The sequence below is a fragment of the Lampetra planeri genome, chromosome 5 (assembly GCF_965212315.1).
Source record: "Lampetra planeri chromosome 5, kcLamPlan1.2.h2, whole genome shotgun sequence".
NCBI lineage: Eukaryota > Metazoa > Chordata > Hyperoartia > Petromyzontiformes > Petromyzontidae > Lampetra > Lampetra planeri.
The window spans coordinates 869,124-941,212 of NC_136111.1; the positions used below are offsets into that span (position 1 = coordinate 869,124).

General features: G+C 47.7%; 3 protein-coding genes and 1 long non-coding RNA gene across 7 annotated transcripts; 1 reads left to right on the forward strand and 3 right to left on the reverse strand.

Annotated features, from left to right (window-relative positions):
• Positions 1-438: 438 nt before the first annotated feature.
• RBM24 (RNA binding motif protein 24) lies at positions 439-27,502 on the reverse strand. Its single transcript, XM_078594004.1, has 4 exons — positions 26,075-27,502; positions 21,703-21,826; positions 15,165-15,219; positions 439-3,033 (listed from the first exon to the last, which is right to left on the reverse strand). The coding sequence occupies exons 1-4, from the start codon at positions 26,240-26,242 to the stop codon at positions 2,658-2,660; spliced, it is 723 nt and encodes a 240-aa protein (XP_078450130.1). The 5' UTR covers positions 26,243-27,502; the 3' UTR covers positions 439-2,657.
• A 9,576-nt stretch (positions 27,503-37,078) lies between these two features.
• On the reverse strand, positions 37,079-43,152 carry PXMP4 (peroxisomal membrane protein 4). Its single transcript, XM_078594011.1, has 4 exons — positions 43,006-43,152; positions 41,369-41,431; positions 40,396-40,597; positions 37,079-40,000 (listed from the first exon to the last, which is right to left on the reverse strand). Exons 1-4 carry the CDS (start codon positions 43,116-43,118, stop codon positions 39,746-39,748), a joined length of 633 nt encoding a protein of 210 aa, XP_078450137.1. The 5' UTR covers positions 43,119-43,152; the 3' UTR covers positions 37,079-39,745.
• A 46-nt stretch (positions 43,153-43,198) lies between these two features.
• Positions 43,199-46,975, forward strand: LOC144718615 (uncharacterized). The gene is made up of 3 exons (XR_013585460.1): positions 43,199-43,263; positions 46,181-46,285; positions 46,581-46,975. It is a non-coding gene; the product is annotated as an uncharacterized LOC144718615 (long non-coding RNA).
• On the reverse strand, positions 46,310-65,625 carry LOC144718613 (uncharacterized). Of its 4 annotated transcripts, none has more exons than XM_078594006.1 (3): positions 65,369-65,625; positions 63,746-63,905; positions 46,310-50,845 (listed from the first exon to the last, which is right to left on the reverse strand). In XM_078594006.1, exon 3 carries the CDS (start codon positions 50,820-50,822, stop codon positions 49,116-49,118), a length of 1,707 nt encoding a protein of 568 aa, XP_078450132.1. In that variant the 5' UTR covers positions 50,823-50,845; positions 63,746-63,905; positions 65,369-65,625; the 3' UTR covers positions 46,310-49,115. The 4 variants fall into 4 exon arrangements, with proteins under 4 accessions (XP_078450132.1, XP_078450131.1, XP_078450136.1 ...); XM_078594005.1 differs by having other exon boundaries at positions 46,310-50,848; XM_078594010.1 differs by lacking the exon at positions 63,746-63,905.
• Between the last annotated feature and the right edge of the window lie 6,464 nt (positions 65,626-72,089).

Consider the following 72,089-nt stretch of genomic DNA (forward strand, 5'->3'; position numbering starts at 1 on the left):
ATTTTTTTCAACGTTGGCTAATGCCTAAAAGAAACCCAGCGAACGCCCAGGATACGCGTACAAAGGACAACGGGCAATGGACACCAGTTTGAACACGACAGGGAGGAATGAGGATATTTTTAAATTGTTTTGAGACCGAAGACTGGCATCTGGAAAAAAAACCCATCGGATTGCGTACACCTCGGGCAGTTGTCGAGAGCAAAAACGATGGCGTGGAGAGACGGACAAGCCTGGAACTGCGTTCGGTAGACTGCGCGTAACAATGAGAAACGCACCAATGTGGTTGAAGAAGACGTTTTCAGTCGGTGACCAATGGGTTACAGCTGCTGCTGCTAATGAAGCAATCAGTAGGGTGGGAATTTTTTAACTATGGAAAACAGCTCGGAAATGCTTCAATGGACCACACAACTGAACTCCAGCAAAAAATAAACACCACACTTATAGCATGTTCATTATAATTTAATATATATCATGTTTATAGTATACAATGACCCTCCTGAAGTGTATTGCAGTGGTTTGAAAAAAAATGCCATCATAAACAATAATAAAACAGTATAATACTGTCATACCTGATTATTTGTTACACATTCCATCACAATTTGATGAACACATCTTCGTACGCTCCCACCGGCAGCCCACCATTGTTTCCCCCCGTTGTGCTTATCAACGTACACAACAGGAATTAACAATCAAGCGCTTGAACCGCCTGCAACCAGCGAGTCACAAGTCGGCAAGGACATCTTGGAGTGGCGGCGGGAGGGGTGCCACGACCAGACACGCGGCGACGGCCAGCCAGTGCCGGGAAAAATAGAATCATCCGGGCAGACACTCGCGTCACCCCCCAGTGCTGCCAGCAAACTCCACTGAGGCCGGTGCTGTATGGTACAACGGAAATCTATACCACCACTCTTGTCGTCATCGGAAGGGTACAAAGCAGAACATGGTCATTTCAGGTTGCGAATTAAATATTTTGAAGAAAGAAAAATTGTCTGCAATTACTCTTTAAAAAATAAACCAACATTTCTCGTTTTTTTTCCTTTTAGTTTAAAACTGCGGTTAGTGCTCCCGTGGACTTGCGACAGGCCAGATCGTTACTGCACCAAGAGACTCGAGCAATCACATCACCAATTCATTTGAGTTACATTTTTTTTTAAACGCAGTAGTCACGACACATGTATATACAGAGCAAAACTGTAAACAGCTTCAGAAGTTTAACTATAGGCTTTGGTGACAATTATTTGAAATTAGAAATATGTCCCGTCACATTTTAAATTATGAAAAGACGATTCCAGTTATTTTTTTTTTGAAATTGCATGTGTACACCGGTAAATAGACTACAGAAAAAAAATAACAAAAAGACAACGTTCTTACTTTGTAAATGCTTTCTTTCTAAAAACTAGAGAATAAGATAGAAAGGATTATCATCAGTGTATTCAGCGCTAAAATAATCTAGCAATGAATGGCATTTATAAATGTAGCTTTGTGTGAAATAATGGTATTAAAAACAATAACATTAATGATAAGCATAGTATTAATAAAGAACCTTTTTGCTTCAAATATTGTGCTCCGAGAGCTTAAATTTCGCGCACGGCGACCGACAATCGAGGCTCTCTCTCCCCCAGCGCTCTGCGTAGCCGGCAGACGCATTGTTCGTTCCGTGAATGTAACTGCTGACAAATAAATAACCCCGACGGACGATGCACGCGGTAAGGCACAGTGGACAGAAAACTCTGCCCTCTTCAGAGAACCATTAGAAAACACACGGGGCGGGGCGGGAGCAGGGAACGTTGAGAGTGCCGGTTCACGAATGTAGTGTGAGCGACGATGATGACGACGACGGGTAACACTTAACGTTGTCTTCCAGTGTATTGTAAAATCGACATTGCCATCCCCATGATATTGTTTTTTCTAGACAAATATAGTAAAAAGAAAGCCAACAAATAAAGCCAAGCTTTGGTAAATATTCTAAGCAGCAGGAATTAACGTATATGTTCATCATTTACGATTTTTTTTGTTTTAAATATTTAGACACAGACTATCCTTTTTTTGTATTTTTCCCTTTTCTTCCATTTAAGCAGCCGAGGCTAATAACCCTTAGAGGGCCACAAGATTCAAAATTAATCCATTTTACAGAAGGGCTAAGCTAGTTCATGCTACCCGTATTCAATACACTACAGTGTAAATGGCAAATATATATGTGTCTATACCGTATTACTTTGCTGGCAGATAAATTGGTGGAAATTAATCAAATAACTACTCAAAAAAGTAGGTCAGGCTCACTTTAGGCCCTTCCCCCACCCGACAGAATTCCATCAACTTGTGCAAAAAATACACCGATTGATGAACAGCAACAACATGTGTTGCCACAATGGAGAGCACGGGGTACGCCACCTCACCACCGACTACGGCGTCTTCGTGCGAGCCGAAGACGCCGTAGTTGCACGGGACTAAGCTTGGCGTGACCCTGGGGCGGCTTCCACAGCTCAGATTGCCACCACGGCCGTCTGAGACGCTGCAGTCAGACAGCCCTGGCTGCGGTGCTAAGGGTGGCGCCATAACGGCTTTCGATGGGGCGGGGGGGGAAGAGCGAACGGGCGGGCGAGCGGCGCGGAGCGGGGCAGGCGAGCGAAGATGGGCAACGACGAGAAAGATTTCCGTCACTGCAGCCGGTCGGCCTGCAGGGGCGGCGGCTGGAAGTGCGCGAAGGGCGCGATGGCGGGCGTGTGCGGCGCGGCCGGGGGGCTGGCGGCGCCGGCCATGCCGGAGTGGTGCGCGTAGCCGTAGCCGGGCGGCGTCACGTAGCCGGAGGCCGCCGCCGCCGCGGCCGCGGCTGCGGCCGCCGCCGCCGCCGGGTAAGCGTACTGCTCGTAGGCGTTGGCGTACTGCACGTACGCGGCGGCGCCGCCGCCGGCCGCGTGCGCCGCCGCGTAGTCAGCGAGGTACGGCGAGACGGCGGTCGCGTGGCTGGGGCCCTGCAGCAGCAGGCTGCCCGGCTGCATGAGCGCCTGCGGGTAGACGTACTGCGCCGGGATCCTGCACGCACGCGCAAGCACACACGCACGGTTAGACCGGCGCACGGACTAATCGCGTGGTGAACGTGTTCGGTCATACCGTGCATCGCCGCTTACGGCCGGGGGCTTTAATGTCAAATTCTGTCAAAGTCGTCATTACCAAAACGTGATTACGGTACCGTGAATGCGACTCGGAATCTGTCGGGGTCGCCACTCTGCTATCATCCACATGGGAGTCAAAATAATTAGCAAAGCCGAGGTGGGAATTCATCATGGATCCCGCCATGGGAATGTCGAACTTCTACCAATTGCTCAGAGCGAGCAGGGCCGCCCCCCCCCCCCCCCCATGCGCATTTGAGCTGCCAAGTAATTTGCGGAACGAACGACGGTGCATTGACGTCGTGCTTACAGTTTTCACGTAAAAATGATCTTTTTGTTCTCATCGTTCAAGCGAGGTGTAATCGTTTCAAAAGCTTAAATCTTTTAAAGTAAGGCCAGATTACATGTGCTAAGAAAAGCACACTTTTTTTCTTCATTTATACAAAACATGCAATTAAGTTAACACCAAAGTGTTTATCAATGTAGGCGCCTTTGCTGCTGCAACATCGAATCTCGGTTATTTCACTAATTATTTTAAAATTACTCCCCAACGGCAGCAACGCGGCGTTCACATTATCACCGAAGTGTTCAAAGACACACCGGGGGGGGGGGGGGGGGCACGGAGAGAGAAAGAGAGACCGCCAGTGACCCTAGTGGAGTGCACAGAGCGTCACGGTGCGGGTTATAGGTTGGTGCAAATATTGAAACAAAAATCATCGTGGCACACATTTGTTATCTCATCCAATTAACAGTGTACCTGGCATGACTTGTTTGATACCAATCCGAATTCAAAGTCTCGTGTCATCATGGCACTGGACTGTGCAGTATGCCATTAAATAAATACACCACACCTATAATTTGCATATCAAAACGGCAATCCTCATAATCCATATCAAACACCATGCCACACCGCAAGTCCAACATCAAAATCAAAGTGGACATCCATTATAAAATGATTTATATAAAAACACAAAAACAAAACAAGCCAAACAGCAATGCACACATTTATGGAAATATAAGAATAAAAACAGCAGTGAATATAAAAAGAAAGAGCGCAAAGGGCAGGAAGTACAAAAGATCTGGCGCTAAAAGCCTGCAACGCTCGGAAATTAACTGCTCCAAATAACAGGAATGAAAAATGTTACACATTTTAAAAAATAAATCTAGCATCACTTTGGTCTGCCCAACAGAAAAAGCCTCCTGCCAAATAGCCTTCCGGGTACCAATAAACAATCTTATTTGGTGCATTACTCTGCCCGACTGCCTGCAGATGTGTACATCAATCCCAGACATATCACGAGTGAATAAAATCTGCAACAGTCGTGAGCGAGGATACACGACTGGCATGCCACATGCAGCTCAGAGCAGTCCTGGCGACGTGCGTCACCTCATAAAAATGGCACGCACAGCAACAACTCGTTATAGATTTGCATTAGCAACGCAGCACTCAAATAAAACATGTGCGGTATTGTGCGTTGTCAAGACGGATGACGGTCCGTTTCATCTCAAAGTAAAAATCCAAAAGCATCTTGGCCTTTCCTGCCGTGGTCGATCAAGCGCGATAAAATAACTACATAAAAAACATGACTGTGACATATAAGCTATCGCTGTAATATGTTTTTTGTGCGTGGCTACAATTATGCGGCTCAACACAAGCTTCAGTACGCGTCGGGCAAAGTCAGATAAATCACACATCGCCCGGTGCCGATATCAGCCAGGGCTATGCGCAAGGGCACCTCAAAAACATTGGGCTGCCGCCTGTTGACGTAAATCAAAGGGTTGTTTCTGTGAAGGTGTCCCCGCCAAAACTGCGAGGCTGCCCCTTTAAAAAATCCCACTTCCTTGGCAGATAGACGGCATGCACATATACGGCCAGGGACGGCATGCCACCCGGGTTCGGGGCTCACAGTCTATTCTTAACTCCCATCAACGCGGCACGTGACTCCCATTTATATTCAGGCACCCCCCCCCACCTCGACAACCCCCTTCCCTCGCCCCCACACCCCTTCCAGCGTTGACCGCGCACATTTCCATCCGCACCGAGAAACGCTCCCACGTCCGAATGCGCGGACACTCGGTGTGGTCGAGACGTCGCTCGCAAGTCCGTACGCGGCGCAGCGTCACCACTTGCGATTAGCCCGAACACCCCGACGCTGCCGCCAGGTGGGTGGAACGGCGAACGGCGCGCCGCAGGGCACCGCAAGGCAGAGGTCGCACGTTCGATTCCCCGTGCGGCAGTTCGCCGGCACAGAGGGGCCCGTTTCTTAAATCCCACCGCATCCGTCCACCGAGCAGGATAACCCAGTTAGTCAGTAGGCTGGTCGCGTGCGATGGGGTAAAGTGGGTAATCCCACCTGTTCAAAGCCATTTGGCCAACATGGAAGAGTAGGCCAAAATTGCCTCGAGGGTTTCTCTCGTGGAGGCATTTCTGCCAGCAATGTCATGAGCAAGTAATTGCCTTTACGTATGCACGTATGTATTTTGAACTTTTCACACCGTAAGTAGCCAACCATGCTAATCCTAGGACTGGATTGGTGCAAGAAAGCTGCTGTGTCATCAAGATATTGGCTCATCGTGAATCACAGCGAAGGCATCTCCACGACGGAGCGGGAAGACAGAACGACGCACCAATTCAATCTCAATGGGGATTTGAGGACAATTTATGATTGAGTTTTATTAAAAGAACTAAACTTTTTATTTTACCAGGTAAGGCCCACGGAGCTATATAGCTCTATTTTCAGAAGCAAACTGAGCACACATGGGATCGAACCCCCAACCTCCTGTAAACCAGGCGAGAGTTAACATCTTGCTACCGTGAACACGAAGCCAAGATGACACATTCCTGGACAAGACCCACTAAAAAGTTAACTGCATAAAAACAGGTAAAGGTACAGCCCTGAAATTGATCACTCACACCACTGTTGGCAGAAGGGGAATACCCACACTTTACCTCACCGCACACGATCTGCAGTCAGTCCATTGGCCTAAATAAAAAGACAACTCAAATTGTGACTATATATAATCAACTAGCCTGCATCCAGAATATAAACTTAGCCACCAACTGTCAAAAATCCATTTAATACAAGTACATTTTCTACCCTGTCAACACTAAACCGTGGCGTAAAAAGGCGGCTATTGTTTGTTCAGAAAGCCTGTTGGCTCGACGTGTTGGTGACAGTTTCAATGTGCAGAGCTCCATCACCCACTCGGTTGGGTGTGTGATCAGCTGTTACACGGTTAAACATAGCTCACAGGAGGGCAGACACTCTTGACAGACGGACAGAAAATGCGGCAGCCAGATTACTGCCATCTTATTTTTTGGGGGGCGAAAAAACCCCGCACGCAGTTTGTCGCGTCTGTAGTCACAGAAATGTGGTCCTGGCTCATTTATTTTGAGCGGTTTTAATTTATTTACGGCAAACGACAATAAATTATCGGCCTCCTTTGTCACAACGTAGAGACGCGCAAACGCCAATTAATTCTGCCCACGGTATTTGGCATTTCAATGCGACAGCACCAAACATGCTGCCACAGGCCACTGATTAATGTGGGTTGGTGCGGCTTTTTGTGTAGAACTTTCAAATGACACTTATTATTCCATTGCCCAATCTATTATTTCCCACACCCGGTGGGGGCAGCACCACCGTGACCTCTCATTGATTAAAACAAGCAATTGTTTTGCATACTCATTACTGATATGCACTGTATAAGGCCCTCTCTTTGTTATTACATAAAAGTTTTTTTTAACAGGTAAGGCCCACGAGCTATATAGCTAATTTTCAGAAGCGCCCTGGCCACAAATGATAGCTCATGTGTAAATTGAAAGCAGACAAATACGTTAAAACGAATGTTTGTAAATGTGGGGGGAGGGGGGAACCGGAGGAACCGGATAAAAATCCACGCGATCATGGGGAGGGAGAACACGCAAACTCTAAATATACAGGAATCAGGGTCGGGATCAAACCCAAGACCTCCTGCATACCAGGTGAGCGAGTTAACATCTCACAGCCAATAGCAGATTGACTGCTATGCAGTCAATCGCCTCTCGCCGTGTCCCCTCTCGCGCGATTTCCATTCAGAAGCCGAGACGGAGGTGTAATCTCGCGCCGCGCACGTGGTCCATTTATCGGCTGCCCGTCACCGATAGCTGCGAGTGCCCAGACTCCATTCAGACTCTCAGCACCATTTTGGGAGCGAGGGTTTCTCACCGTGGGGAGTGCCACTTGCACCACGGGGCACGTGGCACGCACCTCAAGAGACTTGAAAGGAGTTGGAGTCCACAGTCAGAGGCGATATGTGCCAATATTCCAATGGAACACTCCGTCCCAAAGCAAAGCAAATGACTGTGATTATGCGCAGCGGTGCTTAAATAATCGTTCCAATGTTAGATGCGTATCATTTGCGACCACCGGCTATAGATCTATCCGTAGTGAACTCGCACGTATCCGGAACCTATTTGTAAAACTCCCCCAGAAAATGTTTGAGTACGCTTTGTTGATTGTATAATCTTAGAATGTTTTGGCTTTTGTAGTAGTACTCTTCACAGCATGCACGTGTGTGCCTGCGGCATCGGCCCGATTACATAACACAGGCTTGGGTGCTGCTCTGTTCAATTCCCATTCACCGGTTTCCGCAACTGTTGCGTGCAGGACCAACAAGCCTAGAAAGGCAGGGTAATAACAGGGAGTAACAGTTCAAACAAACTCCCCCCACCATCTCAATGTATTTGTTGAACTTTGTTCGCATCGTAGGTAGCCAACTGCGCTAATAGGAGGGCAGGGGAAGGACAACTGACTAAAGAGTTTCCTATGGAGCAATGCACGGAGCTCCTGCAGACCAGCTAATCATGTGGCCGTGGTAAGCATCCTATCGGACGCGTCCCATTTGACAACCACGCCACTATTTTTCTTTATTCCCTGAAGCAACGTGTCCTGCGCCCACGGGTGCTCACGTCTCCTCACACTTCAGATGTCACGAGCCCGCATATCTATACATCTCAACCAGCTCAAGCCTTCCGTGAAATCACGTGACTTTACGAGTGGAGACCCCCCACTCCGCTCTCCCCGTCCCCTGTGAAAGGAGACGCTGCTCTGTGCAGCTCACTTCTGCTCGCTGCTCCTTCCTTCGCTCTTCTTCCACTCTTCCGTCTCCTATTCCCAACATCGCAGCCCTGGTCATTCCCTCGCCCCTGTTCCATTCGTTCCTTTCTCTGTCCACACAGCATACCCTTCACTCGACTCCTCTTCCAAAAGTGTGCCACGGCTGAAATGGTTTTGTTCTCCAATCCACGGGTTCCCCCCTTTCGTCTCGCAATGTAATTCCCAAGCGTGCATCTCTGTATTGCATACTCACTATTCCGTTTTTGTTCCGTTGTTTAGACCAATGGACCGCGTTTCAAACCACGCTATTATAGGCAATACGCACGGATTAAAAATGCTATTCGTTGTAGACAAAAAAACTAAACCCCCCCCCCCACACTTCCTCGTGAAATCCGTCCCATCTCACTGGCAACCGGCAGAAGTGGGGCTCCCATTGGGAGTGGCGTCGTTGAGCTAAACGAGTTAGGGCCCCCCACCCCCCCCTCCAGAAGACGTCCCAACAAGTCAGCCCCACCAGCAGTGTGATTGTCACTACTTGGCATCTCAATTAGATAAAAAAAAAACAATTATTTGTAAGCTAATTTTAACAGTCTCATTCGTGCCATTTAACGTCGAGTCTCGCTTTGCGTCACATAAATTTGCGCACACGGTAAATAATTGATTCTTACAAGCAACGGTCGAGGCGTGCGTTTTGTGTTTCATCGGCATCAAACTACGACAATTAACAAACTCTCCAGGGCTGTACAAACCCCACGGGGTTCATGATATCATTCGCCAGTGGCAGTCCCATCACACTCTGCACCTCCCCAACGGTACATCGTATGCAACAACAACAAAAAACATTTCACTTAGGAGAGGACTTTACCTAAAAATGTCACCCATCAGAATTACATTTTGGCACCGAAATTTCCCCCCCCAAAAATGACTTCCAATACAAACCAATGGGAGCGAGAATTTTGCGGAGGTCCATTTGACTTGCATTGAACCCCATGGTTACGCATTTCGTTATCAGTCCCTTAAGCCACGTCTATGGCCTCGCAGCTCAACCGGCTCAAGGTAAGCACAATGGCTGTGGGCCGGCTGGAAATAACGGCCCAGGAACGACCCCAAAAACAACACCAGGAGAGCACGGGGGGGTGGGGGTGCTCGTTCCCACGGCGTGACACGGGCAACACCACGGGGCCCGCGACGACCAACGATTCATCCGTTCAAATGGAAACCATCACGATCGTATATGGACATCGAATAATGCATTGGGATAATAGTTAACGATTCATGCAAATGTGCCAATGGAATGTACCAAATTCTACAAACGATAGGAGAAAAACACAAATGATTAGGCGAAAAAATTAGATGAAAATATTTGGTGCTTGAATTCAATCGTGACCCTGTACCGTTTAAGGTCAAAGTGATTTCCCTATTGAAATGAGGATTGAGGCATTGCTTATATCCTGTTTACAGCCCTCAACGTGGTGGAACAATTCCACATTCCTCTGGCGGGGGGGGCAAGTTACTCCATACCACATGATATCCTAGAAGGGTTACGGAGATACAATGTCACGTAACGGAGTCTATTCCCTGAAACTAGACAAATACACTTGGGTTCTTTCGGTAAAGTCACGTAGGTATAAAATAAATCATTTTATACCTACGTGACTTTACCGAAAGAACCAAAGAGTATGGATTCCTGCAGTCACGAAAGCTTCAAATCAAGATGGAACTAGACACATGCCAAAGAACAAATGTTCTTGTTTGAACCACAAAAGAAGATTCCAGCTTGAGAGTCAAATGGGTTCATTCATGGTTAAGGATCGGCCTGGAATGATTTCAACACTCTCGACAAACAATTAACGTAAAAAGCTCCCTATCATTGGTGAAGCAGGCAATTTACTTCCCATGTGGTGTGCCACACAATCCAACAGAGAGTGGGCGAGACTCACGACCTATCAGAAAGTGCTTTTAAAACCGAACTCAAGTTGTGCACGGACTGCGTGCGATGGTGGTAGGTCCACAAAAAGGGGTTTTGTCAAGGATGCAATTTTGTTGGGATGGCCACATTTCCTCTACTCTTTGAGTTGGTCATCTAAATGACAAAATGTCCACACTCAGTTCTTTTGAGATCGTGGCCGAGATAAGGCCTACAGCTCTTCGACACGCAATTCACACCGTTGTGCGTTTTAAAATCTGATAATAATCCCAACACTATCCTTTATACACGTAGACACCACACACTGTCCAGCAGGTCAAGTCTTTACATAAGCCCTCACTGTTAGCGAACATATTTGGTCTGGATCTGCTGTGTACCACGTTTGGGCTGTAATCTACCCGCTTTTAGAACGTTTGTTGGCACGACGAACTAGGACTTGACAGGAATAATGATCGCACATTAACAACTACAAAGTAATACATTCCTTTGTATTTAGCCTGTAGGCGAAGTTTCACGATAAGCATCGACTTGCTGATTGTAAAGGAGCCGAGCGTAATAATCAGTCGGTCTTCTTCCTTGCCGATTTGACTACTGCTCACTTCTGTATCCTGCGGTCAACAATCGCTTGAGAAAGGAAGAGTCGGTTTGGCAAAATGTGGGCATCGGAGCATCGCAACATCACCACAGCGAGATTTACCAGCCAGGCTGCTCGTCACCACTGTGGATTAAACTTTGGCAGTATTTCAAGGATAACGCAGTAAGATAAAAAAAAACACAAAGCCGCAAATACGCATTCAGTCACCACCACCATCGAGGGCAGTGGGAGGCACCGGCAAATCAGAAAGAGGTGACAACTGCCCCCCCCACGCCCTCGTTATTTGATCTTTGGAAGGCCACGCTCAAAATAGGGTCCCCCTTTCTTGTGTAGTAATTTCTGCGTTTCCACGTCTGTTCGGTCACCAGCGATTCGGTCTTTTGAAATGCAAACCATCCACAGTGGTTTTAACGAGAACGATTTGACAAATGGCGTCCGGACGAGCAATGAATGGGGCCCTTCGGTGTGGAGGTGGGGGGGCGACAGCTGTTGAGCTCCATCACGTGACAGCCCCCCCCCCTTCTCCCCACCCAACCTCAGCACCCAACCTCAGCACCCAACCTCAGCGTTCGCGGTCACGCACCGACGCGGTGGCGGCCCACGGTATAAATAATTCACTCTGGGTCCCGACGTCTCCAGCCCTGCTGGGAAATCAGCAGCTGCCTTTGGCATTATGCAGGACAGTATTTATAAAGTCGCACTGGATGGCAACAGTGTCTCTCGCCAGTACGGGTGTGCGAGTGTGTGCACTGCCGCTATACGCTACAAACGCAATTTGCCAGGTCGAGGAAACGATGCGAGGTTTCCACTTTGGTGAGCTTACGAAATGAATACGACCGCGTTTGGTTTCTGCGGTTGCGCTGTAAAGCCCCCCCCCCCCCCCCGTGTCTCTGGTCGTTCTGCCGTGTTGGTGTTCGGCACGATGTCTGACGTTTCGCTCCACGCGCCGGGAGCTTTTTCAGAAGCTCCCGAAAAACCTCGCACGTCGTGCAGAACACACGTGACACGACCAGAAAACACACCGCGGAGCTTTAGAAGATAAATAATTTGGTTCGACAAGAAATGTAAACAGGGGCGGATCTGTCAGTCACCGAGAGGAAAGGCAGACCTCCGTGTGTGCAGGATGACATTCTTCAGGAAGGAGCATGGTTTAGAGTCTTAAATGATGGAGACTAACCCTCTACATCTTCTGAGGATGGCCAATGGGCCGAAATACTTTCATTTCCTGCCAATATGACACTGCACACTCGCGTTTTTATATTGTTGCATAATAGCAGCAATCATTCTCCAAGTCATTCTGGTGTTTATTTCATGATGAGATGTTCATACTTTGGAGTTGAAGGCAACGTAATTTGATATCTACAATTAATATGACAAGGGGCCCAACAGGCAACTGCTTTCAATAAAAGTACTCTAATAGTGTAAGTCTACTGGTTAGTACACGATTAACCAAAACCGTCCAATTTACTGGGTTATCGTTGAAGCAAAATTACGCTTCGTTGGGCCTGACTATGATGTGAACATAAGTGTCGTTTCAGCTCGAGTCTCTTATGCAGCGAGAGGAAGACTCTCGTAACCGTAATGGAGCCCTGTACTAATTCTCAACGTGGCTTTACACGAAACACTAACAATCGTCAGTGTTTTTTGAGCAATTCCCTTAAACTAGACTATTACATTTTTTGACCAAATAAGGCCCATCGAGCTATATAGCTCTTTTGTTAGAAGAGACCTAGCCACAAATGATAGCTCAACGAAGAGGCTCAGCACGCGGACATGTGTAGCAGCCAAATACTCAAAATGCACGTTGATTCTAAAAAGGGAGGGAAAACACCGGAGGAACCCAGAGAAATAATCACGTGACCACGGTGAGAGACACGCAAACTCCAAAAATACAGGCGTCAAGGGTTGGGATCGAACCCACGACCTCCTGTACACCAGGCGAAGTAGTTAACATCGTGGCACCCCCCCCCCCATAATACAGGCTGATTACACGTGCAAACGATAGCACTCTGAAAACACCAAGCGAACATTCACATAGAAACCCATGAGCAAAGGCTCCACGATGGCGAGCGTCTTGTGTCGCTAGGATCGCCACGAGGTTTTTCTTCTTATGGGGGACAACCAGTCTGCACAATGGGTGAACGACGATCGGCAATTTGCTGGAGGGGGGGGGGGGGAATTTGAATCGAACACCCGAGGGAAAAAAAAAAATCGCCAAACGATTGCTTCACTCAAAAAACGTCCACGTTATTCCGCACGTCGCTAACGCCCGCTCCGTCCGGAAAAGGACAAAAAAATTACTTTGACCGGTCATGGAGGATTGTGGGAGGCGTGGAGGAGAAGAGGGATGGATAATAAAAAAGACAAAAGTTATTGATTTTAAAACACCATGTCACATGCAGTACAGACGTAACCACCGCACACACAGCAGTGGCAGAGCGCACGCGCGCACACACACAGTGGCAGTAAATAACTAAGAGAGGCAACACAAATTGGCGGAGAGAATGAGACACCCAACTCACCAAAAGCTACCACACTGCTACGAAAGGCTTTTTTTAAGTTAGTGCACACAAAACGAAAACAAAACACAGATATTAAAAGATAGATATAAGAAGCTATGTAATTTAAAAAACACCACTTCAAGCTATTTGTACAGCACAGCAAAAAAATACAGACCAACATGCAACATACTTTTGGCATTGCCTGAGGACCTCTGTCTAGGCGCCCTACTGTGCAGCTGACTGTAGCTCATCTCAATGCAGAGGCTCTTATCTTATCTCTAAGTGCTGCCTGTTAGGTCGGATAGATGCACACAGAGACACGGGCACACAGACACGCACAGGACACACACGCGCGTGCCAGACCACAGAACATTGCTTCACTTTGGAGACGCGACCCAAAGTGGTCAAACGCTTTGTTGAGCAGCAGCACGTGTGGGAAAGAGGCTCAGGATGCTAAACGTCCACCACAGAGAATGCACGTCACGTTCACCAATTATGGCTGCAAGCACCGAGGCATGCAGGCATTTGCCCCCCCGCACCCCCCCTTTCAGAAGCCGGTCTTTACACGAGTCTGTAATCTGGCTTAGCGAGGGTACTGTACACGATGCGCGTGCAACAGGGCGGCAGTGGCGGCGTAGAAGAGCGCTCTAGCCGCAAGTAGGTCACGAGTTGAAATTAAATCTTGGATCGGCAGTCCAGGGCCCCATCATCCCTCCGGAGGCGGGGAGACAAAATCGGGTACCGGGTAGTGGGAAGTTGATTGTTGTCTTACAAAAGAGATTGGCTCTTGCCATGGAAATGTGGAATTTCCACCACTTACTAAGCGACGGCAAATGGAGCGTGCAGCCGGAAGGTGCACTTTTGATTCTTACAGCGAGCATGGCACGAGAGACAAAAATAAAACACACTTGTGTCCCCTCGTCAACAACGTGGTGGGGCGTGGACGTCAATTTTCTTTCAACTTGACGGGTTCAGGAGCAATTTCAAAAACCGATTCACTCGGCGATTTTCCCCATTCTTGGAGACGTTTTTGTAAAAAATAGAACCAACGCGACAAGCGAGGAGCACTTGACGAGGGCCAGGCGGCTGGGAGAGGCCGCAGCTCGCCGTGGATGTCTCGCTCGCTCACGAGGGGACGGCCTCGGGCCACGGGGGGTTCGAGCTCCCCGGGGCAACGATCGTCATCGTGATGATGGTGGGTCGCCATTCCGGCCACTCCAATTTCGCCATCTTCACTCCTCTCTCTGCGGATTCCCTCTAAGTGCTCGACTTTCGGATTGCCTCCCATCGTCTCTTCTCCCAAGTTCCTATAACCCTCGGTAATTTAGTTTTTGTAGACACGTCAACTTGTGCCGTTTGCTGCTGGCCACACTTGCCGTTTTTGGGCCTTTGTGCTGGTACTCAGCAAATCCTGACGTAAACAATCACCACGGGGCCTAAGAGGCATGCAATCGGGCCTTGAGGGCCAGCGTGTAAAATCCTGTCGTGACGTTTAGCATCCAAAACCTCCTTGCAAAAAAATTGTAAAATCGTAGGCCGTGGAACTTTCCGTAAAATAAAAATCATCGTTTTATACGTACATAAAAACACATTTTAGGCAATTTTAAAAACACAAAACTAAATGTTGCACCTGCAGACAATTGTAATGACGGTTTGCAAATATATTTATTGGCAACAACGTAAGGAAATGCTGCGGAGGGCCGACAGCACCGGTAGAAATTTGATCTTACACAAACGTTAAACAACTCCGTGTGTGCGCAAGCTGTTGGGAGAACACGGGCTCATTCGCAAAGGGACATTTAACATCCGGTGGGGGCTACAAAATGAATACGAGGAAAGCACAGGGTTCATAGACAGCTGGGCCGCACTCTGCATTCTCTTTACAGCTGTACAACGAAGCCGGCGTCGGGCGTAGTACATGTGCACGCTTACCCATACGGTCTTTGAATAAACGTCGGCTGAATTTGCTGAACACCAAACGCAAAGCCTGCAACGAAAAAAAGACACAAAAACGCATGAAGCACGGCTGTCGCACAACACAAAACACACACGGTATCCTGTCACTCATTTTCTCCACATCGATATTCATTCAACCTCTCACCTTAACATTCTACAGCACTGCAGTGTGCAGGTGCTGGCAAAGGTGCAGCCCTGGAAGTGCCTGATCACGCCACTGCTGGCAGAAGCGCCTCCCCTCGTAGACCGAGGGTCTTGCGGGAGTGCCCACATTTTACCCCCATCAAACACAATATTCATTCAACCTCTCACCTTAACATTCTACAGCACTGCAGTGTGCAGGTGCTGGCAAAGGTGCAGCCCTGGAAGTGCCTGATCACGCCACTGCTGGCAGAAGCGCCTCCCCTCGTAGACCGAGGGTCTTGCGGGAGTGCCCACATTTTACCCCCATCAAACACAACCCTTCCATGGTGAACCCAGCGATGTTTCTAGGTGGACAGGGAGGGTGGGGGTGGGGGCTATTGAAGAAACCTGCCCCATTATCTCAACTTCTGCGTGTGCCAGGAGACGAAGCCAGCCACCTCTGGATTTCAAGCCCATTTTGCTAACCAATCCACCACAGCACCATGCACGCGTACACGTATGCACACATGTGCATACGCGTACATTAGAGATTCAGACTGTTGGGAAAAGTACAGCTCGCGAGCCCCAAAAACACACGCACGCATACATAATTGTTGCCCATCTCTAGTAAATTCTCCTCCACAAAATCCACAGACCACTCCAATTACAGGTTTCCAGTACTGCCACCACCACCATCATTAATAATAAACACTCCCAAGTGTAATAACGAGGCCGGGACCTCTCCCACAAAGACTGCCTGTGTGGTGGTGGTGGCGTGGGTGTGCGAGCGCTCACTCAGGGATCACAAGAGTTGAGCCTTCCAATTCAGAGCGGCGGCGAAAGCCAAACAAAAGCAAATTGGGCCGGGACGGGCGGGCTGCCAGCTGTTGCCTGCGAGGCACTCGACGGTTCAGGCACCGCACGCTACAACAGTGGACGCACACGGATGACGCGGCTGGGAAACATCTGCGGTTGTAGCCCTCAACACACAAGTGAAAAGCTTTCGAGCTTAAACCCCAGAGCGGTGTCAAACTCGGCGTTCTAAATCCATCGGAGGCAATGTCGACGCCGGCAGAATGTCCCCGGAGCGATACCGGCTCCACGGTATTAGGAAAGTGGGACATTGCTCATTTTCAGATTGTGGTACTGGATGACTTTGTTCAAGCGTCTACAACACGTGCGACCTTCGCAAGCCCGCATTGACCAGAGTGGTGAAGTACGGTCAAACAACCCCCACGGCATGCGGAAGCCCCCCCCGCATCCAACAGTAGATTCAATATGCGCATGTTTGTTTCAGCAGGGGAATATACTCTTAAGTGGCTACAGATGGCAGTACAATGACGGATTCTTGAATCTATCTTTGCGCATTTTCAGCATTTCACCCTCAAGCTTGGGTTTTTTCAAAGTACTCTGGACTCCTCCGACATGCCAATTGCGTATTCATGGAATTGGAAAACACCCGAATACAGGAACATTCTGAGGAGGAGGCTCAATACTCGGCGAGACTTTCCTGGGTAAAAGGACACGAACACATTGAATAATGCCGATATTCCCGACCTCGTGGAGAAGCAGCAGAATATCAACGATAGATCAGACCGTGCGGCACCACCGTCGTGTCAAAACAGCCGTTGCACAATGGGGGCGTACAGTGGATGCGTTCTGGTGGGCACAGCACCGTCGCCACACTGTAACCAGCGGTTCACAAACTATCCTCGCGCCGCTCACGACGCACCGGGTTCAGCTATCAGAAATCATTTCTCCCGTCCACAACAGACGCTTCGAACTGCGCGTGTGGGAGAATCGAGCCATTTCGAATGACGGGAACAATGAGTAAAAGGGGACGCAATGGTTTTACATTTTGGTTAAATGGGATCAAAATAAAGAACTGAAAATGGGAGAAAATGCAAGTGAGAGAGCATGAAATGGAAAAAGAAAATCGTATCAATTGCCGAATAGAACGGTGACCCTGAACGGTGCGTGACAGGTCATGGAATAACCAGAGGAAGGGGAGCAGATTAATTAGCGGTGGGACGTTTGTGGCCGTCATTGCAGAAGTTCGCGGTTCGGACCCACAACCTCCCCGGTTAATACTGCGAGTGTACGAACCGTAAATACCACGCGCTGTATGCGTCACAGTGAGCGTTAAAGATCCCCGTGACGTTATTCAAATTTGCTACATTTGACAAGAGAAAACACTACACGCTGCACTGCAGCACCCTCTTGGAGTCTTGAGACACGTCCCGGAGGCTTTCCGGAGTAAACAAATGTAGTCTTAAAATAATAATAATTACGCGGCTACAATTTATCGCGCACGTGGCTAATAAGTGCTACACCGCAACGGCCGGCGAGGAGCTACACGCACTTGGAGACGAAACCATTCAACAGCAGGGGTCACCTCTGAAGACAAATCGTCTCCTAGAAGGAGTGAGCAAAGATTACTACGCCACCCACAAGCGCGCAGTTGCATGCTAAGCGCATGGCACTGCTAGCTAGCCATTCCATTGCTCAGTTACAGCAGGCTTGGTAGAACACAGCGTGTTAACAGCAGGCGTATGGAATTCTGAAAGAAACAGCTGCTGTATTACAAGTCAAAGTGGTCACCGCTTGTGCTCATTCCACGGCCTGTGGTGAAAATTCCACATTTCTCCGGTGGGGACGAGTTCACCACTGTTGACTACCCCTCCACAACGTGGTGGCTCAGCATCGCAGTAATACACGGACGGACTAAGAAGACTCAACACGGCCGATCGCTACCGTGGCCGTCCTGATGCTGCCTGGGGGAGTAACAACGGTGACGGCGATGCGGCTCCCGTCCACATTGCAACAGTAGGCCACAGCGTGTGTGCCCGTCAGGTGCCCCCCATTTGCCAAATTCGAAAACTGCACTGCAGACGACTCAATTGGGATTATAGGCGACAATCGTCGCCCCCCTACCTTGCAGACTTATGCCACCAGGTCCACCTTGAAAATAGGACTATCCTGGTCTCCGCTGTTCTCGCCTCGTTAAACCGTACAACTTGAAACTAGAGATTTGTTGCTCCAGTTCCAAACATGTTCTTGCATTTGCCTTTGCTGAAATTCATCCACGAAAATGTGTGGCTGCTGTTAGTGTTGCACGAGACTTGGGGTTAATCATTTATTAACATTCTCTGTAGTAGAGCCATTAAAGTTATAGAAAATTTATGATAATGTTATGCAGCCTACAGTATCTCACGGCACAATTGTATTCATTATACCGTTTAGAAACCCACATTGTAATTGCAGCTGTGTAAATTCGTGATAATGATGCCGTTTTAAAATACATGGCCTAGTTTTTGTTATTTTCTAACACACACGTTGTATTGTGAACGGATATACAATTTTCAGACAGCCTTTCAGAGCAAGTCAAGCAATGCCGTTAACTCCCTAATAAATGTGTTGTTATTGCATTTTCGCCACACAAGTTACGCTAAATCCTGTATATTTTTTCAACAATCACTTTATTTCCCTTCCGAATTGCTTAAAGTCGAAATATCATGCTGCTCCGAAACCCAAAACGGTCCTTGTGCCCATTGGTGGGTGGCCCAAAGCCAGGTGGGGGAAATTCCACATTTCTAGGACGGAAACCAGTCTGTCCAAAGCACACTCATTGTAAACATTCACAGTGTGGTACTCGTTTTAAAATCGACTGACCCCACTGCGATAATGGGCTGACTGGGCTGTGGGAGATTAAAAGATAATTTGTTGTAAGCAAGGCACATCATGCAGTACAGCACGAGGTTACTTTGTAAAACACTTCACCCTGTCCTCACGTTCTGCCCTCTCTCACACTTGCAGTTTCCCTCTTTATTCCTCTGTAATCCTCCCTCCTAGATGGTTTTGTTTCACCTACATGGTCTTTTATACAGCGGGGACTCAGCACAACTACACACGACGGCCGTCAACACTGCATTTGAGTGCCGACAACATATACAAAGCAAGCTGACAGTGTTAAAACAAAAACTCACAAGCACATCGGCCCACGATTCCATAATGTGTATATCAAAAAGACAAAGATGCCCCCCCCCGCCCATATAACCTTAAAAAATTGTTGGGGCAAGTTCTGTTAGCGAGCAGCACCTATGAAGTCCGGCACGACACACAAGAGGGCGGGTGGCCAACACCACACCCGGCCGCCTTTGTATTTCCAGTGGCGATGTTGACACACCGCACCAGGTAGTCATTTGGGGGGGGGGGGGGTGGGGGAGTCGACCTAGGGGAGACCCAGGTCGCCAGGTTTATCGCGCAGCGCGCTAACCACTACACCACTGCTCCCCACACCGTGTCTATTACACACTCACAGACGTGCACAAACTGTACATAATCAATACCCAACCCGCTAATTAAAACGCCATCAATATGGTAACCCTTTGCGGCTAATGGAAGGTAGGAGTTTAGTTAAATGTTTGGTGAAATGATCATCTTGGAAGGAGTCGTATGGGGTGTAGGAATAATGGACGGTTGTAACTATTCAACCGTCGGTCGCACGCACACAAATTGTTTATGAAAAAAGTCTGATAAACATTGATGAGAGTAAACCGATTCTAACAATTTCTACGAATTGAGAAACTCGGCCAGAAAAGTGGATGCAGGTTGGAAACACAGAAAAATACACGCAAAATGGAACGTGATTTGCAAAGCATGATGGGGGATCCAATCCAATGGTTACAACCACCACACCTTTTGGTGTCTAAAATTATCTTGTGCCGCAGCATTACTCTACCATCGGTGAGCTTCACCAATGTTAAATCAAAAGGTATCCCTGAACCAAACTAAACCCTCACTGCTTCCAAGATTAGTAATAGCTACAACTCAAGTGTTTTAAATGCATAAATTAATCTACTAACATCTATCTATTAAAATAGATAGATGTTAATGCATGTAAGAAACAATTTTTTTTAATTTGCGCAAATAGCATTCCAATTGCTTGTGTTGCGATTAGCAAAATGCAGTAAACAAAACCTGTACGGACAAGACACCAATTTGAGAAACAATATGATCGGCATGGTTAAAAATTTCGACAGAATTACGCAATTTATGAATCACATTGCAACTCTACAATGTGACAATTTATCAACCCTCTGGGGTAGGGGGTGGCGAGTCATTACATGCTCAATCGGAACACAACACACACACACACACGGCACACACACGCACGTGTCATGAAGCAGCCTTGTCCCTATGAATGTAAATGAAGTAGTGTCACTGGTTAAAATTTGCATTAACACACGAGAACCAAGTGCCAACACTCGCAGTTCAATGTAGTGGGGATCAGAACAACACAACGCAGCTCAAAGACAAAGACCACCCCCCCTCCCCCATATAGCCTCAACAGGCTGTTTGGAGGCAAGTGCTGCTGTTAGCAAGCACCTGTTAAGGCCGGAATGGCACATGAGAGGGTGGGTGGCAAGCAACGTGCCCTGTCGCCTTTGTTTCCCCAGAGTTGAGGTTTTACACACCATCAAAGGTACTCAATTTGAGACCGAGTCGAGCTAGCAGAGATCCGGGACCGGTTCGGATACTCATCACCGATGTTAGCCGTGAGCTAGAAGCGAACTCGGGTGGCTGGATTCGCAGCGCAGTGCGCCAACCACTGTGCCACCGCTCCTAGCTGGCGCTCACTCCAGCGTGCCATCACGCGTGGCTCCATCATTGCGATGTAACACAGATTTATTTATTGATCACAACCTATTTATTGATCACAATCGTAAGGGAAACGAAAACAGAGTCAGACAAGCGGCGCGGTCGCCGCATGGGGCCTCCGCAATGCTGAAGACGAGCACATCTGTGGTAAAGAGCTTCATAGCTCATCGGATTCCTCCAGTCTTAATACAAATTCTGATTGAGGGACCGCCGCGGTACAGAGTACCGTCCTGCGCGCCCGTAGCCAGAGCGTCACCACGGCTACCATGGCGTCTGTGCCGTTTGTTTTACGTGCGGGGGATGCCGATCGCGATCCTCGCGTGGTGGAACCTCGTGGTGCCTACGATGCCCGTAGTCCAGCGCTGAGGAGGCAGCAGCAGCAGCAGCGAGGGTTGGCGAGTCGCCGCACACGAATGTTGTCAAAAAATCCCTTCACGTGGGCGTCGAGGTGGTGACATACCCTGGCTCGCCAGAAGGCAGTATAGTAAATGGGACTAATCGCCATCCGTTTCCATCTGTATGGGGATAGAGTGCTGCCCCCTCCCCTGTATGCAGGTGGGTTTTGTCCGGGTGCGCCGGTTTCCTCCCACATGTATAAACGCTCACTACACGAGCTGAGAAACATCTTAAAAAGAAAAACCCAATGCAGGATACTGCTGAAAGAGCGTACTAGGACTCAACGTAGCCTTCCTGGATAAATTAGTAAAATTGTTATTTTCATTATTAGTACCTGGCTGGATGACCCTGGGCTTGGCCCCGATGTAGGCCAGGTTCACGTTGGCTTTGCGTCCGTCGATGATGGGGTTGGGGTCTTTACACGCGCGCTCTGCCGACGCCCTGTCTGCCATGGTTACCTGTCGCACGCAACAACACAAACCACACGCGCCGCACGCGCACACACGCCGATGACACCGCGCACGCAGCCACGCTCGTGCCGCAGCGCCGACCCGCTCATTGTAACCCGGGCACAAAGGTCTAGAAGGCCAAGCGGCCAACAACAAACGGGTTTGCCGTCTAGCGTCCGATTTTTAAGAATTTGGGAATGGAGTGTAATGTGTTCTGCTGGATGGAGCTCTTCATCGATGAAGCTTATTAAGCATCCATTGACAAATATGATAAAAAAATAACTCGTACAGACACTGAACTAGTGCGTATTATATCTACACATTTGTTTAGGTTTCTTTTTTTTTTAAACTGGATGGATTTGAGTTTGTATTGTGAAGTGCTCTGGGATACCCAACATGAACAGCAGCGCTATAAAAGCGCATCTGCTACCCGAGCAGAGACAGCAGCGTTGAGATGTGGTCACATTTAGACACTTCACACATTCAATTTGCAGTATCTACAGTTGATACATCGCAGGACTCTTTACAAAACAAACCATTGCAGCCAAAAACAGGACTCGCGACGATGATCACCGTGGGGTAACATGAGAACATGATTTACACATCATTTACCCATGGCTCCCCACCAACTTTGCAAATCATCCATTGGCCAATGTGCCCACTGTTCCACATGACGATGCGTGAAGTTAACAGCTCTGTAAATTGGAGCCACCCGACTACGACACCGGGATATCATGGAACTTGTCAGACTGTTAAATTCTTAGGTTTTTTCGGTAAAGTGACGTAGGTAAAACATCAAAATTAATGAAAATAAAATAAAATAAAACAAAAATCACGACGTTTCGGAGGCAACACAAGTCTCCGTCATCAGGTGGGACCGTCACAGCCGAATTAGCTGCGTCAGACTGGTTATCAAATGCGAAACGTTCGCTTGCAAGCGGCAGGGAAAGATCACCCACCCCCTCACCCCAAACATTCGTTTGGTTCCGACAAATATGGCTTCAGCGGGCAACGCAACAACCCACCACGGAGCCTTGCTGCCTAGGTGGTGACCAGGAGACGCGCAGAAGCTGCCCTTGTGCCAGAGGGTTGCCATCCTGCCGCGGGGCCAGACCTGCGGCCACATCCTAATTGGCCAGGCACGTGTGGACGCACCTGGGAGGCCAGGTGGCAGCGGCACCTCGAGCCATTTAGACTTTACCCTCGCCTGCCGCCTCGCCCCACAGGCCAGACGAGGCCACCGGGCTCTCTGCATTATTTATACGCAATTTACAGCTCGACCCGAGAATCCACACACCGTTGCCTACACCCCCCCCTCAACCTCCACTTCGTTCCTCCTTCCTCGCGACAGCTGCAGGCAGAGTGTGTGTGTGTGTTTTTGTAAAGCACACACACACACCTGTTTATACACTTTCGAGCTGCGGTGCGCGCGGCGTTACACAATGCGTGTCGTGTACAGCGCAGCAGCAGCAGCAGCCCCCATTAATCCCCCGTGTTGCTGATGGTGGCACACGAGCAGCATCGGGCACGCAGCTGACGCGCCCCACAAACAATAACCCACCCACCCCCACCGCTCCATAGCTGGAGTCGCGTGCTAATCATATTTTTAAAAAGCCTGACCTTCAAAATAATACAAATTCTCATACGACTCCCACCGATATGGTGTGTTGCTAAACAGGCGGTATAATACGGTGTCATTCCCATTTGTATATATGAAAGCTTAATGCATTTGTCAATAGCAAAAGAATAAAAGCCTCGCACAACTTTAATCGCCCCACTAGAAACTGGCTGATTGTTGTAGACTGATGAAACAACAATTGTAACAACTGAGAAGCAAGATCTCGGATGAGTTGATGGCATCATGGGCTCTGGCCTGGATACAAGTGAAGGAGTTGAGCCAGGGATCAGATGACATTTAGCAGTGACAATGTCCAATATCGGTCATGCGTGGTCGATTTTAGAAGTCCAGGTTTACAGCTTTTCGTGGTGACGCACGCCTGCAGTTCAGCACTTTGGAGTAAGGGTTGATGAATTGCATCGAGATTTATGATGTTTACGAAACACCACCCCACCAGCAGGTCCGAGAAACATCCTGCATGAAGACAGTACAGCAAGTATGTTGTTCCTGACCTACGTGTGAATATTGAGTACACTAATCTCGTATGCCCAATGCAATTCACTGCTGGATGAGGGGCTCCCTTGCACCATGTACACCACGAGTTACTTCACGCTGGTCAATTAATGTGGGATCACAGACATGTACAGTCCAACAATGGATTTTTGGCTGCGCTGCCCACTGGATATCCCCGCCAGCCCTAGCCAGGCTCAACCTGCTTCGCTTACGAGATGTAATACATCCTCCGGGTGATTTTGGTCACAGGAAATGTGTAAGTTAATATGGCATGGCGAAATGTCCCACTTTAAAAACCATGACGTTTGAGTGGATATCCAACAGAGTAGTTGTGTGTGTGCGTGTGCTTGCGAAGAGCGTCGTCTCGTCATGTTAATCCCGGTAACTTTGTAGGAAAGATGAGAGTTCGGGTTTTGTTTTTAGATCTCATTCACAGGCTCCCAGCCCCCCTCAACCCTCGTTCTAGGAGCTCTCTCCTCAGCAGCCGACACATCAATGGCCACAAACAGCAGCAGCATCATCAGTTAAGTCGCAGCCATAACAGTTGGGCCCACCTAAGAGCTTTAGTAGCGAGGGCAACAGCTGGTAGAAGCAGCGTCATCAGTAAGCGTGTGCTATATATAACAAGCAGTAACAGTTGTGATAAGGATAGAGCAGTCCCTGCCATAGTAACGTGGAATTGTCGCCACCGGCAGAGCGCTGTAAACGGGAGACGAGTGCCAATGCATTGACGGCTCCTTTGAGCAGGAACTCGCTTTTAGAAGCAGTCGTACAAGCGGGGAGATGCACAGCACAGTAAGAGCACCAAGCGCAAGGGCAGAAGCAGCAGGTGAAGTAAGATCAGAAAGGGCAGCAGCAGCAGGAGAGACCACAATGTTGACTCGGTAAAGGATCAGTAGCAGCAAGGGCAAGTGACACGAGTAACAGCAGCATCGGTAGCAAAAGTTTGGAGTAGAAATGGCACCAATATCAGCAAGGGCAGCGGTCATAAGAGCAGCAAGGTACGCATGAGTAACAGCACTACCATCAGCAAGAATCAGCAATAAAATCAGTAACATCAGAAGGAGCAGCACCAGTAAGAAGGGCAGTTCTCGTAGTAAATGTATGGATATCAGCAGCAACACAACACTGGCATCAGTAACCCGAGCATCAGCACCATCAGCGGAAAGAGCAGCAGTATCATCATCAGTAGCTACATCGGAAAGACAAAAAGCAACTTCATCATCACCAACATCAGCAGCAGCATCATCATCAGTAGCTACATCGGAAAGACAAAAAGCAACTTCAACATCACCAACATTAGCAGCAGCATCATCATCAGCGCTACCATCACGAGCGAGTTTATTAACCTGGATCTGTGGGACTGCCTGCAATGAATGATGCCCTGGCCTCTAAGTAACATTACACGATGTAACACGATGTTTGTTTCTGGGTACTAAGTGTTATTTTATAATTGCTTATGCCTCAAGTAGAGAAAATGGCTATTATTCCCCACAAACTTTGCTTTTGTGACCAGGAATTTACGTGAAGGAATTACACAAATGCACACCACGTTTCTCATTGAAAATAGGCACATTTCTAAATATCACTCACTGTCCTGGTCACAAAAGCAAAGTTTGTGGGGAATAATAGCCAGTTTCTGTACTTTTGAGGCATAAGCAATTGCAAAATAACTTACAACCCAGGAACAAAAAAATGTTTTCGTTACACAGTGAATAATCATTATCTTAATCAGCAGCAGCAGCAGGGCTATCATCATCAGCAGCTACTTGCAAATCCGTATTGCAGGCCACCCCCCCGTCTGTCCGTCCGTGATTAATAACACCCGGAACTTTCATCACCACCACCAACCACCATCAATCATCATCAGCAACAAGATCAATATGGTACTAGTATTGGTAAACGGCATTCTATGCATCATTAACAGCAGCAACAGTAACACTACCAACCTCACCACCACCACAATCACCACGATCCATCACCACCACAATCACAGGCATGATCACAATCATCAGCAGCATCACCACTTACAAATACCGTACACATCTACAATTGGTAACACCAGAAAGTTCACCGCCAGTAGCACAATAACCTCACCACCATCACCACCACCACGAGGGACTTACGAATCCGTATCCCCGGGACTTTCCCGACTGCCGGTCCGTGATGACCACGGCCTCGTCGATGTCCCCGAACGCCTCGAAGAAGGCGCGCAGGGACGCGTCCGTGGTGTGGTAGGGCAGCCCGCCCACGAAGATCTTGGTGAAGGTGGTGTCCTTCTGCATGCTGAGCATGGCCTGCAGCCCCCCTCCTCCTCCTGCCTGCACACCGAGAGCTCCCAGCACGGCACTCGCCCCTCTTTGTCTCTCCTCCTCCTGCCGCTCTGTCCCCTCTCTCCGTGCGCCTCCCACCTGCTGCTCCCCGCGTCTCCCACCACCACCACCGGCGTCGTTGTTGTTGTTGTTTGTTTAATTGCCGTCCCTGCTGCTGCTGCTGCCGCCTGCCCGCTACGAGGAGTGGCCTAGGCCCCCACACCTGTCAGAGTCCCTCTGCCCGCCCGACCGACTCGTCGTCGTTGTTGTTGTTGCGTCTCAGGGGGTCCGTCTCGCCCTGGCGCCTTGTCTCTGCAGCTCTACGTATGGTGGTGGTGGTAGTGGTGCCTGTCCGAGTGTGTGGTAGTGGTGTCTGAGTGTGTGGTGGTAGTGGTGGTGGTGTTTAAATATCTTTCGTTTGGTGTTCGAATGTGCCCCAAGCGTCCGTCTCTCTCAGGGTGTCTCTCTGTGTAGTCGTTGTGTCCCAGGATCTCCGTCTGTCTCTCTCAGGGTGTCTCTCTGTGTAGTCGTTGTGTCCCAGGATCTCCGTCTGTCTCTCTCAGGGTGTCTCTCTGTATTGTGGTCTGCCCGTCTTAGGTGTCCGTGTTACTCGGTCACTCCCTGTGTCTCACCGTCTATAAAGCTCGAGATCTCAAAGGTCCAGTATCCGCGTATGCGTCTACGTCGATCTCAATGTACCCAGTGTCCTAGTGAATCCGAGTGCATATATCTCACTATCAATGTCTATATATCTTCACCTCTCTGTACGCCACACAATCTCTATTCGTGTAGATCTCAGTGTCTCGACGTGCGTTGCCCTCTGTACCTCAACGTATCATCACGAGTCTCTACGTCTCTCGCTCTCTGTCTCTCGCTCTCTGTCTCTCGCTCTCTGTGTCTCTCTCTATCTGTGTCTGTCTCTCTCTCTATCTGTGTCTCCGTGTCAGTTGTTGCCCTGAGCACGTGGCCGACTCGCCGCCTGCGCCGATCGGAGCCACGTTCAGTGCGCGCGGCTCAGTCTCTTTCTCTCTCTCCCACCTGCCCTCTCGCCTCTCTCTGCCCCTTGCTGCTGCTGCTGCTCTTCGCCGTCCTGCCCTGCCCTGGCTGCCCTGGCTGCCCTCTCCGTCGCTACCACCACCGCTGCTGCTGCTGCTACCGCCGCCGCTGATTCCCCTGCCCGGCTCCTCTGTCTCTGCGCGTCGCCTCGGCCCCGGTTTCGCGCGAGGCTTGAAATAGCAGCCAGGCCCCGCCCACTTCTCCTGCGTGGTGACGTCAGCGCGCACGGCGCCCCGTCACGCGCTGACGTCACCGCGCACCCGCACCGACCCCACGCCGCGTGCGCGTTGACGTCACCGCGCACGCTCGTGTTGCTCTGCGCTATTTGCATAAACAGTAAAAGCAGAACAAATGTATTCTGATCGCGCTTTTATAGTACAGGGCCCCAAACCTTATAGTTACAGGGTATCCATTATTACAGGTCCTATATTTCCATGGTTACAAGCTCCTCCCCCCTCTCCATAGCAACAAGGCCTCATCCTTAATTGCCCATAGTAACAGGCCCCCAACCTCATCCATAGATACATGGCCCTCTTCTCCAAGGTTTTAGGGCCTTTATTCCCGTGGCTACAGAGACCCCATCTCAATGGTTACATGACACAAGTAACAGGACACAACCTTACAGATATCTTTTTTGTCCATAGCAACAAGGCCCCAGCCATATGCAGTGTAATGGGGCCTTGACCTGAGCGGTCGTTGCAGGCCCCATGGGGTAGGTACAGTTAAGCAGCTGGTGTGAACTGAGGTTCACATGAATTCCTGCAACCTCTGACCCCAACCACAGTAACAGGGTCCCTGTGAAAAAGAGCTTCACGTCTCATCGGATTCCTCCGGTATAAATCAATATTCTGATTGTGATGCTGACTTTAAGCGGGCCCCCTAGCACAGTAGCAGGACCTCCCCTGTGACAGGGCCTTCGCTCACACCAATCCGCCCGGCCTGCATGACACCTCTCGGCCTTCGCCGAGGGTCGCCACCTGCCCCGGTTTCCCCAGAGGACCGTGCTCTTGTTCAGGAAGTGGCTTTTCTTGGGAAATCCGTAACTCTTCCCGGGGACATTAAGCTTGCTCGTTTTCTTTTCAGTCGCTTAATAATAATGAGACACCAGCCAGGATGTATGAATGACGTGCACGACTGCTTGGTCTACTTCACCATCTCGCGACGAAGTCTGAAAACTCGTGGCACCTCGCGACAATAAAATGTGCAATTATAAAGCATTTAAATAGACCATATATCAAGTCACTTGGCGCATATGGGCATGCACACATCTATAATGCTTTGAAGAAAGGAGGTGTTAGTTGCATATATTATTTTAAGCAGGGAAAGAAAGGGGGGGGGGGGTAGAATGCTTCAGGCGAGAGAAGGAGTGGAGGCAATTTAACGGGAGCAATGTATACTACCACATGCATAGGGAGAGACACTCATGGCTAGCCGTGATGTGCTGAATGAGAAACTGTTTCGCGGGACGTTTCGAGTTGCTCCGAGTATCTGCACTGGGGTGATGAATAACCAATTAGCACCTCGAAACGCGTGGCTCGTAATGAGCGGTGGGAGCGGCGGTGCTGGCGCAGTGAATTTCGGGACCTCGCCACCAATAAAGAGGCAGGGCCCTGGCGCGCAATGGTGCCTCGTGTGGTGCCACAATCATTGCGAGGTCAATGTGTTGCCTTAACACACCCTAAATAGAATATTTGGGAATTAGTAATCGATCAATAGATATCCTTTATTCAAAACCTGGGTGAATTTCTGTTTAGGATCACCTTCTCTTTCTTGAGGGTGTGAATCAGAAAGTTGTTTTCAATCACTCTGCACTTTCAAATTCCTCTGATAATAAGTGTCCTTCACTCGGACAAAGACTATGATCCCCTGTATAGCCTCACAGACCGTTGTATAAAGTGTTGTTAGCAAGATCCTGCCAAGGCCGACACAGCACACAACAGAGCGGTGTGACTGGAGCCTTTGTCTCCCCAGTGCTGATGTATACACATCACACGAGGTACCCATTTGAGGCTGACTTGACCTAGGGGAGGCAGAGGAATAATTCTGATAGCGCTTTCCATGGACGTTAGTCGTGTTTAGCAATCGAGCTGGGCCTGCTGGGTTCGCATTGCGGTGTGGGAACCATTGCACCACCGCTCCACACACACGGGTCCAGTGGAGTCAACAACAACAGCCATTCCCCACTAAGTGGCGGTGATGTCACCACGGCCCTTGTGCCAGGCGATGTGTACTTTAAGGCCACGTGAAGTGTCGAACGCCCGCTGGCAGAAGGTCACGGGACAGACCAAGCAGGTTCCATGGGCTGACTAAATGAGATGACTGGCCGATGCACCACCTGTACCCCCGGACATTCCATCGTGCTGTGCTTTAGCCGCCCGGCGCTCCGTTCGTTGTTGTGGGCATCGCTCCTCCGCCCTCCGTGTGCGACTGCTTCCAACAGCCCAGTAACGTCCTTCACGAGCCTCCTCCTCAGTGCAGTGTGGTTACACAAACACCGGGTCCAGGATGGTCACACACACACACGGACCGCTGCAGTGACCGCTCGAGATAAACCTGTAGCCCCCGTGGCATCTGGGACCCTGTCACCTACTCGCTTGGCGTCTGTCGCATTGTAAAGCGGCGATCGTGGCCAAAACGCGGCACCCCCCTGGCTGGAAGTGCAGCACCCAGCCGGCCCTCCATCGCTGAGAGCCCTCGCAGGGAGCCCTTGAGGGGCTGGCCCAGGGAGCGAGGGGGTCGAGAAGGGGGGTCGTCGTGTAGAGTTCTTCAAAGCCGGGCTAATTGGTCAGGTACAGCACGGCGCGTCGACACGGATCAACCCCGTGAACACAAACTGGACTCTGACGTCACAAGGATAACGTTTGGACGTCAATGGAATTCAGGCAACACGCATTTTTGTCACCTGTGTAGTCCCCGCAAAAATCATTCATTTATACAAAATATACATTAACAAAGAATTACGCCTCCTTCACATATTTGTTTCTCCACATAATGAAAACAACCTTTTTTTTTAAACAAATCCCATCGGCGGCACGGCCTTCTAGCAGAGCATATTCTCAGCGAAGTTAGTTTAACACCGTGCAGTAAGCACCGCACCGGTTTTTATAATTTCACATTTTACTCAGCACTTTGGCTGGAAGGCCGTGCAGAAAGAAAACGCTGCTGTTGCCGGAGAAAGTTCGACCTCTGCCACCCAGGAGGAAGAGCAATAACTGTGTGGCAGGGTGCGCGCCGTGCGGCAGAGCTCTCGCCACGGCGAGGCCACGTCTCTTGACCACGGTGGGGCTTTTTTTAGGGACGGCACTAGAGGACTGCAATGGTGATGGTTTCTGTTGCTGTATTATAATTTCTGTTTCCCAGAGGTGTCGCATAATTGCAGTGTTGTCTATACTTAAGTAAAGTTGCATTGCCTCTCTGTTTTCCCAGAATTTCTGCTTGCATGGCTGGTATCTTATCGGCTCGGGAAGTCGTGTGGTGAGATTAAAACAAACCAGGTCTCCACTTTGTGTTTCGGGGAAATCTCGTGCATAATCACACACAAACCTACATCACCTAGGTATCGTATTAATTAACACAGCTCAAAATAAAACATATTTATGGAACTACTTTGGCAGTGGTGCGCAAGCACAGAATGTAAATGCAGTACCGCGTATGATATAATGAGTTTTTAGTCTCAGCTCAATTTTGTAACTGTTATTTACCACATGCTAATCCCACATTGAGATTAAAAAAATATATTATATTGCATCTCGTTTGTATTATTTATCTTTATTTATCCGATGCATGCTTTCTTGTTCACTCCAACAGCCCCAAAAGTAGCATTATTTGCGTAAACTGCACGTAAAACATTCTCACAATGCAATGCATTTAGCATGAGCGTAGTAACACATGGGAGCGAGGGCTGCATGCAAAGACCAGTCTGTCCGTGGCCACCCTGCCAGTGTTTGCCCAGGAGCCAGACGCCGTTACATTCCGTTACCCGCCCGGGTCCAACCGCGCCCCCCCCTTCTCTGCTCGCCCGCCACTCTTTGTGCTGGCAGCCCGGCCCAGTGCGTGCGGGGACGGCCGCTTCAAACGGCGCAGAGCAAACACTCTCCCGGTGTGCGCGTAGGTGCGTGCAGGTGCGTGCGTTTGTGTGGGAGGAGGAAGAGATGAGGAGGGGTGGGGGGAGGGAGGTTGGGCTTGTGCATGGCTCATTCATCAACAATGCTGGAAACATTACATTGCATCGTAATGGGCTGTCAAGTGCACACACACACACGTGCATGTTTATTTTTCAATGCAAAGTCAAAAGTGAGTTCCTGCTCAAGTGAGCATTGTTTAGACGGTGCTCACTGCCTGCTAACAGCGCTGAGACAGTGGAGGAAACTGCACATTCCCATGGCAGGGGTCATTATCTCCATAGGGCAACCACTGTCGACTTCGTCTCAAACTGGTGCCCACTCTAGCAGCCCAGGAGGGATGATGGGCTGAGTCAACCCCCAGGCTGGATGTGAGCTCGCGACCTCGGAGACACGTGCGTCCCCTGCAATGAAGTCGCCTGCGACTTTCCGAACACATTGTGACGAGGCTCCAACATCAGGTTGCCATTACAATGGAAACATCGTTCTTAAAAAAGAAAAGGTTTTGAGTAACTTTTGTGTCCCTATAAATACGTGTACACGTACACACACAACCATGATCATTGTCAGCCCTGATCTGTCCACTGCTGGATGAAGGCCCTCCGTGTGCCGGCGAGAGATATGCACGAGATTTGATCTCCCGTTGTGTTCTCCTCCCCTCGCACCTCCGATTGGCACGGTTGGCTACGTACGGCGCGAAAGAGGTTCCACGTGCGTACGGATATAGCGAGAACCACGTGTTAATAACCAGACGCACAGGAGAAGGTGTGGAAACGAGTTCGCCGTTCGCCGCCGTAGAATTCATCTCCATAGAAGCTGTCGAACGGCAGGGCGAGGAAACGCGCATCACACAGCAGAAGCTGGTGGCGAGGTGAAACGATGCCCTCTCCGCCGCGAAAGATTCGTCGGCATGAATAGCGCTGTTTGCTTTGACGAGGGGCGGTTTCCTGTTTGTCAATGTTTCGTGAAAATAAAAAAAACCCACGGAGGTGACATTTTCAAGAGGCGGGAAGAGAGGCGCCAATCTTACACCCACCCACACCCCACTCACCCCACTCACCCACCCACCCATTCACCCCACTCACCCCACTCACCCACCCACCCCACTCACCCACCCACACCCCACTCACCCACTTACACCCCACTCACCCACCCACACCCCACTCACCCACTTACACCCCACTCACCCACCCACACCCAACTCACCCCACTCACCCACCCACCCCACTCACCCCATTCACCCCACTCACCCACCCCCCACTCACCCCACTCACCCACCCCCCACTCACCCCACTCACACCCAACTCACCCCATTAACCCCACTCACCCACCCACACCCCACTCACTCACTCACCCACCCACCCACACCCCAGTCACCCACCCACACCCAACTCACCCCACTCACTCACTCACCCACACCCAACTCACCCAACTCACCCACCCCCCACTCACCCCCAACTCACCCCACTCACCTCACCCACCCACACCCCACTCACTCACCCACACCCCACTCACCCACCCACACCCCACTCACCCACCCACACCCAACTCACCCCACTCACCCACCCCCCACTCATCCACCCACACCCAACTCACCCCACTCACCCACCCCACTCGCCCTCACGCACCGGACCTCCCCACTCGCTGAGCCCCTCACCCCCAGCTCACACCGCCACCACCACCACATCACCAAGCCATTTATGGCCCACGGCGGCTAAAAACAACGCGACACGGCCAACGGACCTACCAGAGGCAGCCTCCCTCGCTCCGTGCGCGGCTGTGTTTAACAAGGGCGGCAGGCCGTGCCGAGTGCGCGTGTGTGTGCATGGGGGGTGTGTGTACATGGTGTGTGTGTGTGTGTGTACATGTGGTGTGTGTGTGTACATGTGGTGTGTGTGTACATGTGGTGTGTTTACATGTGGTGTGTGTGTGTGCATGTGGTGTGTGTACATGGGGTGTGTGTGTGCATGGGGTGTGCGCGTGTGTATACTGTTAAGGCTACACGGGGATCTTTGTCTTTGTGTGTGTACATGTGGTGTGCCTATTCGCGTGCTGATAGCCTTAACAGACTTGTTGGGGCAAGTGCTGTTAGCGAGCACCTATTAAGGCACACGGGTGGGTGGCCAGCCCCACGCCCGACCGCCTTTGTCTCCCGAGTGGCGATGCGTACCTGGTGCGGTGTTTGCGCACCGCACCAGGTCCGCATTCGAGGCCGAGGCTGCTGCCATGCCTCGTGTCAAACAGGGGCCTCGCAACACAACGGCCCATTGTTATGGCCAGAGCTGCCAGTTTACAATGCTGGCGTGAGGGTGATAACGTCCATCAATTACAGAGAGGAGAAGTCTATCTCTCTCTCTCTCGAGAGAGAGAGTGTTTTACCCCAAGGGTGTTGGACTCGCGACCCCAAGGCGCCGGTTTCTATTCTATCTCCCGGCGCGGCAGATTAAACAATGGGGGCGGGTTTATTAACCCCGGACTGTGTCCACCCATCATGTCTGCTCAGTGTGGAAGAGTAGGCCAAATACCCTCTGCATGGGCTCGATATGAATGCATGTTTGTCTAGCACTTTTAACACGAGTGAATCTTAACAATGTCAATGTACCATTGTATTGAGGGACTTGATACATCGGAATTAAGTGACTTGCCCACCATTTTCTCAATGTTGCAATCCTATTGTTTGTATTGTTTGCTGTTGTAACTTGCTAACTCGCCCCATACTGGACATCTGTGAAAAGAGCTTCATCGGATTTCCAGCAGTCTAAATAAAGATTGTGATTCTGAACAATTATTAATATTAATTTCAGATTCATAAGGCTTCCTCAAATGATGGATCTCAGAACGCCATAATCGACACCTTACAACGCATCCACGGATCAATTAGAATTATTATGATGCACACTTAAAATCACGCATCTAAGCATTTATTTATAATCCATTCGGATGCATGTACTGTATTTTGAACTTCTTTCGCACCGGGCGTAGCCCACCGTGCTTATTGGAGGTGCAGTTACATCCAGCAGCCAATCGAGGCTGCTTACATTAACCACAATGCAAAACAAATATTCCATATTAGCTCCTATACGGTCTTCACATCATTGATTCTTGAATTAAATCGTGATCGTGAAGTGTGGCAATTCATTGACTCGTGAACGAGGCAAATCGATCCGTGCCCCAGTTGATATGCACGGCACAGCGCGGGCCTGGGGCACGTGTGTGGCATCGACTGTAAAACGACACCACGATTACCCGAGCGATAGTATCACCTTCACAGCACGTGGGGTGTTATCACCTGTACGTGTGTAGCACGGAGACACAAAGGCACAGCGGCCACATAGCCCCAAAGATTCACGACGCTGGCTTGCGAGAGCGTCGTGGTGGCGGGGTGGGCAGTCGCCGCTGGGTTCCAATCTGTGATTTACTGCTCAATCGCCGGGGATTGAACCCGGTCCCCATGTGTAGTGTGGGTTGATGGTCTCAGCCCCATCACCAATGACTGTACAAATATAGCGTCACATAAAACACAAACTGGGTTCTTCACTTAATTTGGCAATATTTTAGCTCTGAAAATTAAAGTATCGGTTTGGCTGTCATGCAACGAACATTATTACTCTCATGTGCAGAGCAGGTGGGAAAGTGCTGCCCGAAACTGTGTGCACGAGGTGTCACTTGAAGGGATCTCAGAGGTAGTTCTGTGATATCCACTTCCTGCTCGACGATTGATTATCATGTCTCCGCGGCATCTCGACCATCACGTTGGACGGAAATGACGAAAGGCGAATGATTTAAAGGGAGCGCGCGTTACGCATGAAGTGCAATTTCACGCTGACGAGGTTTGGCACTGCAGGGCGTCACTCGAGGAGAGGGCCTTACTCCAACGGCGTTGTCAAGATACTCGGGGCGTTTTCTGCTCGGTACACAAATATTTAACGTGCGTCCAAATTGCCTCTAACCATCAGCGAGGGTAAAATATATCTAATCATAAAGCGACAATAAATACAAGATTGCATTCATATACAGTACAGTATAGGGAACAAATATTGATAGCGAAAAAAAACAATGCAATGTGGTGAGCAGCAATGTGGTCCCATAGCGGGAATGGATGGCAACTGCCCATAAAATCCGGTCACAAAACAGCTGATGAGACCCACAATATCAAAACGGGTGGCTTGTGCTGTGGTAGCTCATCCCAGCGATCTCCAGATTGGGATGTTCTGTGATCCGAGGAGATGGGGTCATCAGCAAATTGTAAAACTATACGCCTTATAACAGACATCGTCATCATTTCAATGCATTCCGAAGTTTCAAGCTATGTGCTTGAAACATCGGAATGCACGGAACCTTCTTAAAAAGTAGTAATTCTCGAGATAATAACTCGTGCGTACGTCAGCGTGTGTGCGATGAGGGTCGCGAATCTTACATGCGCTCCTTCCACTTGATGTGCTGGAAACAGCTCGCGCCCGTGTTATTTTTCCACCACATAAGAGAGCGATTGTTCCAATTAACGGCACACATCCCTGTTGTGTTAACCACGTCCTGCGCACGGGGGAGGGGGGGGGTGACGCCACGGGGGGGGGGGGGGGACCTCGTCCCACGCCATTCCGCAAAGGCAACCAGCGCAGTGTGCGTGGGGATGTGACAGCGTCACCGGTGAGTGAAGTTGCGATGCTCACAGACCGAAACTCTGGCGTGCAGACCGCCTGCTGCACAACAGGTTGACTTGTGCAGCAGCAGTCGCGGCAAAGACAGACAAACACCCCAGCGCAGCAGCACGCAATTTCATCCGAAAATTTCTCGGAGGTCAGCAAGTTTGAGCCTCGTCAGTTTCGGACTTGCATGGGACACTGCCTGGATGTACCTGCAGGTGTTGCAGGCTTTTGGGCCGCGAGGTGGCAGTACAACGATAGATAAATACATCCATCTGTGCGGAGTTTTGAGTGATGATCCGATGTGTGGAGTTTTCTCCGAGTGCTTTGGGTTTCTCCCCAACACGGTGCTCACTCTCGGCTGGAATGGTCCAAAACTCCGTTCCGGGAATTATCCTGGCACCACCACTGCATCCATCTCGCCTAATTGATGCCCTCACGCTACGGAATCCACCGACAACAGCGGCATTTTATAAACCTTTTCATAGGGTGACGGGAACACAGGGTGCAATGATACGGGGTTATGATGGACAAGGCATATCCTACTCTCGTGGTAGTGCCTTACGCTGGTAATCCCCACTCTGAGCGAGAATATCGCGTGAGAAGTCCTGCTCTGCACAACGTAATCGCCCAAACATTTCAATGTAGCAGAACCCCTCCTGAAAAAAAAGTATTGAACCTCAGCGAGACTTTCCCGGGGAAACTAAAGGGGATCATTACTTCTGAGTATCAAGCGCGATACAAGGGGCATTCCTCATGAATACACGCGCAGCGATCCGAGGCGGGAATGCGCCGCGCTCCCCTTTGCCAACACTCGGGAAGTGCCCCCGACAGGGCCGCTCGCACTTCCAGCAAACCGCGCACAGGAGCGCAGGCTCCGTGTGCGAGACGACGACCGCCGAGATGGAGCAATGAAGGAGGACAGCCTTGGACGTCGAGAGGGCGAGTTTTTCACAGCAGGTTCAGTGGTCAGCAGCGAGCACTGGGCTCGTGACGAGTTTAGCAAGATCATAATTTATTCAATGAGTTCATTACAGAAGCTGCAAGGTCATCAGATGCCCGATGTGGCAACGTCGCCCCCTGGTGTCAAAGATCCGCAATAACGTGTTATTGTGGGCACACAAGGTTAGACCAACACGGAACAATTACACTCTGAAATGGCTGAATAGTGTGAACAAAAACGTGTTATTGTACATTACTATCTAACATGAGAATTATAAAATGACTGCATAAATTAAATATATTATTTATAGAACAATTACAATGTTCACCGCTATGAACACATCAACCAAAATCAACGAAGTTCTCAATCCGTCGCTAAAATGTTAGAAGGCAACCGATGTTGTTGTGGCGCAGCATGGTGGTGGTAGAGTGCTTTGGGACTCTGCTGTCCCGTGTGAGCACGACGACGCCCGCGTGTTCGTATTGATTTAGTTCCTGCGAAGACGTCACTACAGGAAAATTCCACATTTCAGTCAATCACATTTGTGTTAAGTGCTTTTTCAACATTAAAATTACTAACGCGAAAATAAACAAGACGGCCCAACACGTCCATGAGCCAGCCGCGTTAGACACAGCCTAACGCAGGAATTAAACTCTCCCCACGCAATCTCCCCTTTTGCCACCAATTAGATTGGCCCCCAACTGTGAATCTTCAAGTGAAAATGTATCTAAACATGCAGTGTCTTCTTGATGGTGTCACAGCTCAAGATATTTGCGTACTCGCGACACCTGCTGCTCCGTGCCTTCCCGCCCACCGTGCAACCGGTGGCATCAATGTTGTCAATCGTACAACTGGATTCTAACACAGTGCAGTATTTATACGGAGCTATTAAATCAGTTCATGTGCAGGTGATGTGGTGAATTATGACATCAAAGGATCAGGAGAGGTTGCACAAAATAATCTAAATCCCAAAGGTCAAAACCTAATTTGCATCTAGCCATGAAGGAAAACAACCTTCAGCAGACACAATATATAATAACAAAATTCCTTAGTGAAAACCAGAATGCGTTTTTGAGAACAATTAAGATTACCACCTGCTAATGTAATTACATATCAGGTCATTACCTTCTTGCTTCCAATAAGGAATTTGCATTTGGCCAGCATGGAAGAGTAGGCCAAATACTCTAAAGGAGGCTCTCTAGAGCTCCCTCGAGTGAAAACCCTTCGGCCCGCAGCGGCCTGAGCGAGCTATTGCAGGGCTGCTCCTTTAACTTCACGTCAGAAGAAAAAAACTGGCAATGTCGCTGCTGTTGTAATGTAAAATATTTAGTTAAGGGCCACAGCTTACGCGCGTGTGGCTGCGCGTGACAGCGTCTGGGTGACAGTGCCCGGGTGGTGTGAATGCCACGCGAGGCAGTGGTGGCATTACTGTGGCAGGGCAGGCTGCTTCAAGCCATCAGGAAGCAGGCCGGATGGCTTGAGTTGTATGGCATGGCACAGATGAGTGCTGCATCGGGTCGGGTCCCCACCGGTATCCGCGGGTGACCCGCAAAGCCGATCGGAGCTCAGTCGGTTTTTTACGGATCGCCGTTCTGGCGCAGGTCGGGGACGACACGAACATGACATGACATGAGCCCGATCCTGGCCCTCAGAGACAATGGCGCATGGCGTGCCATGGTTGGCATCACGAGAAGTGCTACACTGTGGTGGTGTGACCACGTGGTGCAAGGGCATGGAACATCACACGGCACAAAACACCAGCGCTGTGTCACAGGGTTTCCTAAACTGTAAGTCCACAGCCCGTCTTTTAATGGTGACCAATCTCTGCAGCAATTCAAATGGTGGTGATATCACCACGGCGCTTGTGCCAGGCTAGGTACACTTTGAGGCCACGTGGAGCATCGAAGCCTCTCGCTTGCAGGTCTTGCAACAGGCATAAGCGTTAGGGGGTTAGCCGAGTGAGATTACAGACACACCACCTGTGCTCTGCACTGCCACAGCAGATGCGGCGCGTTGGTAAACAGCGCACGCCATCTCCACACGCAGGATATCGATTTGAATTGGCACTCTCTCGCACCACGTGGGATGGGTTTACAATCATCAGTCGGATGCAGCGCGTAGGAACAACTTAAAGTGCATTCGAACGAAGATTGGTAGATGTTAAAAGGAAGACCACGGACAGGCATGAGGACTGGAGTCTGGGAAACCTTGCTGGTGAGATGTTAACTACCTCGCCTGGCATGCAGGAGGTCGTGGATTCGATCCCGAGCCTGATGCCTGCTGCTGTATATTTGGAGTTTTAATGTTCTTCCCATGGTCACTTGGGCTTTTCTCCAGGTCCTCTGGTTTTTCCCTCCACATTTAGAATCAATGTGCATTTAGAATAGTTGGCCGTGATACATTTCCACATGATGACAAGTCACTTCGTTGATCTATTATTTGTGGCCAGGTCGCTTCTGAAAAAGAGCTATCAGTGGGCCTGAGCTGGTAAAATAAAAAATAGTTTAGTTCGGTAGTTTATTTGGCTGTGACACAGCAAACCGGTCAAGGTCATCTCGTCTTTTCTGACTAAAAAGATCACATCAGCAACACGTGCGGACCACAGTAGTTGCTGACAGACCATCATTGGGTTACCACTGGCTTGGTATTGCACGGATCAGCACCGGAGATGCCAGTGGAGGAGGGGGGACGGAGCGGGGCCTGGCGAGCCGCTCGTCAACAATCATGGACGCTTGTTGTAGATGAGGAAGTCGGTGAGGTCGGTCCAGTGTTCGCTGTCGCGGTACAGGTAGGTCATGGAGGACTGAAGCGAGGGCTGCAGTGTGTGGCGCTGGTGCTCGAACAGCCACAGCACGCTGCCCCACACGAGGGCCGCGAACAGCGGGAAGGGGTCACGTGCCGGCGTGGGGATCCAGCCCTTCTCCGAGCCCACGCGCGCCGCCGCAAACAGCACCCGCGACAGCAGGTACATGTTGATCTGGGTACGCGCATGCGGGCACGGGGAAGAGAGAGATGCGTGTTTGTGTGTGCGCATGGGGTTGGTGGAGGAGTGGTGGACACGTACGTGCGTGCGTGCGAGCAGTGGAGACATGAAGGACGTGGAGGTGATGGGGAGCCAGTGGTGTGGGATGGTGAGAAGTGACAGGAGATACGAGCATGAGATGAAGACACGGTGTGAGAGACACGGGCATCAGATGAGGAGAGGTGGGGGGGGGGCGTAGAGAGGCACTGGAGTGAAACCGGGAGAGGCAGCGTTGTGCGAGACACCCACGGGTGTTGGACGAGAGCAACGAGGGTGCAGAATCGTGAGAGGCGAGTGTGGGAAGGAGCTGGAGAGCCACAGTCTCACCTGGCTGGGAGCCACAGACTCACCTGGCTGTTGACCTGGTTGTTCTCTCCGAACACGAGCCAACCCCCGAGCGAGGCGGCCAGGAAGGCGTGGACGCTCTTCCTCTGCCCGCCCGTCGCCACGCGCAGCAGAGCCATCGCCCCCTTGTAGAGCAGCACGAAGCAGGCGAGGTTCCGCGAGTGCTGGTACGTCGCTCGCAGGATCGCACGCACTTTCTCCTCCAGGCTGGTTCCAAAAAATAAAAAGACATTCCCCCGTATAGCCTTTAACGGACCGTTGGGACGAGTGCAGTTTGAGAGCACCGATTCACGCCGGCATGGCACACGAGGCGGTGGGCGGACAAGCACCACGTCCGGTTGCCTTTATCTACCCGGTGGTGATGTTTACACGCTGCACCAGGTACTTTTTTGAGGCTGCGTACACCCTAAGGGAGCCAAAGGAGTGGTTCAGATCGCAGTTATCAAATGTTGGCTGTGAGCGGGAGTTTAATTCAGGTCGCCGCTGCTCCGCTGCTGCGCGATGCTCCACGCACCACGGTGCGCGCGGTACATGCCCGAGGGTCATAATTACGGGATACATTTGTCCTGCTGGGTTGTAAGTGGTTAATTCTCTACTCAGTGGCAGGCTCTGCATTTATAAAGATTTCAAACATAGCAAGATATCATGGTATATTTCACTATACCTCACACACTGGACAGTGTGCATTCATGATGATATGAAGCATAGTAGAGTACAACAATGGCTTTTATTGCACTGCGCTCTGTAGAAAACGTGGCCTAAAGCAGCTGGGGTTTTTATGCATGGTGGTAACCCATCCAAGCGTATTCCAGGCTTAAGCCTGCTTAGGTGGGGCGCGTTCCGGCTGATTCGCTCATGGCGGTGTGCAGCAACGAATCTTTTACGCGGACAAGCGTGGGAGAGCGGTGACGGAGCCGATGGCGGCGTGCGTGAGACCGGCGTGGGCGCTGTGACGGTGCGATCCATCTTTGCCGTCACCTGCCGGTCCGGAAGAGGAAGGTCATGACCAGCGCGTGCGGCGCCCGGATCTTCGCTCCGTACCTGCGCCCGTTCGCAGGAGCCAACAAGGCAGTTCACGTCCGACGCATTATGACAATCGTGTGACCGTCACCGCACGTCGTAAACACGGCACTGTGCATCTCGCAGCAGAGCCGACGAACCACAAATGTGATGAAATTGGTAATATAAACTCTGGGAGTTCCATCACATCTGCTTGCACACAAACTATTATAGCAAACTACTAATAGTTGTCTCTTAATGGGCGTATTTAACTCTCTTGGTTGAATGAAGAATACAAGTCCCTGACCATGTGCGTGCCTTACCAATGCAGTGGCCATTACCATTGCCCTGCCAATACCAGGGCTTATTCCCTTACCCTTAACTAATGCATCCCTACTCCTAATCATGGCCCTTACCCCGGCTGAACCTTACCGCCTATGTCTACCCCTACCGCTATCCTACCCCCAAACTTTAACTTAACAGCACACCACTTAAAATGTGCTGGTTGAAAGCTTCACTTGCCATGCCGGTTATTATAGCTGTTGGAGCATACTTCACAACCCTGGTAAGTGCAGCTATTACCAAGAAATGAATGCTAATAGTGCGATAACCCATAGGTGGGACAAAGTCATTGTTATGCAAGTCCAAGTCGAGTCGCAAGTCATCAAATTCATGACTCGAGTCTGACTCGAGTCCAAGTCACATGACTCGAGTCCACATCTCATAGGTGGGACAAAGTCATTGTTATGCAAGTCCAAGTCGAGTCGCAAGTCATCAAATTCATGACTCGAGTCTGACTCGAGTCCAAGTCACATGACTCGAGTCCACACCTCTGCGATAACCAATGCGCTACTGCTCAACGACCACTTTACTTTGTGTAGCAATGAAAACGTCCACGAGTCTGTGGCTCTTTCAGAAGGGTCCTGCCAGGTTTTTTCAGTAGGGGGCAGCAGCACACGCTGGGTTATATAATCGAGTGAGAGATTACAATTTGGGTATTTTTTTAAATACAAATTTAGTACATTTGGACCGTGACGCCGAGACAAATTGCCTACCCCGACCCGCGCATAATCGTCACATTTATCCCGCCTCCCGCACTCACACGGGATGTCACCTCCCTCGCCTGCTGTGCAGGAGGTCGTGGGTTCGATCCAGACCACGACGCCTGCTGCTCTATATTTGAAGTTTACATTTGTCTCTCGCCCCGTGGATTTCTCTGAGTTCTCCGTTTACCCCCTCCCCATTTAGAATCAACACCACGCGTTTAGAGTAAAGTTTTTAGGCTGCCGCTATAAATGTCCACGTGAGGTTTCGCCATTACGTTGAGCTGTGATTTGTGACCGCAAGGTCGCTTCTGAACAGAAGAGCTCTATATAGCTCAGTGGGCTTGCCCTGGTAAAACAAATAAGGTGTATTGTTAATAGCTGGAGGCCCCTTTGGTTCGTGTTCACGGTAGTCGCGGGCCGCATTTGTCCCGCGCGCTGCAAAGTGCAGCAGCAGCAGCGCCCCCCATTCACCTTCGCCCTCAGACAACTGCAGAGGGCCCTAGCCGGCTACCCCCTGAGCAGCAGCAGCAGCGAGGAGGAGGAGGAATGCAAGCGGCGTGCGGCACTCACACGGCCCCATTGCGTAGCCCCTTGAGGGCGGCGAGCGCGGGCTGGAGGCGCCTCTGCGCCAGGAGGCGGTTCAGCAGCAGCAGCAGCTGGCGGGCGGCCGCCGGCACCTCCATGGCGGCGTCAGTGTGCGCGTGACGTCACTTCTTTCCGCACCGATAGCGGGGGGGGGGGGCAGCAGCACACTTCCGGCGAGGGACGGACCATGTCAGGTCAGAGAGGAATTACCTCTAGAGAGGCTGCACGGACATTCATCAGCAGGTAAAGCCCACTGAGCTATATTCTAAACTAGCTTCACTAGCCCGGGACTTGGATTCTTGTCTTAGATTTGAACTTGTCTTAGATTCGTACACGGCCGACGCGGAGAATTGGGGGGGGGGGGGGGGTCAGCAGGCACACTGCGTGACGCTGCCGCGTGCAGGTGACATCACAGATGTGACGTCACCGCGCACTTGCCGCGCAAAATCTGTGCATTATTGCGCCCCCCCCCCCCCCAAATACAAAAGTCTATTTTTATACTTTTTGCATTGTGTACAGTCTGGAAGCTACCCACATGCCAAATTTCAAGTTTGTTGCATTTCAGGAAGTATGCTAAACATTTCGAATAGATTCACAAATGTCCCTTGTGTATATATAGAGCTCATTTTGTTTAATACTCTAGGAGGAATCTGGCGAGATATCAAGATATGTTTTTTCTCACAGATGTCAGAACTGGCGGGTCAGAACATTATAACAACAAACAATACAAACACACGATAGGTGTCCAAAGTATAAGGTAAACTATTCACTTAAAAATATCCACGTACATCTAAACTGTTTCATCTTACCAGGTAAAGCACACCTGAGGTATACACTTACACTGGTAGGAACCACCTGGTTCCACCAGCCCACAGGGGATTATTGTGTCCGTCTGTCCGTCGTGCATCCACAAATGGGAGGGGTGGGGCTGGGTGGAGGGGAGGGTGGGGAGGGGCTGGGTGGGGAGGGTGGGGAGGGGCTGGTCACCCCGTGGTGCCCTTATAAAACTCAACGTTTAACCTACTCACGCCGGCTTGTGCCCGCCCTCAGTCGGCCCTTGTTGTTGTCCATCCTACACGTGTCCAAATAGTGTCAGTATCCTTCTCATCACAGCCTGCATCGTCTCTGGTCAGGCACCTGTAATTCGCTTGTCAGAGGATTTACCTGTCGAGTTGGTACACGTGGCCGACTAATGTCAGATAGCAACATGTACGCGCAGCATATTTACGTTTGAGAACCGAACATGTTTAATACCGTGCCTCTTGATTTGATGTCTCCTCGGTTGTGAAACTTATATTTCATTTCATATTGCCAATACTTGTAATTTATTTTATATTGTCAAAAGATGTGCAACAAACGCAAACAATTATAATCTGGATATGTATAGATAATTCAAGATACATTAAATAAGTTAAAATCAAAGTATATAAAGATCAAACAGCGATATATCATGGCATACACTGGGTGGGAATAACAACACAGTACTGAAGACTGACACGAGGTGCCAGCAACGATTACAGCAGCAACCTGACACGGTTTATTGTAAATTAATGTAATTATTTAGCCAGAATATTCTTAAAATCCTAAAGAAAACAGAAAAGAACCTCACAATACATATTACCTTGGCATTTCATTACGTAAAAAGCCGATTAATGATATTGTAAAGGTATGGAAATGAGTGGTTTCTTATATTGTTGCAAATCAACGGCTTCTCTAATAGCAAAAATACGAGGTTTGTCCAATGCACATCCCCTGCATACTTGCTGGACAGTGCACACCTGTGATGTACACCTGGGCTGAGACTCCAAAGGCTTAAAATGCCTAATCTGTCACTCTGTCCCAGGGCAGCAGATACCTTTTATCTGATGAAATTTTTTGGCTATTTGTGAAATTTCATCACTTCTGGATTTGTTGAATATTACAGTAACACAATGAGATGGACGGATGGGTTTTGAATAACGCGTCTGTGTAAAATACCACGCTTCAGTGTTGAACTGTATAGTATATACGAGACAAATACACTTGATCATGCACTGTAATGTGTTAGGATTCATACTGGATGTATTGGGCTTTGCATTTGCCTTGTGTACAAGTCGTGAGGTACAGAACTACAGCACAGATTTTTTTTTATCATCGCCCATCACCTCAACAGTAAAGATGTGCACCACTTTGAGCGAAGTCGCCAGTGGTTGCCCTTTAACACGTGACCCCGTCACGCAAATATGTAATTCCAAGGCCCCGAAAGATTACCAGACTGCTCACCTTTCATTTGAGCCACGCGACACTTGTGATTGGCGATTTCCACGTAATGTATGTTGAGAATCGTACATTTTTCCCTTTCGTTACATCGTGTACCTGTTCACGCCACGCAGCTGGCCTGACATCAGGGGTTTTGCTTACATTCACACGCACCTGCGTGGGTATTGATTTTGGGTGGAGACTCGCACTGGATCAGCAGAAGGAAGCGTGCGCACACAACAGCTCGCAAACCTCACGCCACGGGCACCGTCTTGAGCTTGGAGACACTCAGTCACTTGCAGTCTTGGAACCATTTCAGCGCTTTGTGATGTGTGTTTTGGAAAGTTCAAAGCGACGCATGTTTATAGCGGAGTATTGTTTTTCAAGCTGTGCACGTTGTTATGAAAACCTCTTGGAAATGCAAATAGTTTGCACCTCTTGAATGTCAAAAATGTCCCTGTAATTCCACACGTGTTGAAGACAAGCACATTATACACCTGTTTGTAATTTACAGGGTATCGATTTTCATGTTTGACAAATGTTTTACTGCTCTTTAAGGAAGCCAATATCTTCATCAGGCCAGATGGTGTAACAGCCATCAAGTCAATCACAAATTTGCAAAGTCAAATCTCGGGAGGTAGACTCAGCTTATCATTTCCATGGGGCGGGTAAAACAGATGCCCCATATTTTGTAAATATAGTGGTTGTCCTATGAAAAAGACTGTAATTTGAAATGTAAAACTGCCTCATAAAAATCGATGGTAATTGATAGTTTAATGAGACAATTGACTTGGCTTCGTAGAAAAATCCCTCCTGGTTAAACTACAAACCAATGTACTGCCAGAAAACAGTGTTTGAGCGCATTTTTTTTGTTACCGATAAAGCAGAAAAGAACAATAAACAGCATCCACTCTCCCCACAGGCATGCCTCAGCACCACGTGGTGAGGTGCGACCTCACAATCAGCTCACCTTTCACATCAACTTCGCAGCTCAGCATGGCTACATTAAGGAGGCGATGCAAGCCAAGTATGTGGTACAGACACATTCTACTTCGTAGTTTCCTTCCATTTATTTCAAGCACCATAGATTTTTTTTGTTCATAAATAATTTTGAAACAGTGTGAGGATGCAATTACAGAACATGGACTGACTTATCAAATGTATAGCTTTCCAGTGATTAGTGATAGAATATGCACAAGGTTTATTTACAAGTATAACTGCTTATAGCTTGAGTGACATATATACAGTACACACATTTCGTATATCGTGGTATTGAATGAAACATGTGTATGGCACGTTGGGTTGCCCTGCTTTGTGCCCAGGCCTGTCGAGTCTTGTGGCCACCGACAGAAGCATCTTTGGGTCCACTCCCTTCCGTCGTCTCTTGCTCATCCCCATCATCCTTCGACCCAATCACTACACGTGAGCAATAGTGTATGAAACTGTGCAGGCGATCCTGTGCTATAGAGACTTTTAAGTGTTATTCTCCCCTATGTGTGAGTTGCATCCAGGTACTCAAATTTCTTCCTATATGCATGTGTAGTGACATATATGGGGTCACTACGGCAGTTCCAAGGAGAACCAGGGTGAAAATGGTCCTCTCTGTCAGCGGCGTGTGCTGGGGCACCAAGGAGAGTCCATGAGGGGCATGGCTCCGGTGAATGCAGAGAGGGGGCATGGGAGGACGAAACAGTCTGGGTGAACCCGAGAGGGCATGTGACCGGACAGAAGAGGCAATGCGACACATAGTGTAGGGGTCCTCGTTCTCCTGGTAAGATCCAGAAGGGAGCGTGGCCGAGAGTGGAGCCAGGCCACGCTGAGGGGCATAAGAGACGAGTCCAGAGAGCGATCTGGGCTGTCTTCTGGGAATCAACTCGCTGTCTACGTCTGTTCGGTCTCCGGGCTTTGGGGCTTGTTAGTCATGGACAAAGCAGGGTGTTAACGGACCTGGTCCGGTTATATAGTTACCCCGTGGTGGTTACCGCTATGTAGTATCCTGTTGTATGGTTAGGTAGTGGACCAGAGTACAGAGTTAACTGTGTTGTACGTTATGTAGTGACCCTGTTGGGGTCTAGTTAGCTACGTTGTACGTTTAGGGAGTTACCCTGTTGGGGTTGTTAAATAAACACGTTGCCTCCAAGAACAAGTGTGTGTCTCAGTTAAACCACGACATATTCACTCAATAAAAAAAATTGCCACTTATTCCAATGCAGGACCCTCCTGAATGGATTTCGGGACTTGGTGAGCTTTTCCTGGATAAATATAATTTTTAAAATGCATTATATGTTCAATCTGCTTTATAATTTGAAAGAGTCTTGTGATTAAACACTTAAAATACAACTACCAGTATGATATTAACTGCAATCCCTCCAGTGTTAGTTATGTATTAAATTTTACGAATACAGTGGCTTGCTATACCATTTGTACTGACACTTCATAGCCTAAGATGAAATGTAAAGAATATAAAACACAAGGTTCACATGTATTTAATAACCGCATCACATTATCACAAGTCCATGCCACACCTGCTGATTTTACATCATCTAGTTTTACTCTGCATCTATAGCCTTCTTTAGCCAATAGCTGTCACACTTAGCAGTGTTCAGTGACCTTCCATCTTGTTAAGTGACTCTTGCAATGTAAACATTTTGACGGAATATACACTTTTGGCAAATAAATTAGCATAAAAAATATCAATGTTCATGAATACATTTAGTTAATGTTACATCAATGTGAACAAGAGTGAGTGTTTTTTTCAATGGATATTGGTATCTGGCATAAGAATGTAGAATTACCACCACTTGAACAATGGAGAAGAGTACCACACCAAACTCATTAAAGCAGAGACAATGACAATGTTCTAAATTAGTGCTGGGGGTTAAGTGGACTTAGCAGCACCTGTCTCTATAAACCGTGACTGTCATCAGTAAGAGGGTAATTTAATCCTCAAATGTATTCAATTGAAAAATACCAGTCTCGGGCATATAAGTGCTTATACATTTTGCTTTCTTCGTTCATAATAAATATTTATCTTCACATTGTGAACCCAAAGAGAGTCTCTACTAAAGCATAAGTGTAAATACAACAGCTGAGAATAATACCGGTCTCGTTGGTAGCTCATTCACCTGCTCGTGTCAATGACTGTATCACACAGCCAATCAAGTGTGTAGGTTCCATGGAGCAGTAGTCAACACAAACATCCCCCGTATAGCCTGTAATAAACTGTTGGGGCAAGTGCTGTTAGCGAGCACCGATGAAGGCTGGCCCGGCACACGAGGGGGTGAGTGGCCAGCACCACGCCCGACCGCCTTTGTCTCCCTAGTGATGAGGTTTACACATCACACCAGGTACTCATTTGAGGCTGAGTCGACCTTGGGTAGGCCTGGGACCGTTTCCGATAATCGTCACTAGTATTCGCAGTGAGCGGGACTCAAACTAGGATCGCGGGGTTCGTAGCGCAGCGCGCTAACTGCTACGCTCCCACATCCAAACCCTCAACCGCACCCCCTGCCATTGCTACACCAAAGGGCCATCATAATAAGTTGAGGACAAGCACCACAGAGACAATCTGAAAGATAGTCTTAGAGCAAATTCACTTCTATTTGTGAGACATACAGTAGTTACATTATTTTGTGCAATAAGACCGTACTCACCCACATGACACCACATTTTAGATAACTTATACAAAACTACGACTCTTAAGACCATCATTGTGTGTGTGGTAGAACTTCTTTGGAGATTCAAATCCCATTGAGGAATTATTAGGAAGTCTACATCACTCCAGTGTCTCACAGGTCTTAACAATCACAAATGTAAGTTGTTGCAGGTAGTCTTGCTCAAATCATGCACAGAATCTGTTATTTGTGGCCGTGGAACTCAGACATAAGAACATTAGAATACATGGAAATGCTCTTCTTTGCATCGACGCTGCTCAAGGGCACAGACAAGCATGCCAACACTACCCGCGAGAGCTCGGGAAATCTGTCAGCAAGCTTCCTCCAAAACATCACTGGTTCCGATGGCACAAACTCACCGAGATTATCCAAGTATGCGATGAGCTGTGCGATGCCAGCGATGTTGTCTTCCAACAAAGGAACCGCATTGCATATTTCCCCCGAATCCATGAGCAGTTCCACGGCCTTGGCCGGATCGAACATTCGGCAGGCGGCCAGGAAGCGTGCCGCCGGCTGGGTAAACCGGCACGGACTCTCGAATTCCACATACTGGCAGAGGCGTGTCGCCATGGCAATCAGAGCATCGGCAGCCACCGTGCAAGCCACCTCCGCCTCGCCCTGCGCCCAGAACGCGAGCTCGCGCAGGTCGTCCACCACGCAGGCCGCCGTGCTCCGTGCCAGCTCATACTTGGCGAGCATTTGCCTCACGTGCCCGCCGTACCTGTCCAAGACGTCGAGCTGCTCCTCAGTGTTGCCACTCTGCGCCAGCTCCACAACTTCCTCCACCGCGCTGCTCCCGCTCGTCTGCTGCTCGCCCTGGAAGAACTCCGCGTAGTCCTGCAGATGCAGGCGGTGGTAGGAGGCAGACTCGAACCAGGAGCTCCAGCGATTTGGCTGTACGGCAGGCGGGAGAGTTGGCTTCATCCCCTTCTCCTGCAGGAAGTTGCGGAAGCGGGCTTTCCGTGCTGGGCACGCTGAAAATGATTTCTCGACGGCCACGATAAGCTGACTAACTTCGTCGAACGCATTCTGCCAAATCTCGCCCACGATGCTCAATATGTGTGCCGCACTGGTCACATGGACGGCGTTTAGGAAAATAGGCTTCAGGCTTCTCTCCCACGCCTTGTACATGTACGCCGCATGGTCGGTCACAAACGCAGACACTTTGGTGGGCTCAATGTTCACCATCTGTGTTGCTCGCAGCACAGCTTCGCTCACCGTTTTGAAGTTGGTTATCTCAAGCAGACAGCACTCAATCAGATAGGCCTCCAGCAGCGGTTCAACGCTTTTATTGCCACTGTTCCTCGGCCCTTCCACCGACAGGCTTGGCACTGCCAGAATATTGAGCATGTATCGATCCTCCTCATCGGTCGTCTCGTCCACTACGATAGCCACATTGTGGCAGCGGCCGAACTTCTCCGTGAGCTCCTTCACATGCAGCTCATACACTTTCTGAGAGTACATGTTCCGCAGGACGGATGCCTCTGGAAGTACACCAACCTTTTTCACGTTTTGCTCTAGAAAGGCATGCAGAGCCGGATGGTCTATTTTACCGATGGGAATGTTCGCCTCGGCAAACGCTTGCACGAGCTTGAGAACGGGCTCCAGGCGATTGCCACTTCGCTGCGGCTGGGGAGCGACTTCGGTTTTGACCACTCGAGGCTTCTTAGACGGCTTCTCCTCGCTAATGGTGTACAGGCCGAGGCGGCGTCGATGTTTGGCCGTGATGAGATGCTTCTCCAGGCTGGCTTTCCTGGTGTGATCCACGGGGATGTTACAGGAGCTGCAGATGAGCTGCTTCCCGCTGGCGTGAAAGACTCCGCTAAATTCACGGGCTCGATCTTCCGGAGTGATTCTCACAGACGTTTTGGAAGCCGGTTTTGGCATCATTTCTGTATGGGCTCACTGGAAAGCTGCTAAACAAAACACAAACACATCGTGTTAAATGTGGCTTGATATAAGCACATTATTTATTTGTGCTTCTTTTACTCTATGTTGTTATTAAACTATGAAGAGAAATTTAATACGAAACAACTTAAAAGTGACATTTAACTACTAAGTGACATGTCTCGGACCGTGTTCGTGAGCATAAGGCAGATTTGATAGGTAGGGACCAATACGTCGGCCGTGGCTGATCATTGTTTAAATACGGTTGGCTCCCAAGAAATTGATTTCTCTGAGACGAAGGTACTTTGTAAGCCCAATGGCTATCAACAATAATTCGTTCATGGAGCCATCTATATATACAGACACGGACACAATTTCAACCGAGAGGATGGGTACAAACTGAGCAATCATTGAATTTCTCGCGCCAACGTGGCCACCTCGGGACGCCGACCTCGACGTCGCGGTGGCTCTGTGATCTCACATTAACACGCTAATCTCTCACGTTAACATAGCCACCCATGCACTCGCTGTGGAGGCAGCTCTCCGATCTCACATTAACACGCTAATCTCTCACATTAACATAGCCACCCGTGCACTCGTCCTGGAGGCCACTCTCCGATCTCACATTAACACGCTAATCTCTCACGTTAATATAGCCACCCGTGCACTTGTCGTGGAGGCCGCTCTCCGATCTGACATTAAAATGCAAATTTCTCACATTAACATTACTAGACCTGCCCACTTCGTTTATGACCCAAGGACTATAACCATTTTAAACCTATAAAACAGTCTGCATTCGGCAGCTTTCCCCTTCTTTCCTCCTGACGATCTTTCGTGTTGTGATCGAAACAGCGCAGTTTTTTGTTTATTTAATATTTATTATTATTTTAAATTTGTACCTATCTACGTGACTTTACCGAAAGACCCAAAGAATATTAATTCCTCCGGTCACGGAAGCTTTAAGTCAAGATTTATATTTACTGATTATCAATGTGTTTTTTTTAGTTACCTTTTTACGTAAATAACGAATTCTGTGATACAGAGAACTTATTGGAAAATTAGAATAAGTCACTGGGGATGACCCATTCACTTAGATGTCATTGTCAACATATGGTCTCAATGAAACCGTTGCCATGAACCAGTAGCTTGGATGCAGTTTAAAAGAATTTGGTTGCCAAGAAACCATTGCTAGGAAACAGTCTCCAAGATGTAGTTGCTAAGATATGGTTACTAGGGTATAGTGGCAAGATCAGATTGCCTGGATCAGGTTGCCAGGATATGGTTGCTGGGAGATAGTGGCTAGCAGTAAGGGTGACAGAGTGTAATGCCCAAACTATCCATCTTATACCAACTTCACAAGTAGATATCAAACATAAGAGTCGGGAGTTAAGAGCTGTATACGCACAGTTTGTGATTTCAGATTACATTTAAGTTTTTTTCAAGGATACTTTGCTGTAAAATATGCATATTCCTGCACTTATAGAATGACAGATGTTACGTAAAGAATTCCACTATTTTGCTTCCACTAACACAGCTAGCTTATGCTGCAAAAATGTACAACCCATTTAAAAATGATTCGATCCATACGCTATGAGCAGCATAAATGAATACTGACCGCCAATTACATATTCAACAAAAAACACTTTATAAATGCATTCCGTATAATGTGTTGTATTTTTTACATTATTATATTCGGTAACACTTATGTTCATTTACAAATGCAGAGCATTCATGCCGCACAAACAGAAGAGGTCATGATAATATAGCCTATGTCCAGGACATGGTATCATACACACAGATGTAATTTCACTGACAAATGCTGAATTAAACCTATATTATTGAAATGTAGGTTTGTAATGCTGCATGCTATTTAACATGATTTATTTGAACAAAGCATATCAGATTACACAAATTTATTTTATGTGTGTGACTACAAAACTATACTTGCATAACATGCATATACACAGCTCATACTGTTGTTTTAAACATATACCACATATCACAAGCAGATGTGCACGCGTCACATTACAGTATTTCCGAACAGAAAAAATAACATCAATGCACCCAACTCTATTTTTCGATTGTACACCCATAATGTACTGTATACAAACACCACATCCCTTCATATATACAGTGTGCACACATATAAATCTGTCATTTGTGAATCTATTTTCCCTAGCACAATGTCACTTATATCACGAGGGGTTGAGCATAATGTGCAGAGGTCACGGTCTGTCTGTCCATGTGTCTGAGTGAGCACATCTAGGCCAAATTGGATTACATTATCTGCCTTTCCCTACAACCCCAGCGGCAGAACCCCCCCCTACACCACACCCAGCCCCCCCAGCATTGGCAGTGCACGGCTGAGTGCTGCAATGCAGCGGGGCGTGCGGCGGTGGCACGGACGCAAAGCGCGACGCACCGTGCATGCGTAAGCAGCCCCCTCTGTGCACGACGTGAAACCTCTATTAGTGCTCTCTCTCACCGATCGATACGGTATATAGTGCAAATGACAGTTGCCAATGTGCAATTTCTAAGGATTTATAAATACATCGCTTGAGAGACAGCGCTCGGAAGATACGAACGCCTCAATTCTCTGACTGAAAACTAAAATGCATCGCAGGCTAACTTGAGAAATATATGTTTTAAATCCACTATCGTCACGAATAATGTTGCTTATATAAAATACAGTAGTCCGAACTGTTTAACAATGGCCTTCATTGAATAAAACTCAGGGCCACTGCTTGAAACATTCATCCTACTCTGTATGTTTACGTAGTATGGGAGCGTTAATGGAGACATAGTTTAGCGTATGTAAGCAGCACTGTCCCTTTCTATTTTAAATTTTACATGTGAGGTTTCAGATGGTTGTTTTAATATCAATATAAATGGGACCAGACACATCATACACCGAGAAATGCAGTGGCTCAATGGCATAAACTACCCCAGATGGGTTAACACTGAATATTTTAGTATTTATAACGCAAAATGAAACACATGCACCAGCAGGGATCGCATGAATAGGTATATACAGCTACCTTTCGTTTTACACGGCGGTTGTGTTCTTGATAAACGGCGCGCAACTTAAGATCGTGTAAATTTACCTTAATTTTCCCATAAAAAATCAAGGAAATGGTTGGGTTAGGGAGTGCATGCTATTGAACCTTATTCTTACATCTACATATTTCACTGGTTACAGTACATATTATATTTCCTACCATGCATGTATTAAATATAGTAACAGACTATTTAAAATAAAGAAGATAAAGTAAAACAAAAAAGATTTTCCGAGACCAAGGTGCTCTGCAAACCTCCTGGCTACCATCAAAGGTTTGTACACGAAGCCATACGAATATACAAACACAGACATAATTTCAACCGTGATGATGGTTACAAACTGAGTAATCATTGGAAAGATGTGATTAACCATGCAAAAAAGATGTAACTACACTTATTTGGACCATCTTATTTGACAGACAACTATTACAGGTTACTGATAGACAGCCAGTTTTGTTTTACCAGGTTTAGCTTCTTTTTTAAATCCTTTATATTAAGTCCGCTTGCTTGCTTGCTTGCGTGCTTGCTTGCTTACGACCGTGCAAATTTTTCGGTCGTTTTTGAACCCACTTCCCGTGATCCAATCGAGCTGACATTTTCCACACAGACTCGTTGTGCGAGATAATTAATGTTCGTGAAAAAAAATTCCCAAAATTTTACACTGTTTATGGAAAACAAATTAAAGATTGAATTACCAATTGCTTAATACTGGCAGACAATCATCTGACCCATAGGTGGCAGCCATCTCAAGCCAGAGGACGAGAAGACTCTAGCCGCCACGCATATAAAGGATTTATAGTGAAAAACTTTGTTTTTACGTGTTTACTTGTTCACACTTTTGTTATGTAGGCTAGGCGTAGTCACAAACCGAACCTCTCTATAATAAAGGCTCAGTCATTTGTTATGTAGTCTATTACCATCTACATGGCAGAGGCTCGGTCTCATTTGCAGCATTTTGTTATGTAGGCTAGGCGTAGTCACAAACCGCATCTCTCCATAATAAAGGCTCAGTCATTTGTTATGTAATCTATTCGTAGTCTCAAGCCGCACCTTACCATAATAATAAAAAGTGGGCCGTTCCTGCCCCCCCCCTCAACCATTATATATACGGAGTGGTATCTCTTGTAATCTCTCATTTACTTGATACAGCTGTCGGGCTGTGACGGTTCCACCTGAAGACGGAAGCTTGTGTTGCCTCCGAAACGTCATGTTTATTTTTATTTTTTATTTTACTTTTATTAATTTTAATTTTTTACCTACGTGACTTTACCGAAAAAACCTAAGAATATGAATCCTTGCAGTCACGAAAGCTTCAAATCTAGAAAAAGATGTTTAACACGTAGTGAGATGCTTGAGTGTGGCGCCACGTACTGGGGCTGGTGAAGGGGAGGAGTGGAGAGTGGTGGGGTTACTACTGGAGAGAGAGAAGGGGGGGGATCGTCTTCATCAGATGACGACAATGGTGCAGATGATGGCGCGTTGGCTGAGGCTCCTGCTTCGTTTCCAACTTTCGTAAGAATGGAAGCGATGAAGATTGCGTTTAATCTTCATCGTTGCTTTCATCCTTTTTTCTTACTTCATCTCCCAATAACACTGCATGACGGAACAAAAAATTCTGGCTAATTCAGAGCTACGTTCCGTGTGCGGATCATCCTCGTCTAAAATGGCCATGGCTTCGTAGATGAGGCTCAAAACCTTGGCCAATCGCTTCCTTGTGAGGGAACGCACCTCCTCAACCTCTTATTCGTCTTCCACTCCATCTTCCTTCTGCCGTTTATTCTCCAGCTGGAGCAGATCCTCCGTCGTCAAATCCTCGACGTGTGAATCATGCAACTCCGCCACATCATCCACTTCCACCTCGTCAAAGCCGACTGCCTTGGCCATATCAATGATTCGGCGATGGTTCCGTGCAACTTCATCGACGCTGAAGCCTCGGAAGCCGTGAGCGAAGTATGGGCACAGCTTCTTCCATACCCCATTCATATAAGAGGGGGTAACCTTATTCCATGCCGTGCCACCCATCATTATGGAGTCCCGGATGGTGAACTTCTTACAAAACTCCTTCACCGTCATCTTGTTGTCTTCGGTGGCTTTGACGAGGACGGTGAATGTTTTCCTAAGGTAATAGGTCTTGAAAGTCACTATCACCCCCTGATCCATTGGTTGAATGAAGTGGTGTTGGGAGGGAAAAACACCACCTTATTATTCTCAATCAGATCACATGTAGATAGTGGATGGCCGGAGGCATTGTAGACGATCAGGATAATCTTGAAAATAGATTTTCCCCTTTTTTGGCAACAAAACAGGTGTTAAGATGTTAAAACACCAAACTGAAACCTTTTACAAGGAATCATGTCTGCATTAACCACAATACTTGTGGTCAGAATGCAACAAAAAAAACATACTCTGATAATATATACATTGTCTTTGAAACTGATTGGTCCACACCAGAGACAGCTAGTCTCAAATGGTGTTGCCAGAAAAAAGGGGAAAACCTATTCTCATATTTTGGTACTGGCAAAGGAGGTCCCATGATGATAATCTTTAAGTCAACATTTTTCTTCTGGCAGTATTCACGCAGCTCTTCATGCAACTTTCCGGAAAAAAAATTCACAGAAAATACTGGCAGTCATCCATCCTTTGGAATTATGTTCATAATTGACAGGGAACCTGTCCTTCGCATATCCTTTAAGAGCACGGGGATTGGCGGAGTGATAGATCATCATTGTCTTCAATTTATAATCACCCTCAGCGTTGCCTCCCAACAGAAGGGTGTAGCGATCCTTTGCGGCCTTAAACCGAAGTGCCGACTTCTCCTTTCGAGATATGTAGGTCCTTGCCATCATCCTTTTCTAAAAGAGGGCGGTCTCGTCGACGTTGAGTACCTGCTTGGCGGAATAACCCCCCTCGTTGGTGACCTTCAGCGTGGCGATAAACTCCGCAGCACCATCGTGGTCAGCACAATCAGCTTCGGCTGTCATTTTGATGTTTTGGTAGCTGTAGCAGTTCGTGAAGTTGTAAAACCAACCAGAACTAGTATGAAATGCCTTTAGCACACACATTTTTCACCAAGTCATCATACATCGGACGAGACTTGGTCTGGATAAAAATCATGCTGACGGGGATATTTAGTTGGTTCTGGTTTTCGTACCAGGTTCTCAGCATGCGTTCCATCTGCTCCATTGCCGTACTCCTTGCATAAGACGTCTTCTTGGCACTCATCGAGGTCCCAGATTTGGCATTTTCTTCGATTATCTGAGCATTGTCTCTAATGGTCGGGATGGTGCTTTCGCTTAACCCAAGCAAGAGGCCAACTTCAGTACACGCTCACCTCTATTTAGGCGTTCAATAACGTCTAATTTGACGTCAATTGTGATAGCTTTCCGCTGCTTCTTGGATTTGGAGGCATCCTTGGATGTAGCTGGACGTTTACCGGACATATAGGTAGGCAAATGTGTGCACAAGTGAGAGTTCATGCGGACAAGATCTTCAAAATGCCGCGTGAGAAGGAGATGCTGATGCTGCCTGCGCTTGTGGTTTTTGTACTGCACCTCAGGCATTGCTACTGAACTTTTCTGCCTGACTAACGATTAGCTCGCATTGCGTTCCGTACACTATGGCCAACGCGTTAGAGCGCATTATTTCAATAACAGTGCGCGCATAACAAAAATAAGCGTAAGTTAATCTAGCGCACCCATTTTAAAATCACGTTACGTAAACACGTGTAAAATGCAAGGCGACTGTAGAGTGAAAAACACCACCACGATGTGAAAGGAAATTACGAAAAAATAAAGTGATCCATTTTTTTAAAATAGTGCATATTCTATTTAGGAGAAATATGAAGCATTTTACTGGAGAATACCAAAGTAAATTACATATATGATTCAGAACGTTAGAGCTGTATGCTACATGGGGTAGATATGAATTCTGCAATAATGCACCAGATGCTTTTAGTTGGTTTATGCAAATGAGGTTATTTACGTATTGCTTGTTATTTTAACAAAATACCAAATGTAATCTATCTTACTATCGGATGTCATTTATTTTTGTTCGTAAAAAAGGACTATTTCTCAAATGTACGACACCTGAATACAGTCCGAGCAACAATTTAGTGTATGGCATCAATAATTAAATTATTCTCATCCACACCCACAGAATCTAGAATGCTGGTCATTAATTTATCGCATTAACTATTGATATCTCGGAGAATTCAAGGACCATTAAAGCATGCCACAAACGTGACATCTGAAGGAGTGCTGATTATGCGAATTCCAGATTAAATATTAAATATTCTTGCAGCGCATGAGCACGATCATCTAGGTCTCAACGTTTGCAACAAAGGAGGAAAACGGCAGCGGGCCTGCCAATGTCAAAAATCGTTTACACCAAAATTTATTTTACTGCAGTTTATCTACAGCATGACTCTCTGGTTCACGTGATGCACTTAGTCTTTAAGGTGCAATCAATTTTTTTGCAACTAATTTAAGGTGTCTTTTCAGGATAAAAATGTATGCTATCCACACAGTTTGCAATGCGACATGACAAGACCACATTGATTCAGTCAACCCAAGGGAAGACAGTAGGCATAACACACAATCATCATTATCGTCATTGTAGATAAGCAGCTAAATAAATAAGCGACTATATATCTAGAAATATGTCCCTCCACTAGAAATAAATGTATTTTACATTTCCTGTAAACTTACAATAAACAGTAGTGATATATTGTAGTAATATATTGGACATACTATTATATTTTACACAATATATTCTAGCATGCTAGAAGTGTGCTCGCTCCGTAACCAGTTAAAGCATGGCTGCATTATGCAGTGTAAATACAATTTACAGACTACATTTCATGATAATATACCTAATATTTGTCACAAATAATGAAATGGAGATTTGACTTTGCTGAATATGTTGAAGAAATTAAATATATGGACTTTGCTAAGACTCATCTGTTTTACAAAGGGGGTTTTAATTGCATACAATAGGGCATATGCGATATATATGTGCATACAATCTACAAATGTTTCACCTTATTAAAAGGCATATTTTCATCAATGCTTTGATACCTTCACTTGTGGCGTTTCTCCACATGCATTAAATAATGAAAGAATTAATTTCTCAGCCATTTACAATTTATGAATGTTCCTGGAATCCTTAAATTATTAAAACAAAGGCATTAATTGTCCCCTGCATATGCTAATGACCAAAATCTATCCCTTCATTTATTTATTACGGTAACTGATACAAGTGCACTAATTAGCGGCTGTTTTTAATTAGCTCACCAGCTTTGTTAATTGCTCCATAATGCTATTTGTTTACTAATTACGAGTGGGAGGGGGGGTTAATTGGGACATGCTTGTGCGAGAGCCACAAAACGACTGATCACTCGCACGCCCAGCCGTTTGGGAGGCTGATTTTACTCACGATGTATTAATTGCCGCTTTGCTAATTGCCATACAGTTAATTGCTGTGCTCAGAAAGGCAGTGTGAAAACAGCACCCCCCACCATTCCCCTGCTCCATTCTTGCCAGTGATGGCCTGATTGGAACCTTGCCCAGGAGGCCTTGCCGAACCAGTCACATGATCCTCATTATCAAGAGCCTTACCCTCATTAACCCAGGGTGGATGATCTGCACCAGCATATGGCTCAACACACCTAAGAATCATTTAAATGCGGGCCAGTATTTTCTGCAGAACATTATTAGATGCCATGCACGTACAAGCATTTTAGTGAATTTACATGAACTGCCACCTTCCTGTATATATCAAAATTCAATAACTCTTGGCGCCCTGCAAACATATATGTGTGTGCATTACAAATTTTGTAAACATGTTTTTACTTAGGAATTTAATTATTATTGGCTAAAATGAATTCCTCGTGTTTTCATCATGAGCATCGAAAAACTGTATCTAATCCTGCATTTGAGAATCGATAACTTATGAGTTAAGATAATACTGTCTTGTGCAAAGATATAGTTTTACATTTAGGGTAATGGAGTGAATGAGACATAAAATTAGATAAGGCACAAATTACAATATTCTTGAATCGAACCACAACTGTATTTTTCGAATAACTGAGAGGAAGGTATGACTCATTACATTCCTATTATTTTAAATGTACATTTCTCACAGAACATGATTATGCTCTTATTATGTCTACACAATATTGAGCTTAGCCGGTATAAACAAGTGTGTAATGACTGAAGCATCGCTTTTGCGACACTCAATTTGCATTTTGATTGTACAAAATCAAACTCGTGCATGTAAAAAATGGATACAAGTTACCACTTGCACGGCTCCATTGCCTTTGCATGGCTTTATTATGAAGCCCAGGAACATTCTCCCCTCTCCCAGTGTAGCCGTTTTAATGCCGAGCACAGCTGTGCACCGAGGCCAAATTGACATTCGTTTGGAAATGCCGAGGGGGAGGTGTGACCCGAGCGAGTGTGTGGTTGGCGGTGGTGGTCGAGGGAGGCAAGGTGCAGCCAGTACAGCTGCTGGGTGCTGGAGGTTTTGGGGAGGTTATTTGGCAAAATTACATCTGGGCCCAAGGGAATATAAGAGAGATGGCAATGAGGATTGTGCGCCTTTATTGGGAGGCCGAGACAATTTGTTTGTGTGCCTCCCACTGTGACCTTGCACTGACAGTGTCAACGTGCTCAAAAAGTAGTATTTCATACTGTCCGCACTGAAAATTATTGCACACGACTAATTGCAGGCCTGTGCTTAACATAACTTAGCAATCAGCCGTAACATCCTCAAAATTCACAAACATTAACAAGGTGTATTTCGTATGCATCACACAAAACAATTAGGTTGCAGCGCGACTTAAGAAAACAGCAAAAGAGGGAAACATCTTGTCCACTCAATATATCGTTATATGTTACACGTGTGTGCACCTATGTTTCTCACATCACACTGGAAGAAGCATTTTTTGCACCAAACTAAATAGGTTGGGCATGTGAGTAAATTCAGAGATGTTGTGTTATGAAACACACTGGTCTCTTGATGACGTCGCTCAGTTTAAAACCACTGATCCTGAACACATGTAATTGTGCTGAAAGGGCTTAGGGTAGTGCTTAGGATTTTCTGGGTTGGACCCTTAGGCCAAAAATCCGTATTCTCAGGCTCAGGACAGACTATTCACGAGGCATTTCATGATTCATCTATTCAAATCGATTGTTACACTCATAATGCATCAAGTAAAATATTCTGCAAAAATATTCACCATAGTTTGGGGGTAGTTCTAAGGATTCATGACTCAAATCACAACCATGACAATTATTTTATGGGGCACATGGGGGTATAGTAAATTGATACATAATTACGATTACATGTACAGGTCACTATCTACTAGTTTACATTTAAAAATAACACGCGTATGAGGACTCAAGCTGTCTTTGTCTTCGCCTGGCTCAAGTGCGTTCTTTGGGCCAGCCCATGTAGGACAGATGAGGCAAAAGATCAAGGACGATCTATGACCATGTATTTGCGGTTAGGGAGGTGGGATGTTTGAGGGGTGAGAGCTATGTCGTTTTCTCAGACAAGGGTAGGTGAGGAATGGGATTTTCTGCTGAAGAGGTCTTAGGAAGATCAATTCTGACATTTTGCAGCCAGATAGCCTTAAGTGTGAATAAAATAGAATAAATGGTTTTGGTAATCGTGGCTCATTGTGAAAATTGCTGTACATTTACACAAGCAGATCTCAACAACAACAACAAAAAACGCTGTACAAACTAAAGGCAACGGGGAAGCACAATCCATTTCCCGTGATTGCCGTGTTTCCGAGGCAACGGGCAATTAACAAAAAGTGGTCAGAAAATCTCGCCTGCCACACGCGGCGCGAAAACAGTTGGTTTGAGACCGAGTTAACGAGAGAGCCCTGTTCGCAGTAATGAGACTCTGACGCACTTTGTATTATACAGGGAGCTCGTTAAATCCAGAAGCGAATCTTGCACTGTAGGTGCACTATTATCGTAGCTGTTATGGCACCTGTTACCAACTCGATGCGACAATGTACATCGTTTTTTCAGTGTGCTGCAAATCAGCATGCACAGAGCATATTGACGGGCTTGCAATTGCATTGTTTAGATAAAGTTGGACCAATTTTAATTCTCATAAAGTACAGAAACCATAATGGAAATAGATGTGTGACAATAAACGACTTATCTTTTAGCAACAGACAATGCAAGCATGGACCATCGTTTAGTATTTCTTCGTGGGCAAATAATTAATGGCAAATATACTTAAATATATATCTAGAACGTTTGTAAATAAGGTGGAAGTTGTGAGCATTAAGTTAGTAAGCATGGATAAATATGCTGACAAATGTTATGGAAAGGCCCTAAATATATAGACATTAATATTATTGCAATATTTTGCCACTAAAACTGCCATAACCATAACATTTTCTTTCAAATACATTTTACAGCCGGAATACAAATTAGTGTACTGCATCTATAATTAATGTCATAGGCATGTCAAGCTAAACCATATTCTCCTGCACGACTTAAATATTTTTTTAGGCAGTTTATCATCAGTGATAATTATTCCACTGCTGGATGAAGGCAGGCGTAGGCCAGACAGGCAGTGGTGCCATAGGGACCACTGGGATGTGGTGGGTCAGGAGGGAAATGCTCTACAGGTTTCCCTCGCTTCATGCGGGTTCGGTGTGCGCGATTCCACGTCTATGCGGCTGACCTATTTCTACCAAAATTGTGGATTGGGTGACTTGTGCGGCCTATGCTACAAGATTTCACTTTGTGAACCCTTTTTTGGAAGGCATCTATCTATAGCATAACGCGAGGGAAATTCGTATGTGCTGATGCATATCTGTGTACATTTGTACCTGTGGGCAAGTGGATGTTTTCACACTCGTTATACTACACACAAAAAAGTTTCACTGCCTGCCTGTGGTGACGTCACAGTACATAGCTGCCTGATGACGTCACCCACAGCGCATAGCGTTGAGACCGGTTCATTTATAGTGACGTCCGCCCAAAGGACGTGGGGGTTGCTCGTTTACTTCAATTTGTTTAAACGGTGAGGCAGATATTTTACTTATAATCTCCACAACGACGCTCATGGACATTATTCAGTTTCCGTTCACTCTGGTCATGAGTTTGGCGAACATTTGATTTGGCTGGAACATACACATCTTGCTCGACTGAACAAATGGACCCAAAGTATGGCATTACAATTACAAAAGAGTAAAAAATTACAAAACAAGCATCGTCTGTTTGACAATCGGGGAATGTTTTTAGCCACTTATAATGGTTTTAGAGTGCAAAAGACTGTCGCGTGACTCGAAGTCTGAAGCACGTGGGGGGGGGGGCAGGTCACGCGCTGCATCTTACATCCCGCACCTCCTCGCCGGGAGCACAACTCAAATGCTCGTGACCAATGCGGTTTGGGTGTCGAAAACAACGCATGCTCTGTATGAATATGAGCTTAAGTGTAGTTAGGGTGAGGTGATTGCCACTGATGTAATAAACCCACATAAACCTTATTGCTACCGTGAACTACCGGAAAAAAATTACACCCTTAAAATATTCTACTTTTCAGGAATAGAATGACGTAAATATATACCAGTGTCACTATGATCAGCCCATCATTAGTACAGTATAGTTTTTAACATACTGATTTGCTTACAACTTGGTACTAAGCAACCTTTTTAAAATAACTGATCCAAAATCTTACCCAGCCAACGCGTGCATTTGTTCCGTAAAACAAAAAAAATATGGGATGGATCTCCTGTGTGCTTGCCTCTGTCCCATCCATCCCGTTGCTCAGTCCCACTTTGGCCTAATTCCTGGCCCCACGTATCCTGGCCACTGATCCCACATTGTGGTGTCTGGTACCTTCCGTTCTGGGCTCAGTTTCCATGTAGGGCTGCAACGATTCTTGATGATACCCGTTTTATGTCAAAACGCACTCCAATTTCCTGCCTCCGAAAGGTAGGGGGGGCACGCCGATCGTGACGCAGATGGTGCTGATGAAGTCACCAAGTAGTGGCTCAACCTGGGAGAAGAGTTGAATAATACAGGGAGGAACAACAGTTACACACTGCCCACCAGGGATTATTTGTCTGTCGTATATAGCCCCTCCCAAACATGTACGCTCCCGGATTGGTTGAAGTGCGTCACGTGACCGCGAGCTTTATGTCGTGCACGAATGCGCTGTCCAACCAAGTTCCGACCTGCCCACTCCGAAGGAACGTGTTTTAGTGGTATCCGATAAGTCGAATATTTATGAAACCGACGGTAGCTATCAGAGACTGCTTACATTTCTCATTCGAGCTCGTTCCACGCGCTTTGATCTGCATTCTCGTTCATCAAGGGCGCAACCCCTACGACGTTTGGTATTTTATTGTAAATTACGAAATAAGCAAATTTTATGTTACTTTTATTTATGTGGGGTCATATTCAGAGGTGGGACAAAGTCATTGTTATGCAAGTCCAAGTCGAGTCGCAAGTCATCAAATTCATGACTCGAGTCTGACTCGAGTCCAAGTCACATGACTCGAGTCCACATCTCAGAGGTGGTACAAAGTCATTGTTATGCAAGTCCAAGTCGAGTCGCAAGTCATCAAATTCATGACTCGAGTCTGACTCGAGTCCAAGTCACATGACTCGAGTCCACACCTCTGGTCATATTTAAAACCATGAAATTTTGTGACATCCTTTGGAAGATATCAGCCTCCTGCTTCCATCCTGGCCCTTGCTGCTGTACCACGTGTCCCAGTTCCATGGTCTTCCTATCCCCCCTCCTCACCCTCTCATCTCCCACCCTCTCATCTCCTACCTAACCACCCTGCTGCTCCCTCTCATCTCCCACCCCTTCACCCTCTCATCTCCTACCTAACCTCATCTCCCACTCTCCGCTCCACGGCACCCTGCGCCTCCTCTCTCTCCACGTGTCTCGCGTCCCCCGCAACGCGTCACGTGCCACGCGGGATCGCGCCTATTGGACCGTTTCCCCTCGCAAGCCGGTCTCGGTCTCCCTCCTCCGCTCGGCGGTGCGAGAGGGAAACGAGGCCGACGCGACAGCCCGTTTCCCCAGCGCGAGAGAACGGAGGGGGGAGTGGGGAAACAAAGGCGGACGTGGAAGGGGGGGCCACAACACCGCGCTTTTACATTCCCCAGCGCGCACTGGGGAGCGCGTGCGCACGTGACGCGCACGCTGCGCTCCCATTGGCCGCGGGCCGCGCCACGGACCACTGAGAGGGCGCGGTGCCGCAGTGGCCGCGCATCCGCACTGCTAAATACAAAGCATCGATTCGGTGCGCCTTAGCGATAGACGGGCGCGAAACATAACGACGCGATGCATTCAATAAGTTTATTTAACAAAACACACAAATATAATTGGAGACGTTTCGGGCAATGGACCCCAGCTCATTCGCTCGGCTCTCTCCTGGGCGCGCGCATTCTCGAGCGGCCCCGGAGGCCTGCCGCCTCGACAGCGCCGCCCTCGCACTCACTCACCGGGGGCCGCCGCCTCCTCCTCCGTCGTCGTTTTGTCACGGCTTTCACGGCGCCGCTTCGTGTCCACCTCCCACCGTCGTTGCCGTCTTCGTCATCGCACGCGCGGGCGGGCGGGGATGTTAATCGGCGTCACGGCGAGGGCAGCGCTTGCAAATGCGGGGGCCCCCTCAACCCAGCACCGCCGTGCGACGCGCGCGAGTCGCGGAGTAACGGCGCGGCCTCCCCGCCAGGCACGGCCATCGGCGCCCGCCACCCCGGGGGGAGGGGGGCAGGCGGGGGGGGGGGCGAGAGGCGGTGGGGGGAGGGGTGTGGGGGACAATACCGCGCGCTCATTTGCTGGAAGGCCGATCACGTGGTCGTTTCGATCGCGAGCCCCCCCCCCCGCTCGTACGAGACCGCGCGACACCCGAAAAGCGCGGGAAATAAACAAACACGGCGCGTGAGGGGGCTCGGTGACGGGGGCTCGAGGGGGCATTGGGACATGAGGGGATTACATGAGGGGGCATGGGAACATTGAGGGGCATTGGAACATGAATGGATTACATGAGGGGGCATTGGAACATGAGGGGACTACATGATGGGGGCATTGGAACATGAGGGAATTACATGAGGGGCATTGGAACATGAGTGAATTACATGAGTGGGCATTGGAACATGAGGGGATTACATGAGGGGGCATTGGAACATGAGGGAATTACATGAGGGGGCATTGGAACATGATGGGCATTGGAACATGAGGGGATTACATTAGAGACCTTGATAGAGAAATGGGTAATGAGGACATTGGAGACAGTGGGATCTGAGGGTTTTAGGACTATGAGGAATGGAACCAATGGGTCACAGTGATGATTGAACATTTTGGAAGAGGCATATCAGGCATTAGGGTAGGAGGGCAGTTCACTGAGGTATATGAATGTGAGGGCATTAAACAGGAGAGCAAGAGGACAGATGCAATTATCTGGTGGCATTTGAGGTGTGGAGAAATTATAAACTTGAGGCCATTTGTAGCTATGGAGTTATGAAGACAAGTGCATTTTAAGACACTTGGGTTTGGAGGCCAATCATTGAGACAAGGCGTATGAGGACATGAAATACATCTGACATTGAGAGGAATGAGGCCATTGAGGCAATATAAGAAAATGAGCATGAAGACAATTGAGCAGGAGACTGGGGAAAAAATGACATTAAGCTATAAGGGATATATTGTGGATGTTGGCACAAGGATAGGAGAGCACAGGTGCTCATGGCCAGGTTGACAATGGGACATGGAAGTAACGGAGCATAATTAGGACACTGGTTAGGGGTTAGGAGACACAAACACTGGGGAAATGTCATGGAAAAAAATGGTAATGTGTGCCTTGGGGACGCCTTAAGACAGGAAGCTTGAGGTTGCACAAATGAGGCAAATGGCTCCTGTGTTTTTAATGCCCCCTTCGATGTGCAATGCCTAGGCGTGGTAATTTGTAGTGAAATTCACGGCTGAGGCAGGAAAAAAAACAAGAATTATTGGAAACTCATGCAATAAGGTGGGGCTGGTGCCATTCCAATATTTCAGAAACATTCAAATTCACTATTTCCGTGAACATTGTACCAAAAAAATCGTAGCTTTATCAATGCTTCATTGCTGTGATTATCATGGTGAATGGCAAAGGTGTTCTCCGCACTTTGTTAACACACAGCTGAATGTTCCACAGCTCCACATGTTTTGTGTGTTGTGAGCTGCTGATTTTCATGCATAGCGACAGACTATTGATTTATAGTTTTCACTAGACTTCACAATAAACAAATGAAACATCTGACAGATTAAATGTTGGGTTACTGTGGGTCCTGTGACGTTTATGTACAATATTTTCACGTAAGTTCAGCACGAATCCAAATCACGATCCCTTGCTCTTTCTAAACTAAAGTGCACTATAATACCAGATGTTTACAAGCTATAGGGACATATTTGCACTTTAACCACGGTGATATGTGATATAGGGGACAGTTCAGTCATTGGTATTACGTTACTACTTCTATACTGTATCAGCTGTTACATTTAAATTCAAGGGTAGTTGCAGTGTGACTGCGCATGTCATATTCTAAAGATGTATTTTATGTAGAGAATACCATTTTAGCGTATATATTTAAATGTTACAATACAATAAAGCATAATTTAAATTGAGCAATGTTGCTCAATCACAATCATTTATCAGATTATTTACAGAAAACCTCATACTGTAACGTAACAGATGATTTCCTTTTCACTCTGCACTGACGTACTGTAGCTGCACATGAGATGGCTTTTATAGTGTCAACCTAAGAACTTCTCATGCACCACAATCCTAAACACTGAAATCACCAACTTTAATTGTCTGGGTGGGTGCCAAAGGCCGCGGTTTAAATGTTTTTATTTCCCTATTCAGTTTCGCAATGCATGCTATTTTCGCAATAGGCTGCATCTCAATCGCCACTCTGCTTGTTTTCACAAAGCTTGGACACGCTGAGGTGAAACGGTATTTATTCCATAACATTGCAGCGACTTGCTTGACCTCGCCACTTTTAAGTGAGAAACAAAACATAAAAGAAAGGCAAGTTTGAACACCTGTGAGTGTTGCGTCCCACGTGGCAACTGTGGAGCGGGTGAGTAGCCAACTGCGTGGCGTTCAGGCCATGCCAGCGGAACCTTTGGTGTCACTTGTGGAGATTTGTCTCGTCTCTTTCCATCATTTGACACAAGATCCAGGTTCGATTCAACACAGTACATACAATTCGTGATCTGATCCCATCTTTGAAGGATGTGATCCCTGACATGCAATACCCCGGTGTCTGCAAACTAAGCTGTGTCTGCGGCAGCAGTTACATTGGGGAAACTAAGCGACATGTCTCGGACCGTGTTCGTGAACATAAGGCAGATCTGAAACACGGTAGGACCAATACCTCAGCCGTGGCTAATCATTGTTTTTCCAAGACGAAGGTACTCTGCAAACCCACTGGTTATCAGCAAAGATTCCTTCATGAAGCCATCCAGATATATAAACACAGACACAATTTCAACCGAGAAGATGGGCACAAACTGAGCAATCATTGGAAGGACGTTATTAACCAGTTTAAGTCATAACTGGCTGTGATGTTTCCATCCTACCTGCCGAAGTTAGCAGTTATTTTCGACTCTGAGTTACATTACCAGGTTAAATGTCTTTACATTAACGGGCTAAATATCTCACTAACACAGCCACCTTCGCTCGTTTTCCTCGATGTGGCGGTGGTTTTCGCTTTTCTTACATTGACATGCTAATCTCTCACAATACAATGGCCACCTCCACAGCTTCGTTGTCGTGGAGGTACATCAGCTTTCCAATCTTACATTTACACGCAAATTCAATCTCTAGCCCCGCCCACTTCGCTTATGACCCTTGGGCTACACCCATCTCAAACCTCTATAACATCCTGCCTCAGCAGCTCTCCTGCTATATTTTTTCACCTGATGACGATTCCCCTTGTTGCGATCGAAACGTCGTAATATTTGTAATTATTTTTCTATATACGTGGCTTTACCGAAAGACCCAAAACATAGTAGGGACTAATATTATTATAGGCAGCGGGCAAGGGAAGGAGAGAAAGGAGGCAGTTAAGGGATTCGAATGCATGGGGGTCAAAATGGAACATTTTAAGGAGAGATTGTCGCAATTTAAGGTTGCTGCAAGTGGATTTGAGAATAGATTATATTTGTAATTTGTGGTGAACGTAGCACCTCCAGTGGCTGCGGTGTTTACGTGAACCAATTCCAGTACCTTTAACACATACAAGACGGGAGGGTTATTGCCAGGGGGCTGTGTTTTGAATCTTCAAGTCCACGCAAGCAATCCTCACGCCCTGGATGAAATGGGAGACGCCAATAGCCCATGTGATCAGTGACATATACTGCCAGAGAAATTTAATCGAGCGTCTCAGAACATGTGCAGACTTGTGAGCTTGTGTCGAGTAGTAAAAGGGTCCCAATTTCAGCAATTACGAACAATCACCCTGTACTGTTCTACAATAGAGTGATTGATTGTTTAACACGTGCATTGTACACGATTTAATATAATCGATGGGTCGACGAATGATGATTACCTACTATACAGCTTAAGTGCCATTTTGAATAACTTTGCTTATGTTATGTTATGGACAGCAGAGAGACATCAATTTATTTACCAATCCACACTGACCGGCATGGTGAAGTATGGTCAAATAAAGCTTCATGACCCGCACGGCATGGGGAGACCCTCATCCAGCAGTGGATGGATAAAGGGCTACACATGCACAATTTAGAATTACCATCATGCGATTGAGATTATGCTCGAAAACCGTTGCCAAGGTATTAACGCTGCTGAGTTACATTTTGAGGTGGTGATTAATCACCCCCGGCCACAGACAGGAGAACCCTACAAATATATGCATCTGGATGGCACTCTCCAAACACTTGTCTGAAGCCATGACGACGATTCAAACCTGTAAACGACGAGAAATCCCATCGCAGCATAGAAATTAGTGCAGGCTTGAAAACGAATATTTTAAAAAACACAGTAAAAACGCGCACTGTGTACAAAAATCTGTCAGCCTTAAGCGTTATGCAACACCATCAGTTCCTGAAGAATTTCTATATTTGCTCGGTTTTATTGATGGCGACTTAAGGAAAGGTGACCACAATGCAGTTCTTCAGGAACTGGTGTTTTTGCATAACGCTTAAGGCTAAGAGGTGTTTCGTACATGCAGTGCACGTGTTTGTGTGTTGTAGAAACCATGACGACATCAGCTCGTCACACCACGCCCTGTAAACATGGTGGTTTTTTATTAGAGCTCTGCTTGTCACATCTCAAGAATTGTTTCTTTTGATGTCTTCACGCTTGGCATTTGAATGTGCACTGTGTGAGTGTGTTGACTGTACTCGCCTTATGAAGCGAGGCAAATGCGCGAACCCATGCCTCTCACGTGCGCCCCGTACATTAGCCAATGGGCGGTGCAGCGGCCGAGCGCTGGCCTGTTGTTTGCCATTTGTCACAGAGGTTCGCGGTTCGAATCCAGGGAGTTGTGCGACGCGACCCCCTCCATAATTCACAAACTCATTCTGTCGCTTCACGGCGCCAGGCGGTTCATTACCGCGGGTGTGATAACCACAACTAAACGCACGCCGTCCGCTTCTCGGTGGATATTCAAGATCCCGGGGCATCATTCGCAAGCGTCGGCCAGTGTGCGACAGGACCCTCTTGAGGAAGGAGTCGTGAAACTCAGTGAGGCTTTCCTGGATAAACAAGCGCAATAAATAAGTAAATAAAAAAATAAAACACAAACTGTGACGTTCTGTCTCGGGTCCCCTTCGGGGTTTGTCTCACATCTTGGACACTGGTTCGGCCGGTTCCTCCCGGATGTGAATCCCTGCCTCGAGAGGTCAGAGTGCAGTGGAGGACGGTGGCAAATGATGCAAACAGAAACTATTTACCGAAACTAAACCACCGAAACTAAACTACTGAAACTAAACTACTGAAACTAAACTGCAGCCTGAGCAGCGCACATCCGAGCTGGACTATCTCCTCTTTTTGCTCTAATTGCAGGGCTTCATTTCAGCCGCAACAGTCCAGAACGCTTTTTCAAGAATATTTTTGGCACGCCACATCCATCTGACCTTATTTTGTCCTCATGATTTTTTATAGACCTGTTCATCGGTATATAGGGTACAATAATATAATAGATTTTCTTGTTAAATTTGTATTCATAAATAATATAATTTGGCTGGAAAAATTCCTTGAGAGGAAACATCCCGTTTGCAAGGTGGCCAGGGTGTTATGGATATGTGGTAGTGGTAGTGCCTTATGCCAATCATTCAGACTCCAAGCTGGCCCTAGCAGCATTCCAGAAAATATCGAGCAAAAAATGTAAGCCATGGCTAAATGCATCTCTCACTGGGATCATTTCAGTTTACCCTGTTAATGTTAAAGTTTGAATAAATATTCGTTTTAGCCAAAGAGTAATTCTTGTCTCTGGTCGTGTTGCGCTACAGACCACAGGGTTCTGTGCATCACATCCGCATGGCGCACACGTCACGCGGTTTTTGTACGGCGTCTTGGGATGCAGTTGTATTGAGATGCTATATAAATCCAGATCTTATCGTATCATATTGCATTAGGGATTGCGGGGATAACAAGCATCTGACTGTGCCGGCTCAGTGAGAACGCGTGCAGTGTCACTGTGCATGCCACGGCCCGCGCACATCAATAGCAGCTGTCACCACTGTGGGCGTAGGGTGGAATGTCGATGAAATGTCACCTGTCAATTTTGGACCAAAGACGGGATCCAGCAAGAAGTGAAGCGAGAAACGTCCACGTGTGCATGGAGATCCGCGTGGAGCTGGCAAAAGCATTACTGCTCACGACCCTGCTGTTCTATTTCGCTCTATATAGATGCAAATAATAAGTATTATTTATTCAGCGAATTTGTGTCGACATTTGAAATAGTAAATTTATCATTGGTCGATACTAAGGGTGTAACGTTTCATCAATCAATCATTCTTGCCCATGATACATGCATTTGGAATTATGTAAATGTATGTACGTTGAATTTATTTGGCACCATATGTAGCCAAACGCGCTAATCGTATACACATACAATGGTAATATTACATTTATGGCAACAGTTAAAGAGCGAAACAACTGCAAACAAAGCACTGAGAATAGGAATGAGAGTGTGAAAGCAAGATATACAG

What these genes read in the sequence shown, in the direction of transcription:
- RBM24 (XM_078594004.1), bottom strand. Translation starts at nt 26,242, where the DNA reads ATGCTCAGCATGCAGAAGGACACCACCTTCACCAAGATCTTCGTGGGC. An exon ending in AGTCCCGGGGATACGGATTC is followed by an intron (nt 21,827 to 26,074) that starts GTAAGTCCCTCG and finishes TGCGTGCGACAG; the next exon opens with GTAACCATGGCAGACAGGGC. An exon ending in TTTATTCAAAGACCGTATGG is followed by an intron (nt 3,034 to 15,164) that starts GTAAGCGTGCAC and finishes GCGTGCGTGCAG; the next exon opens with GATCCCGGCGCAGTACGTCT.
- PXMP4 (XM_078594011.1), bottom strand. Translation starts at nt 43,118, where the DNA reads ATGGAGGTGCCGGCGGCCGCCCGCCAGCTGCTGCTGCTGCTGAACCGC. An exon ending in TTCCTCTTCCGGACCGGCAG is followed by an intron (nt 40,598 to 41,368) that starts GTGACGGCAAAG and finishes TTTTGGAACCAG; the next exon opens with CCTGGAGGAGAAAGTGCGTG. An exon ending in ACAACCAGGTCAACAGCCAG is followed by an intron (nt 40,001 to 40,395) that starts GTGAGTCTGTGG and finishes GCGCGTACCCAG; the next exon opens with ATCAACATGTACCTGCTGTC.
- LOC144718613 (XM_078594010.1), bottom strand. Translation starts at nt 50,822, where the DNA reads ATGATGCCAAAACCGGCTTCCAAAACGTCTGTGAGAATCACTCCGGAA.